The sequence below is a fragment of the Homarus americanus genome, unplaced genomic scaffold, assembly GCF_018991925.1.
Source record: "Homarus americanus isolate GMGI-L3 unplaced genomic scaffold, GMGI_Hamer_2.0 scaffold24260, whole genome shotgun sequence".
Lineage (NCBI taxonomy): Eukaryota > Metazoa > Arthropoda > Malacostraca > Decapoda > Nephropidae > Homarus > Homarus americanus.
The window spans coordinates 5717793-5789881 of NW_024721079.1; the positions used below are offsets into that span (position 1 = coordinate 5717793).

Below are 72089 nucleotides of genomic sequence, written 5' to 3' on the forward strand. Positions count from 1 at the left end.
AAAAATATTCAGTTACATTACATATCTAAACACTACTGTTAAATGTTGTTACAGTAATGGTATATGGTAAGAATGGGAAGGGAAGAACGCAGAGGAAGAAGGGAGATAGTGAGAGTGAATTTGGTAACTGTTATTTTATTTTTAATATTGGTTAAAAAAAATATGCCACGGATTACCAGAGTATCCTTAAATTCAGTTGATGTATAAGTAATGTTTTTGGTAGTGAGAATGTACCCAAGTCCTCATGACATATATTTAATTATCACATTGTCTCGATATTTTTTTTAACAAATTGACATCGTATCTCGGAAACAATGTGTTCGTTAAGTGAAAATATCTCCGTTAAGTTTATGATATTTTTGTACTTCATTATAGTATAGTAGTTTAGAGTTAAGTGTTTGAGAACGTTATATACATTCTTACATCTTCAGAAAGAGGAGAATATTTACCGTACAATCTTTTCACTATACGCCACCAACGCAACCGTGACCTTACCATCCATAGTGACAGTCCCATGGGGGTGGTGGGGGGTGGGTTCCTCTAACCACATAATCTGGGGCCCTGCAGTGGCTGAGTTGCCCGGGGCCCCGCACCCTCCTAGGGACTGCCCTGCCCGTATTCTTTAATTAATAATAATTCAGTTATTTATTATTCGAGAAATCGTGCGTAAAGACTTTAGCTGTTGAAGCGTATAGTTAATATATTAAAACATTTTGCAAAGATTTAAAATGTTGATGTTTAGTGTACGGTCTTGTTTAATGTACTCGCTTAAAGACGAGTGGCTTAACATCATATCCCCCCCCCCTCTCTCTCTCTCTCGCACACACACAGGTTTTTCCCCCTTTCTTGTGAGGACAACAGCGTGACCGGTGTACCCTGGGAATCAGGCAAGTATTGAATTGACCCCAAAAACATCGCTCTTACAACTGATGTACACAAACCGCCCGCCCGCCTGTTGTTGACGGCCCATCATCAATAAAACGGACATCTCAGGTATATAAAATGATAACTTTATTAAAGCATACAAAGTCATCCAAACGAATACCCAAAATTTGGTTAATAATATATTCAATTCGGAGTTGTTGTTTTTTTCGAGGAGTCTATACATAAATCGTTGACTGTGATCATACGCTTATCATATGTTAGATATAACATAATCAAATAGTATGTAAATCAAGCTCTCGTTTACAAAAGATAATGGAATCACGTGAACATTAGGCGCCCCACTAAGTTCAACAGATTAAACACCTTAACACACGTAAGGGATGTTCAATAATCAGGTGATATAAACAGAGAGGGGGAAAGTCAGTTCAGTTCACAAGTCAAGTTTTTTTAACCTGGGAATTGGTCTTGTTTGCGTACTGTGCCTACCTACACCCTGCTGGATACCTGTATTCATGCTTAAGCCATATGGGGGAAAAAATCGTCCAGTGAGGAGAAAAGCGGGAAAATTGCAACTTATATTTATTTAGGAAAAAATGCCATTATAATCCCATAGTTAAATTCTAAAATAAAATCAGCATTATACGACTATTTTACTCGTGTTAGGAAATCTTACTTCAACCTTGAAATTAAAAAAAAAACTACCAAGCTTGAAAAGTAAAATGTGAAAGGGAATTATTAAAAAAAATCCACGTTTAACGATTTACAAACAAAATCCTGCTTCGTGCATGGTGAGCTAACTTGATAGGCAGGATTGTGAGGGCTGCTGACCTCTTGCTAAGACAAAGCTTTTAGTGCTATGAGATAACGTTTAGCCCTTATACGAAAGTGACGGTGTTGGCTCCGGCAGTGATTTGGGTTATGAGGTAAGAGAAGTAACATTGTCTTTAAATTATTGATATTTATTTTAATGCTTTTTCTGTGGGTTTTTTTTTTATGTAGGGGAGTATTTGGGTGTTTGTAGGTGTGCGCGTGTTGCTTCGTAAATGTCAGAGAGATATTTGGGATTACCTGAAGATTAGACACCCACAGCTAATTTCACGGACACTATCATAATCCCCCCCCCCTGGTAGCGTTGTTTTATGAGATGAAAAATAAACTTGAGTAACAGGTGATCCAATATTTGTTAACAATAGTATTAACAAAATATATTATTACAAAATTCCAAGGAATGTCTTCCAAGAGAACAGTCCCACAGCGAAGGAGCTTCCACTTTAAACAATAACTGCCAACAAACACTGACACACACAAAGTTGACAGATTTACAGATTGCCCTGGAGGGGGCTAGTTTATTGGGCACCCCTTACATCCTGTGCAAGGTAAAGCGCAGAAACGTTTACAGTGCCCAACTGGGAAGCATACTAAGTTCATGCTTGCCTTTATGACTCATGCATTAAAGGCGTGGAAGCCTGAAGGGTCATGAGTTTTGTCAGCAAGTTACATAAAGTGACAGAATGATGAGTGTGTGGGGGGGAAATTCCCGGTACATTTCATATGTTTATAGCAAAGTGTGGCAAGTCCCTAATAATGTCAAGTGCCAGGCCTGTGACTAGGAGGAGGGATATCTGGTCAGGAAGGGAAGAGGTGTTGGTAACGGCTGGGGGCCTGTAGGAGGAGGTCACAGGGCAAGTGAGGGTGTAGTGAGAGAGGGTGTGAGAGTTGACCTGAAGCTGGTTGTAGCTAGGGTCACGTGCAGTTGACCTAAACGTATCCAAACTGGGAGAAGACACCGACCCACTACGCTCAAACGGACAAAAAGTGACGAAAAGGAAAGGAGGGTCATGGTAAACACGTGTACTAGGCTTCAGCGTATACAAATTTAGCAACAGTGCCTCCCTCCGGCCTCTAGTGAAGATCTCCGTGGTGGGTTAATGACAGGAACTCAACCAGGGCCCTCCCTCCTACAGGAATAATTGACCATAACCATAAGTTTCCCGCCTATAATCTCACGCTAAGTCGAGAGGGAAGCACTTACGTGGGAGAACTACATCTATGACCCATAAACTTGTCAAGGAGATTCACCAAGTTGAACTGCGGTGACTGTTACTTAACGCAAACTTCACATTCGATATTTTTTTCAGCTTTAAGTTTATATGAAAGGTTGATTTATATACCGTATGTGCTTAATTTGTACTGTAGATGGAAGTGTCTTTATTACGATACACATAACAGTATTTAGTTGGGACATTTGGTTAGGTTAGGATAGGTTATGTTAAATTAGGTTAAGTTAGGATAAGTAAAAAATGTTGATAGGTGAAGTTTGGGTTGTTTAAGTTAGGTTAGGTTAAATTCTTGTCAATAGCAATCTTCATCACAATAGTTTTGAGAGAAACAGTATAGTTTTAATGGCCGTTCTTCTTGTTTAATTATTATTACCACTGTAAATGTGCCCAACCGAATGAATCTTTAATAAATAAATAAATAAAATTGAGGTCTGGAGTTATGATTTTCGCAGGAATTAATATTTAACTAATTGAAATTAAAGTCGAGTACCCGTAGCCTACATCAGTCTGACTCGCACCTGTTGGAATTATGAGCAACATCTACTGACCTGTGACATGACTGAAACACAGCATCCATTCTAACTGTAAAAAGTTGTATAATCTTTCCAACAAGAGAAATTTCGTGTTATATTTATATTTTATTCATTTATAGTTTGATTTTTAAGGTCAAGATCACACAAGTATCAAGAGTTGAACTAGTCCTGTGACACAAACTTGGGTTATTAGGATGGTGTTAGCCTGACACATAGGTCATTCTCAATTGCTCAAGTCAAGCTACGAGCAGTTTTCGTTCAACCCTTGTAAATTAAATTACCAATCATATCCTTGCATTCGAGAAATTGGTTAAGAAATCATCCACTTAAAATTTTTAGCATTCAGTAAAAAATGGTTTTCTCTCCCTCACCAACAGCCTCCGCAATTCTCACTGCTGTATTAAAATTGAAAGCACACAAAATATAAATAATAAGTACACTCTTGGTAACCTTCAAGAGGGCGTTAACACAAGCCAGCTACCACCACGACACGTTTCACCTAACATAATGTTTACTTCAATCAATAATTTATTTTTTCTAAACTTCATTTTACATCTCACTTCGTCATATATTAGACTTAAATAAAACTAAAACTATATAATCTATTCTTCAAAGCTTCACTCGTCTATAGTATAAAATTACATCAAAACATCGTCTCCCTGACTGACTCGGTCGTTCATAGGAGATTCCACTGGGTTGCGTTATACTCTTAATAATATACTATATCTGTTATAATATGTTACATTTCTAATATAACCTGTTCTAATATATCCCAGTTCTAGTATAATGTGCCCGTTTCCTAATATATTGTGCCTGCTTTTCTATAACACTGTTCTAACATGTCCAGGATTCATTCATTTGTACTTCTATATTTTTATAATAATCTTTGCTGTCATAATGATCCTTACAACGTCAGTGACCCTTAATAATGTGCCACAATGATCTTTTATAATGCGTCATAATGATCCTGTGTCAGTGATCCTTTACAATGTACCATAATGATCCTTCACAATGTGTCATAGCGATCCTTACAGTGTGTCAATAATCCTCACTTCACAACTTCAAATAACTAAGTAAAAAGTCGTCGACCTTATAAAGTTAAAAACCAACAGATATATCAAAGTTTTCTCTTTACGCTCAAGACAACAAATACACCACCAGCTCCTTGAACTACCACCAGGAAAATGAAGTGAACTGATTAACCGTGTCATCAGAATATTAGAAGCTGTTACCTGTTTACACCTGTCTAGTGGTTACGTGTTTTGTTATTATTTTTACCTGCCCAACTCTTTTCATTAATACACAAAAAAATAATGGATTCATGAAAAGGACATCGTGGACAGCTTGTTAGGTGAGACGTGTAAGATTCGTTAAGTCATGTTGGGTCACGGTCAACATATGACGTGCAGTATGTTGATGGTGGTGACAACACTAGCGAGTTCAAGTATGATACACCTTGACTTTTGTTAACACTATTTCTGGGACAATGATTGACTGACACACACACACACACACTTACTCACACACACTCATACACACACACAATCCTACCCACCCATACACACAAACCCAGCCTAACCTACAAATCCACCCACGCCCACAAATTTACCCACCCACACACACCGAGTACCCACATCACCCCTAAACTTTATCCTCATCCTCCTCTGCTTCACTCATCTTACGCCCTCTCCCTTCCCTTTTAACTCATCTTCTCTATCACCTCTCCCACTTCTTTCTTCCTCATCCACTTCACCCCCAACTCTTTCCCTTATCACCTGTCTCTCGACCCCCCCTCATCCCATCCTTCCCGCCTCCATACCTCTCATTGCGTCCTCCCCACCTTACCTGGCTTCCCTCTCTTAAACCTCCCCCCCCCCCTACCACAAGACCCGTTCACTGATTGTTTGGCAGAGCTGTGTTACCTTGACGAACCCAGGCGGTGATTATGCCTTACCCCAGAATTGTTAATGGCCCATACAAAAAAGACGCACACACACATACATCCGCATTCAGCCCATACGACCACGTATTAGGTTTTATAAGAACAGTCCAGTACCAACCATTGTAGTATAAATTAATTATCAACAACTCGTAGTCAACCAATGTGTTCGCTCCCAACCAATCTTACTTTTTATACTGTTACTATGTTGAAATGCCTTAAAGTATGACCTTCTCCCCACCTTGTTATTATTTATCATATTTGTATCACTTAAGTTAATTATATATCATGTGTCAATAAACTGACCCATTCCCCAATTATGTAACTGTATATTTTCAGCCTTTTAGCTACAGTGTTCTTTCAATAAACCGTTAATTATTATCATTATTACACACACACACACGTTCACATATCCAGGAACTCTTACCCCCATATTTCCTAACAATTCCATCTTGTACCTGTATATTAAAGACATGCCAACTGATGTCCACATATCCAAAGAATACCCACATATCCAGAGAATAACCACATATCTAGATAATACCCACACACCCACAGAATACCCACTATCCACAGAGAATACCCACAGCCACACAGAATACCCACATATCCAGAGAATACCCACATATCCAGAGAATACCCACATACTCAGAGAATACCCAAACATCCACAGAATACCCACATATCCAGGGTCCCAACAAACACTTAACAGTATGATCCTGAATTCTTTATCAAACAGGGTGAGGTGGAGAAGCTAGTCTTAAGTCAACGAGAATCTGGAAGGGCTAAATATTGTATTGCTCGCAGGTTTTATGAGGTGGTCCAGCAAGAAGTAAACAAGTGGAGAGAGAGAAGATGAGAGAAGAAAAGAGAAAGATAAGAGAGAGAGAGAGAGATGAAAAGAAAAAAGAGCGAAAGATAAAAAAAGAAGAGAGAAAAGAAAAACAAGAGAAAGAGAATGAAGAGTAAGAGAAAAAATAATGAGAATAATTACATCAAATAAAAAAAAATAATAATAAAAAATAGTACAGTAGTTAAAAGTTTAGCAATTCTGAACTAAGTATAATGGCATAATAAACTTATCTGAAGCTGCTTTGTTGACTGTCCCATTCCTTAACTGTCGCTAACTATTACTTACATACTGTGCTGTCTCTCCCGGGTAGGTCTTTTGAAGGTGACTCTCATTAGATCATCATCAGCAGCAGCAAATAAAAGCGAACCATAAATTGTCTTGTCTTATCTCAAGCCATTATACAGTTTCTCACCTCTTTCTCTTCCTACTGCTACTACTTTAAAATTTGAGGATTTTATTGAAATTTAAATTACCATCGTAAATCTAGAGTCCTATTTTAATTCATAGACTCGAATACTCTGCAGCCTGTCACTGATGCCCTCTTGAATCATCACAGTTTTCTCCCACTTAAGCTTTTAGTTCTCATGCCTTTCTTTTATCTTTTTAAATGGAACAAGTGAAGGAAATGGCACAGTCAGGTCTATTTATTGAGGTCTTCCCTTGCTAAAGACTGATGAGTGTAGAGTATAATTGGTGATTCAAAATACAGTAAAGCCTCATTAAACAAAACTAACTTGGGAAAATGGAGCCTAGATTCTACAAGATGTGTTTTCCAGACCATAAAATAAAATAATTTATAGCTATTTTACAAACATTTACTGGACTCTGTTATCCATGTGATTTTAAACATAAAAATAAATACACCGACATAACATTAATCGAGAAAACATAACAAAACATAAAATTCAAATGAGCTAACCTGTTTATTTCTCCACCAAAGCCGAGGTGCAGGGGAAGAATACCCACTTTGTTGGAGTTGGCATATGTGTGATGTCTTGTGACAGGTTGGGTGGTACTGTACCTCCAAATCAAACACAGTGAGGCTTTATCCTTTTCAGTTTATGAGCAGTACTTGTATCCTTCTGCACTTGCCCCACCACCATTACCACTTGCACTCACCATGGTAATAAACTAGGAAGTATTAAACACACACAAAAAGGATTTACTGGTAGTGCCATAGTAAACAACCTATATCCACTGAGATGACCCACAACCTGTGTGAACATGTGACACTCACCAATGGCAGCCTAATACACCAGAATAATCTTGGTTTTAATCCAGAATTGTCATGTATCTTTCCAATTCTTTAGTTTTGGTATAAACTGACAAAGTACACCAACTACTTTTTGTGAAAAATCCAATTTCCTCAAAAAAATCCAAAAGGATCACATGAAGATAGTTACCCCTACTTATTTCACTTGATTACACCCTAAAGCTACCTGAGGGGGGTTAGGTTATGGTGGTTAATCTTAAAGTGAAACAAGCTGAGGTGCTAATCTTCATGTGATCTGAAAGGCCAGTTGGTCTTGTTTATCCAAATTTCCAGTTTAATAGTGGTCTTCAGTATCAATTGAGTAATGAGATAAACAGTACATGTGAATGTGCACTGCTGGAAGCATTTTGTTGATCAATTGAGTCCAGGAGGTTGCTATCACACCACCACACCCAGCCTAGAGATGATACCAATACTCTAACTGGAAATTAAACAGTTTTGGCCAGAGATTTGACAAAGTTTTCCTAATAAGATCTAAGGTAAGAATGATGCTTAAAATTTTACTACTGTGATGACTTAAAATTTTACTACTGTGATGACATGATAATGATGATGATGATGATATGAAATTGTCTATCTCTAGTCTAAACTCTAAAATATCCCACCAGTTACTAAAGATCACAGACAAACTCTATCAAACATGTGACTCATAACACTAACACTTTGTTAATGAGATTAATAATTAATACCTTCACTAACTACAATTTTCATCAAGATACTTCACATTTAGTTATCATTCTAACATACAAACTACAAAATCCATTAAATGTTAATTTCAAACTACTTCAGTAACAAAAAATGTGTTTATTGTACCAAATTTTCTACACAAATACAAAAATTAAAAAAAAATTAAATTCAAGTTCATGTTAGACATAAACTACATAAAACATTTTGGAAATATTCACTACTGTACTAACAGACAAAAATATGGACCACATTAAGATTAGGCACCCCAGCTTATCCCATGATGATTCAACACACTAATGATACCTAGAAGGGTTAGGTTAGGTTAGGTTAGCAATAGGGTGTTTAATTTATCAGGCAAAATAATCTGAGATGTCTAATCTTGTGATCCAAGAATACTGTACTACAGTACTACACATAGTAACCTCCCATGACATGAAAACCCTTCTGAATTATGGTAACTAATGAAACAGACCCCAACCTAACCTAACCATAGGATTGGAGCCCAACCTAGTAAGACCCAATCCTAATCACTACATTAGATTACAGCCAATCAAAATAAGACCCCCTTCAACCTGTAACCTCAGACATGGTGAGAACTGGCAGCTCACACCTCATGTAGTGCTACTACACAAACAAATACAGTTTTGGCACCAGTCTGTCAACAACTATTGTACTGCAAACATTAGTACTGGTCTCTACAATCTCTTATGATTTATATTACAGCTGCATAATATAAATCATAAGAGATTGTAGAGACCAGTACTAATGTCCACAGTACACTATGATGTGGTAATAACAGTTGAGGGAATTGTTAGTGTCTTATTAACCAAGCAACCAAGCCACATGTCTGAGCTGACAAGAAAATCGGTGAAATTTGGTCAATTCATCAATTGTGTAGCTGAAGCAATTTTCAGCCATACATCTTTTCATTACTCATATTAATGGTAATAAAACTTAAATCTAAAATTTTGTACTTAAGAATTAAAAATCTGTATACATAATTAACAATATTTACAAATAGATCTTTATACTTATGACATCTAAAATCTTTTTCATTTTCTAAATAGACTATATATGAGAACACTATGTGGAGGAAAAATATTCCATAAAACATTTGGAAATTTCTGTATTAAAATACAGTACATCATATTATTGTACAGTTTATATACTGGAGCAGCTCTGCTGCCCAGTCTTCATTATGCAGACAGCAAATATATCAACAAAATTAAATCATTCTAAAGCATCACTTAAAATTAACTGAATTTGCTGAAGACAGCTCACGAACACTATAATCAATACCAGGCAGCACCTCCAACATTCTTTGAATAAACAAAAGTAGGTGCAGTATTCTTACAAATAGTAACACCTACAAAACTAATCATCATCAGTGGCTTTGCATGACACATTGACCTGTTTTACTTACTTGTTCCTGACAACTGTATCCCAATATAAAACAAGTCACCTTCTACACCAAAACAATGGCAGCTTATGCATAATCTTACACCAAAATATCAAGTGTCATCACACTCTGCATGCAGTATTCCCACCTTAAGTCTAAGTGTTGTGATATACAGTACTCTGTACTATCATTTTTAACTATAAATACTGCAAAAATTATGAATAATGTACCATTTAACCAAAAATCCTGTTTTGTCACATAGCATGCAATATCATCAGCAATCTTATCATCGTCGTTTAACACACTCACTATACATGTGGCAGCATTGTCATGTACAGTCACCCTAAAAGTATTGTTATATTCTTCCATCTTAACAATTTGAATTACAGAACGAAATGCTGTGATATATTATCCAGAGCATCGTCATATGTTGATATGCCTGTTCCCCATGTCAGCAATAAGTGTAGAATGGGTATTTATAAACTACCAGTATATGCAAAACAAAACTTTATTAACTAGTTATTTTGAAATTCTGGTAGTTCCAAATAATTTTATCCACATAGCAGATATTAGTGTATACCTGGTGTCAACTGTAACAAAACTAGTAGACTAACACTGCTCACAAAACCACATCAATGATACTTTTTTGAGGACTGTACACCACATCTTCCTCAAAATTCCAGTACCTAGCATGCATGTTGGGTCTCAGCTACTATTAGTGCAAAACAGGCAGTTCTCTATTGACTTGGGATACTTCACACAACCAAAAATCAAATACATTTCAATGGAGGTGATCATTATATGCACAAGGTAAGATAATGACTAGTTCCTTGAGCATCACATTAACTGACAGGTAACATTTCCCCAGCATCAAATTAAATGTAATCTTTCTATATGATTCAAATACCTGTATTCAAATAATGTATATTATCAAATGCTGAGTAAAATGCTCATCTGAACTAATAAGCAAAGAAAAATATGTTAAGTCTTTCCCTTCATATATATACTGTACACAAGCAAATCCTGACAGGTATCAGTAGGCTGGTAATCTTTGATTAACTTATTGAGTAGCAACCCTGCCTTGCCAGCTAAGAGGGTGCTTGGAAATTCTATATACGTAGTGTATAATGCCCAATTCCCACCATGTAAAAATGGGTTGGTGATAGGAACGACATCCTGCTTAAAATATGCCTGGTGGCAACTGGGACACCAAGCCATTAGGTAATCAAGAATAACCCACGCAAGCGTGAAAAATGTTTTTAAAATGGTGGTGGCGATGATGATAATTATACACAACACACACAACATATATGGCAGAGGTAACTCAAGTTCACCAGTATGTAATATGTAGTCTCGCATATCTTTTCTTGTCATGATGTGAAAAATATTGAGTATTTTCCTCTGCTGGTACTGAACTTCTTGTCTCTTTTAACTTGCATTCCCATCTAAATTTATTCTATTTTCTACTGTTACCTTCATTGGTACATAAGCAGAATATACTACTATTTTCTAATATATTTCTCAGCTTTTTTAGAGATTACCATATTCTTAATACAGTATTCATGTAAAAACATAAAAAATTAAATGTGATTTTTTTGGTGGATGAATAACCACCTTTAGCTCGGTTGAATTACTACTTTTTTTAGTCTAATCATCATCATCATCACACTTACACATTATACTTTCAAGGTCATTACTTTATTAGACTTTCAAGATAATCCTTCACATTGTCAAATCCACGAGCCTTGGCTATATTGATGAGAATCCCCGTAGCACTTTTCCCATTCCGGTTACGGCATATGGAACAGTTACACAAACCTCGACATGGGGGACACATCCACTTCTGTAAATAAAACCAAAAAGATTAAAAGAGATAAAAATTTAGCATTATGTTCTACTTGTTATCACAGAACCTTCCTGTCAATGTCTTCATTTGTCTTGCACCACTCTAGTCCCCTATCTTTGAGCTCTCTATATCCTGTGATAAACCCAACATAAATGTGGAACAGTAATTAAAAAAATAAGTGATAAGACATATTCTTCCACACAACAAAACAAAGTACTGTAACAACATGGGAGGTAAAAAAGAGAAGACTTGGTATCCCTTCACACATGCATTCATTCCCAAAAATTTCAAAGAAATTATGTGATCCCTTCTAGCTGTTTTTTTTTTTACATAAAATATATGCTATTGTATTTTATGATAAGATATGTATAAACTGTATTGTTTTATGTTTTTAATGCTTATTCAGGAAATCCGTGCCTTTTGGAAAATCAGCCAGGGTAGGATACCATATAGCATGAATTTGCGAGGTCTACCCCACATTACTACAACAAATGCAACAAATGACCCAAATTGTTTTTCTGAGGTCTCACTGAACTAAAAATGTATGTATTAGTCTATCCTTTTTGAAAATCAAATACTTCTCAAAATAATGTACAGTAACCTCCAAGCTATTACAAGAATTTACTTACAGGATCAAGTAGCACCTCTCTGACGTCCTCTCCATATCTGTTCTTCAGGCATGGTCCACAGAACATCCCACGTACTCCTATACATTCACCAGAACGGCAAACTGTCTTTGTGTCAATTGTCTTTTGCCTAAAATACAAAAATAATTTTAAAAACATAATTCACATGCCAACAAATCATTTACATTAATGATGTGTACACTATAAAACATTAATACTATTATAAATTAAGAAGTGTATATACAGTAAGATACAAGAACAATAATGTTAATACTATGTTAGGAGAATTTACAATACCTGAAACCTTAGAAGAATTTACAAGTAAAATATAAGAGACTCCAGAAAAAGGCCAACATTTACCTATTCTATGTCCATTCTGACAATCAAGGTTTCTGACTTTTAATAACTAATATTTGCAGCCCTTTAAAAATCAGGTCACAAATACATATTGAGACAGACTCCTACAAAAGAAATTATTCTCACATAACATTTATGTTTTCAATGATGCTTGTTAGGATGGTGGATCCAGCAACAGGTGACCTACTTGGGTTATATCAATCACAGCAGTAGTAGAAAGATAAACACACACAGTAAGGTGGATGAAGACTGGTTAATGGATTATATAATAATATTTGATATTCAGTCTATTAAACAAACATGAACAAAATAAGCAATTTAGATGATGGATTCACTGGTCAATTCAAAATAATAAGTTTAGCTTTATCACAATGAACACAAAACCAAAGGTAATTATGTTTATCATCTTAATTAACAATTAATTAAACCACTGAAACCAAACTTTGTTCTAAACAATTCATTACCTATAACATCACAACACACCTGCATTGATGACATGTAGTTCCAATGCTAGCATTATAAATTTTTGTTCCGCTGCGATCAGAAACATTTCTCAGATCTTTAGAAGTAATGTTTTCTGGCATGACAGTGTTTACATTAGGATCAAAGGTACAGTTGGTTCTTCCACGCCCTTTTCTACCACTGTTAGAGCTTCCAATACTGGTGCGTTTCACAGGAGACAGACTGAACGATGAGGACAGATCACGGGTGGCTCGTCTCATTTTATTCACATCCATATCCTGGAAGAATATAAGGCAAGTAAATAGCAGGTAAAAATTCTATAACTGTTTCTATTTAACTACTGACAACCTTATCATATTATCCAACAGAGTAATTATCAATAGTTAAGGTAAAAAATGATCTCTGAGTGTTCAAAGACGGTTTCCTCATACAGATTTTCTCGAGAAATTATAATTTCATATCAGCAACTTCAGCCAGTACTGTCCTCATACTCACTCGCACCATTAACTGCACCTTGGTCTTCCTCAACAATTTGATTTAAATAATCCTCTATTCATCATATATGTACACACACAGTAAAAAAAAAAAATATTGTGTAGGGAGGGGGTCTGCTAACTTCTGTAATGATCCATACATCACCTGGTGTGCCGGGAGGGTTGGTGTGCGTGCCTGTATGGCAAAGGTTTCCACCTACCTATGGTATGTCCCCAGGACTGGTATAATATCATCAACACCATTACATTAATTATCTTACACACATATTCCACTATCCCTCGTCCGTGGTGTCGGATTGTTTCGTACAGACTCCGTGCGGTACTTTTTTACTGTGTGTACCAATAACAGAAACAAACCTGACAATAGTTTTACATTAACCCCTTCACTAAAGGTGATGCCAATTTCAATAATCTATTTGGCTAATGCCATATAATTTTATTCAGCTCAGAGGTAACCCCATACACAAGAGTTAAGCCATAAAAATTCTGGCAATAATATTTAAATTCAGTAATGTGGTGCTATGGAGATTTTAAAATCCTTCCTGTATGTTCCTATAAATGTATCATAAAACAAAATGGCTTAAAATACAATACTGTCCCATAGACTCCAATCACTTTATACTGTATAAGTAAAGTTGGTTAAGAAAGTTTGTGCTGACACTAACCTCAACATAACACTTAACATCCTCTTCATCTGACTCTTCTGCATCTGAGATGTTACTGAGGATCTCTTGGACTTTTTTGAAACGAAACCTGAGGAAGAGCGGTCGAGCCTCCTCCTGATCCTCATCATCCAGCTGCTGCCAGTCTGATGGTGAACTCACAGTAGATGAGCTGATACTTCCTCTTCGTGATCTGTTTAAGAGATGTTAGCTTAGAATAATATTGGAATACTTCCTTCATGTCACACTTTATACACAGCATTGCTCCTATAACCAAAGTCAATACCCTCTTATTTAACTCAAAAGAATAACACACTTTCACATCTTAAACAGATCCTCAAAACTCCCCTAGTTCCTCAGACTCTCCTGCTTAACATCTATCAAGACTTTAGTGTAAATGTCCATTTTTGAAGGTCATTAGGTGTCTGCCACTACTGAGGTTCTTTGTTTAAAAATACTGTAATGTTACTATATATTTACTGTAATTATTTAAATTTTAGAGGGCAGTGATCACTATAAATACCATTCTTTTACTACACTGGCCTATTGGATGAAAAGAATCAAAACCAGAGCATCACTGGAAATGCCCTTCCCATAAGTTCATAACCTACGTGAGATAAATACAGTAGTTTATTAACAAATCTATTTTCAATAAGCCAGTTCCATGTTCCACTATAGTGTATACATTTTCATTCTTAGTAATATATAAGAATTTTACATACAAAAGAAATGGTTATTGGATTGATAAAATATTCCTTTTGCCTGTATTTATATCCTGATTGCCTTTTACCTTAACTTGTGTTGGCTTGAGTTTTTTTTCCAAGTTCACACACACTGTATGGGTGTTTGTCAAGTCTGAACCAAGCACAATGAAGCATATATTGTGGACCGAAACTTATAAATGCCACATACTATTTTTGACCACTCTTGAGGCAAATTGTAAAGTATGAATCAAATCTTTTTCAAAACTCTGTATGACAAAGTTAGTTGCAGTGTTCATATATGATGTACACTCTGAGGGACAAATACAGCAGCTGCAAAATAAACTTCCCCAAGAGGGTTGGCACTGTGAACTTTGGCTTAGGGTGAAGCTACACTCACAATAGCATAGGTCTGTCAACAACAGGGCTCCATGGGCACTATAGCTATCATAAACAATATAAAGATTCAAGTACAGTACAACAAACCTGAATCAAAATGCAACCAAACTAATTTATATCTAGCTGTAATGTTCTCAAGTTCAGTCATTTACACCATTCATGTGTCACAGCTTTGAAAATTATAAGAAAAAACAAATCAAATTTTCCTCACAATTTCAACAAATATACTCCTGAATGCACTGATTCAGTTTCTGTGGTCAAAAGAGTGTAATTTTTAAAAGAGTTTCACAAACAAATTAAACCAAAAACCTGATAGACCAAGGCTTACCCACTTTAAATTTAAAGGTTTACACAATCTATAAAGCTGGCAAGACAAAGCTAAGAGTCTTATATGTATGAACGGAATAACCTTCGATTACAATACTGTATATCCAATTTCATATCTTATTCCAAATTCTTATAGAGCTTTTTAAAGCTTATATCCTTACAAAAATGCACAAATATCAACTGTAATATATTAAAATTTGACGACTCTAAACTAAAATTTTATTTCAAACTACCTGTAGAGTAGTGTGATTTTTCACAAAGCTATTTAGGATATTCAAAAAAGTATCTGCACTGATGGATGTCCCACAACCATCCCTCAATCCTACACCTGAATATTGGTAATTAACTTAATTCTGTATAATCAAATCAGAATAGTTTAGCAAAGAATATTCTTGATTGTCCAGGGGGCAAAATTGCACAGCCCCAATTAAAATAAAATTTATTTCCAACTGTATTAAGTATCAAGCAATGACAATCACACATGTCCACTAGCTTTTGAAAGTGCCCTGTACTTATGGATTAGATAAAATTGTAAAGGGACAAAAACAGGTGGAGTTTGCAACCTTGGGTGACACAAGAGCATCTTACTTACCATATGAATTATGTAGTACTGTACAAATTTCAAGAATTATTATACATCACCAAGAAACCTTAAAAAAGACATCAACAGTGGTGGAAATGGAATGATTTGCCCCTCACTTTGAAAAGTTCCTACATACTACACACCTGGTAATAAGCAAGACAAAAGAAGAATCCATTGATAGGTAAAAAAAACAAAAACAGCTTCTCTAATTTGCAAGATCTAGAAACCGAATACAGTAAGTACTGTAAATTACTAATAAGCTGTCACTGATACCTAGTTCGTGGTGGCGAGTGGTATGGCTGGTATCTACTGGTGCTTCTTCTCTTATACTGACGTTTAGGAGACCAGTCATCAGTGTCATCTGTCTTCTTATGCTTTGGTTTGGTTTGTATTGCAGGTTTAACACATGCTACTGAATCCTGGAAATCCTGGAAATCCTTCATGAGAGCAGCAATCTGGAAACAAGTGTAAATAATATATAGAATGTCCAGGAGGATATACTGTAATGTGCACAATGGGATGCACAGTACAGAATATTGAGATTTTTACCAGATGAGAAACGGTCAATACGTAGTTATAGATTTTGGAAGCCAACTTTTCTTTTCCTTATTCTAGTTGGGTGTCCAGAATCAAGAACAAGTATACAAGGCCTTACTCTTGTATATATACTGCCATTCTACAACAAGGCAGCCCCAAGTATTAAACATAACCTATCACCAAATCACAGAACTTCAGAATGTACGAAATCCAAACTGAAACATATCTGTGACCCATTCCAACAATTAATATACAGTACAATACAGTATTTCCCTTCAGGTAGAAATTTTTCAGACTTCCTACAAACATCAATATTGAGACTTAGTAATCAATTGGCCCAATACAGTAGCTACTAAGGGAAACAACCACACAATTATTAAGAGAAAATTCAATTTGAAGGCATACTGTACTGTATATAAAAACCGATTTCTTGTAAAGTTGAAAACAAACAATGAAGTTGAGAAAGTTCAGCTATAGTTAATAACCTAATGTTTGCAAATTTATTATGGTTAGCTTTGCCTTTTTTTTTTACTATTATTTAAATGACAACACAAGCTTCATTAAACCCCAGAACAGATTACTGTAACAAATAAATAATAAGATGAAGCATAACCAAAGTATCAGGGATAAAACTGTACACATTATCAAGGTATTGTACATAACCAGATGGGAACTATGATTAACTGTGGACAAATCTATCATGTACTCACCAGCTGCTGACGGTCCTGAATATTCTTCTCTCGCAGCAGCTCATAGTCACTCAGGTCATTCGCTCGCAACATTTTGTCACTTTTGTCGAGTGCTCCTCAACCCTAAGACAAAAACAAATAATACAAACTAAATAAAGTACAGTATAGAATGATATGGTGAACTTTCTAGAGGACAAATTCTTTTAATGCTGATTCTCTACATTCATTTTGTCTTAATACTGCACAATATATTTTAAAAAATTACAGCGAGAGAGAGAGGAAACGGAAACTTGCCAATTATATCAGTAAGCACAGTCCTGGTGATAATAATACTTTTAGGCATGCCATGATGTTAATGGAAATAATTTTGAACTTACTGTATATTTCAAGACCTATATTATGCATAGTACAGTAATTAAAAAATTTAATATAATACTACCCAGTAAAATTAAATTCAGAGCACTGCAACCTTTTGATCACCCTGTATGTATAAGATTAATAACACTATGACATCATCAATAGCTAATAAGTACAGTACAGTTTCAGCAACAGAAACAAATTTTACCATCAATGTAGACGTGAAACTCAAAGTGGGTAGAGATTGGCACAATTTTTAGAGGAAAATACACTAAAACCAGATAATTTTGTATTTACAAATTTAGTGTACAGTGCTGTCCTTACAAATTCTGTCATATAATTTTAATTTATCATTTCACCACTTCCTAGTCACTAAGCCAGTTGTTATGTTCTTTGTTAATTTGTTTTGAACTTTATTAGTCCACTGTTAGTTAGTACTGTATGGGAGGAAACCTGTAATGTTTGGTAGGGTCACACTGGATAATACCCTTCCCGTGTGTCTTGGGCAAAACTCGAACCTATGACATAAGGTGAGAGATACTCACATTACCACTAACACCCTCACTGTATCAACTTAAGGTGAAAAACAGTTTAAATAATGAGGAAGTGTCTTACTGAATCTCAACATTCACATTTAGGTGCTACACTTTGTACTCGAGTACTATAAATACTGTAATTATCTTTTAAGTAAGACCAACATAATACCTGTATACCTAGACAGTCCATCCCTCACAACGCTCTTCAAAAGTGAAGTGCTTCCCCGTTTGGAGTATACTGTCATCCAGTCTGATCCCCAAGAAATACTTAAGACTGTCAGTTGATCAAAAATGACCAAAGGAGGGCCACCAGACTAGTGCCTGCACTATGGCACCTCAGTTACCTAAAAAGATTAGAACACCTACATTTATCCAGCTTATACTGTAGGCAGGCAAGGGGTGACTTAATATAAGTTTATAAACGTCTCATAGGACATTATTCAGTTGAGTATTCATACCTGGAGCTGCCGGATACCTGCCCTAATAGGGGTCACAGCTTAAAGTCAAGCAAACCAAAGTTCAGAAAATTTTAGGGCAAACTTTTTTGGTAAAGGTGGAGAACAAAGGGAGGCTGGGGAACGTAACTCCCGTATTTTATCTATTTCTTATGGGGAAAATTGAATCCGTTAACGTTCTTTCCGTTAACGTCGCGGTTTTCAGGAACGGAACCACGATGTTAAGCAAAGACTTACTCTACATTGAATTTTGGATACTTTTACTTCTATTTGAGTAACATTTTGCCAATGTAACAATACTTTTGTATAAGTAACAAAGTCCAGTACTTTATACAACTATGGGATTTGCACAGATCATACACACAACTCTGGAGAGTGAAGGCTAAAAAAAGAAAAGGCATTCAAATCTAAAATAAAGGTAGTAAAATCCAAGATATGATGCTCTTTCATTTATTGACAGTTTAAGGGAGACCAGATTCAGAATATACGCTTACGATTGGAGTACAGCACGCACCTACTGGCCAGAATTTTTGGCGGAATATTTACGGTGAAAATTTAATTTTTTCTCATACAAAGCACGTAGAGACCTGATTTAAGTGTCATATGATCAATTTTTCTGTGTTTTTACCACATAATTTCCCTCATCCTTCATGCCCTGCCCATTACAGGCGATTCATAATCATAGATGGAGAAAAAGAACAAAAATTATAATAAAAATAAAAAGTTGTAGTACCGATTTTATTAGTTAATACCATCTAAAGTAGGGCTGTGCAAACTGGAGTCCTCGAAGCCTTTCAATGCGGCCCACTTCTAAAATTACCATGAACCCTTACCCTGTTGCCCTCACACCCAAGGCTTAATCTTGGCCAGCAAGACCAACTCTACAACCTGTGAAGTGTGAAGCTTCATCAATGGTACAAACACAGTGAATGTACTGTAATTGTAACATATAGCATCAAGGTTAAGCTGTCACACTGGTATATTGTTATGTCCAATGGCTCAGGGTTGCTGGGTCTATACTTTTAAAGATGGTCTGTTGTATTTGAGACTGGTTTGTCCTTTATTGTATAAATAAAAATGACAGTCTTAAACTGTCCTTATCTTTTTCTAAAAATTTTCTGTTTTAAAGAAAACCTTATTGATGTCCAATTCATATTTGTATTACTAACTATGTGTTTGTGACAAGTGGTCGCTGCAATACTAAACATGTCATGAGATACGCCAGCCCAACCCCCCCCCCACCATGGTTAAGATATGGCTTTAAATTTATCATTAATTTTTATTTTTAAAAGCAATACAATAAGAGTGTACTATAGCCTTTGATGCATAATATGTAAAGTACTTGAGAGTATTATCAGAGATGCCGCGATGGAACATCTACTACGAAACAACCTTGTAAAGGATTGCCAACACGATTTTATGCCGGGGTGCTCCTGCTTAACGCAATTGCTTAAGGTATTGGATATTTGGACCCATATTCTGGAATGGGGTGGTAATATCGACAATATATACCTAAATTTTGCCAAAGCTTTCGACAGTGTACCCCACGAAAGGCTGAAAATCAAACTGGAAGGGTACGGAATTCGGGGAAATGTCCTAGCGTGGATAGAAGACTTTCTACATGACCGCAAGCAGTGTGTGGTGATTAATGGCACGAAATCATCATCCGTACCTGTCACAGCGGGATACCACAGGGCAATGTATTGGGCCCGCTGTTGTTTGTTTGTTTCATAAATGACATGCCTGACGTTGTACACTCCTCCATGCAAATGTTTGCCGATGACGCCAAGTTATTTCGGGAAATCAAAAACCAAGCTGACTGTGAAGAGCTCCAGAAGGATCTCTGTGAGCTCCAAGAATGGTCGAAGAAATGGCTGCTGAGATTCAATGTCACGAAGTGTAAGAGGATGCACCAGGGTCGCACCAACGGTAAGGAGGCGTATCATATGTCCCAACAGGATGGAAAAACTGCACTATTTGAGACTGAATATGAGAAGGACCTAGGTGTGTATGTTGACAATGAGCTGAAGTTCTCGGGCCATTGCGGGAAGAAGGTAAATCAGGCAAATAAATTATTGGGTCTTATAAAAAAGTCGTTCAGATATCTAGACGGTCCGTCCCTCGTAACGATCTTCAAGAGTGAAGTGCTTCCCCATCTGGAGTACTGTCACCCAGTCTGGTCGGAGAGATATGCTAGGGACTGTCAGTTGGTTGAAAATGTTCAAAGGAGGGCCACCAGACTGGTGCCTGCACTTCGGCACCTCAACTACCCTGAGAGATTGGAGCGCCTGAACTTGCCTAGCTTATACTACAGACGGGCAAGGGGCGACCTAATTGAGGTGTATAAGCATCTCAAGGGGCACTACTCAGTCGAGAGTCCTTACTTGGAGCTGGCGGACGCTCGCCCCACAAGGGGTCACAGCTCAAGATTGAAGAAGCCGAAAGTCCAGAAAACTGTGAGGGCAAACTTTTTCGTTGTGAGAGTTGTGAACTCTTGGAACAATCTACCAGAAAGTGTTGTTACAGCACCAAGTGTGAGTTCTTTCAAGACCAGACTTGACCAACACTGGAACAGGTTTAGGTACATTCAGGAGCCAGTGCATGCCCAGTACTTGCCAACAGTGCATAACGGAGACGTGACCGATCGCCCAAACGGCTAACAAGCCGATCAGTAGTGAAGAGGATAAGTAAAAGATGATTTTATTGTGGACCTCTATGCAAAAAGTTTGCATCAACGAAATATATAAACACGTTCTGATACTAAAGACGGTTATTGTAAGGCATTTTCAATGCACAGAAAAGCTAAAACGTTAGCGATTCTGTATGCGCAGATGCTGCTTTTGATTTGTGCGCATGACACTTGAGCTAACACCTCCATGAGGTGTTAGCCTTTCGCAGGGCCCAAGTGGCACAAATAGCTAACAACCAATCAGCAATTTCTCCCAGTGAAAATAACGCGGATCGTGGCCGCTTATGGAGAATATTTTTAATAATATTGAAGAGTTGGGGGCATTTAAGGCAATAAAAAACTGTGATATAATAATAAAAATATTTCTATATATGGTAGTATATTGGATCGGACCTAAAACAATGCGCAAGGCGTGAAAGAATTGAAAAGGATTGCGCCTAGTTGAAACCTGTTTAGGCTCCGCCCTTTTTATGTGGGTGCTGTCAGATTTCATTATCAGCGTATCCCTCATGCGCAATGTTGACTGAAGACATCCAGTCGTGACCAATGAGGTATCGATATCATCACGTGGATTTTTTTTGACCAATCACGTTTGATTTTTTTCAAAGGAAGCATCCTGGGTACGATTTTAGTTTCATTGACCAGTCTCACAATACCAGTCTTTATGCCCCACATCTTACCTTAACCTGAAAAAGAATTAGGTTCATCTGGGTCGTCAATGCACATGTGCTGTAGATGCTTAAGAAACGAAGACAGAGGTAAGACGCGATGTGTGAGGGGGTGACAGACCCCACAAAAAGTAAACAAGACATGGCGAGACTTGTCACCGAGCGAATGTAATTATATTGAAAAATTAATATCTCGGTTATCCTTAATTTCCCTGTGGAAATATCATAGAAGAAAAATGTCTTACACTTGTCTAAACATTACAAAAAACATATTAATAACAGCGAAAGAATAACCGGTGCAAGACTATAAATTCACCGTTACTTTTAATCTAGAGAGCATATAGGCACAGGACAGACACAAGCTGAGTGACTGGGATATGATAGACCTCTGAATAACCTAGAGCAATGATCACCTGGTTGTATTCAGGGTCTGGCATTATTACCTACAAACATTAGTAACACTATAATTCCCGAGATATCTTGTTGATGACACCCAGGAATTAAGACTAAAATCTGCAGATAAACAAGGTCTCTGCCAAGTTATATCAAGATATTGAAGAAATGACTAAATACAATGTAAGAATACGTGAAGGACGGACATCACAGCAATTCAAAAAAACATTTTACAAATCTTTCCACTGAAACTCAATAAAAAAAAATTCAGGTTTAAAACAGACCTTTTATATTTACCTATTCCATACCTCTACAGTAGCAAAGGAAGGTGTCCCTAGAAGCAGTCAGTGACACTCTAGAATCATAAGGATGCTACTAAAACGTTCAAGAACAAGTCTTGGCTACACGTTTCTCACAAGCCTTGTGGCCATATCCGTAAATAAGACACGTGTACATTTTGCAAATAAAAAGGTAATGTATCACATCATTATTAGCAGAAGACATGAAGTATCATTTAACAACGTCTATATAATTTTATAGCAATTCATAAACTAACACCACAACTGCAGTAAAGTCTCCATTTTGGAACCATCCCTCAAATCTCTTACAGATCTGCCGTAAATATAGCACTTTACATACCTAGACTGTCCAGACACCTTTTCCAAGTAATCTTCAGCTTGCCCAGTCACTTTCGGCGTTATGGCCACGGTCAGCAGGAGACACAAAGGAAAAATAAAAAGCTTTATAAACCCGGGGTCCTGGAACAAGTCTCCTCCCCACGCTAAGATTTCCCGCGCTTTGGAGTTGCCAGTGTTGGTAAATATTGAAGAACTTTAACAGTTTATACATATATATTTACTGAATGTTGTAGTTTTCATTCAAGTTATTATTCCATTTTAATAAAGAATTAACCTCGAGTCATATAATAAGGATTGTTCAGGATAATCCCTTATTGCGTCATTTTTAAAGGGAGCAATGATGACATTCCTCTGCGGGACTTTAAACTGCCCTTTAAATAACGGCTTTTACTCCTCTGGAATAATATCTCTCCTATAATTAATACAAATAGTCGTGGAAGAAACCGAAAACAAAGTTGGTTTTCAAATACAGTAAAGTACAGTGTTGATTATTCGTGGTGTTTTGAATTTTCATTACTGACGCTTTATATAAATATTTGTTCTTTCTTAGCCGCGGGATAATGGTATGTGAATAATGAGGGTAAAATATATATGAAGATATAGGACACAATTTAGCTAGAGCTTGGTGGGCTATATTCTCTTATCTATTCTAGGGGCATCTATTATGGAGGTCGCGTGTCTTGCAGGTGATAATGTGAACCTCACCATCTGTGAACTCAAAATTTTATAACTAGGAACTGAAAAAAAATATTCTAAAATGTTATTCCACAATGGCGAAGAGAATAAGAGTGTGCAGGAATACAGTACATAGAAAGTATAGTTAAACACACATAATCCTTGAACATGCTTAAATAAATGACCTGAAGTGAAATTCCCAGGTTATTTGCTTTAATGTCTTTTTTTTTATTGAGATTTATTTGCTCATTTTATCCATTGTGTGTAATGCTGAAGTAAAAAACCCAATAATTTTAAAACTATAGAATGTTGAAATCAAGGAGAGGACAAGCCTTGGTTTATACAACTTAACTCTCCCATATGATAGTGATGCCAACAGTAACCAACGCGGCCACAGCTGATTTGACAGTTCATTAATGACCTCCTGGATGATATAGGTTGATATTTTACCACAGCGAAGCCACTACAATTGATCAAGACATCTAAGATAGTCTTCATAGTAAGTTGGACGTGTAGACGACAAGTGATGGAGCTTCAGGTTTATATAATGATGATAATAGCCCTTTGTGAGGTGGTGAGATGTAGGAGAAACATTGAAGAGGAAGATTACGGTGTCAAATTTGCAACAGATTGTGAAGGTGAGTGTGTCAGCTTACTCTTTTAGGTTTAAATTGACTTTAAATGGAATAGCTGGCAATATTAACCTGGCAAGAGCAATGAGAACGTATTTGTAAATGTGTATAGTTAATTGAAATGTCTTGTGAAACTTGTAATAGTACAGTACTACATCGTTTTTGGCTGGATAAATAAATCTGGTGTTGCAGCAAGATTTATTATGATTTTTAATGCATATGTAAAGTAAATTTGGTAAAATTATATTTTAGGTCATCCATGTATTTAGATATCCAAGCCTACCTTACCTAACATAGCCACAAAACCCAGGAACTATATTTAACCTAACCTAAATTTTCAATATTCCCAGGATGACCTAAACTAAAATAATATTGTAAATTTCAAGGTAAGGCTATTGGATATGGTCCCACATTGACGAGCAACTTTAGGAAAAATTTATATAGAAGATAAAATCATTCTTACCTCAATAGGTATTGGAATTGTATACTTTGTATAATTTTGTTTTTCCTTCGATAGTGTTATAAATAAATGTGTTCTGTCCACTCAAGGATGCCATATTACTGCTTCATACATAGGATCAAGTTGCCAGCTAACTACTGCTTCATATGATTTATAGGAGATAAGATGAGCCAACCTAAACTACCTAACTTAATCCAATTTTAGTTGACCTAAGATCATTGGTTAACAGTGGAGCAGTATAACTCATTTACCAGGAATTATAAGAAAGTTTCTATCGTGATAAACACCTTCTTACTACATGACAATGCCATAAAATAAAGAGGATTTAGTTTGAATATTGCTGTATTAATTTTGTGATTTGTTTTCATCCAGAACACTAATCTACATCAATGCACTTCACCATATTCATTATTTACATGCTGAGTGCTTTGTTTCACCTATAGGAATGCTAACCTTGGATAGGTAGTTACTATAAGTTGGGTAATTTCATCAATATTTTCAGTGTGTAAGTTGGTGGCCAAAGAGGTTAATGAGAGACTGGTGGCCAAAGATTCTTCAGGTGTCATTGAAACCGGATATAATATTGATGCCAAGAAGAAAAAGACAAAATACAGTAAATCGTAAGTAATTTGATGTAACTCCATCATCGCTGACAGTGTTTTAACTCATTTTTTAGTTTTATGAAAATTAGGTGTGCATTGTCTGTTTTGTATTAGACATAATAACCAAATCCCATAAGCTGAAGATAAATTTCGAAGAGAGAAAGTCCCTTCCAGTTCCTATGCATTTATAAGATGAATTCTGGGGTACACATCCTTCATGTGGACAATCGGGTTTCCAGTTGTAGGTATTTCATGCAGCCGAGTATTACACATTGTACAGTATGTGTATAGTATGTTAATTAGGCAACATACTAACTTTGGGGATTTTGTGTACAGTGAGTTGAGACTGGTGGAGACACTGGAAGAGGTGTGTGAGGGTATGCTTGAGTATCGTGTGCACAAGGAGCGGAAAGATTCTACACGATGGGCCAAAAAAATGAGTCAGACCTTCGAGACCCTTCACAACCTCGTGTGAGTTTTGAGAAATTATTTCTGTTGGTAAAGCTCATGTTTACAGTTATCTTTAAATTTTGTTTATTTTTTTGTGTTAATAGTGATAAAAAAAATAATTAACAGTACAGTGCATTCAAGGCATATGTTAAAATTTTTATTTTTTTGTCATAGGAATTACTTTTTAATACAATATAGTAATTTATATTCATGATTGTCATTAATTGTTACAGAAACAAAGGAGTGAAGGTAGACCTAGGGATTCCTCAAGAGCTGTGGGATGAACCATCAGCAGAAGTAGCACATCTCAAGACTCAGGTGAGTTATTGAAGTGTGACTCCACAATGCATTTACCGGTACAGGTATCTTGATGTGTAAGTGAATGTGATCCTATAAGGAAAATATCAGGTGTGGTGAGGTTTGCTGGCAGTGGAGTAACATCATTTGTATATTCTAATTATAAAGTAAATTTGCTTATAGTTCAAGAAGTTGAATAAATTTCTTTGGGATTAACCCCCTTGTGTATGGGGTCCCTTCTGAGTTGAATAAAATCGTCTGGTGTTAGCCAAATAAAACATGAAAAGTGGCGTCCTCATAGTGAAGGGGTAAATGACAGGTATAGATACTAAAAGATGATATGCTATACATTACTGGTGATTTATTAGATAAAGTTGAAATTCAGGTAGTAATGGTGATCAGCGATATAGGCTAAAAACTATAATGGACTTTCTTTAACAGTGTGAGGGTTTCATTGAGGATTATGAAGATGACATCAATGAATGGTATTTTGGGGAACAGGCGACCAATTTACAAGAAGCTGTTTGTCGGAAAGTTCTCAAGAATAAGAAATGCCTCACTGAACCCTTTGGGGAGAATGTCAAGAGTGATTCTGGTGACAACCACAAAGAAGATACAGGAAAAAATGGTAAAAGGAAGAAAGCAGATGCAGAGAAAAGAAGCAAGAGTGAATTATAATGGTGGGCTAACATTATGCTATGTTGTGCGATGGTCACAAATTGTTGCATTTGTAGTGGATGATTTTAATGTAGTAATTTCATTGTTTGGGCTCATGATACTGAACCAATTTTACCAGGTAGTACTAAACTACATCACATTGCGAGGACAGGTACCTATACCTCATGGCCGTGTACTGTATACTCATAATCATGGTATTGTATGGACCCATAACATCTTGCCATATTTGGAGCTTGTACTTCTCAGTATTTTGTATAGTACCTTAATTGTTCAGTCTCGTCCTTAACATATTCTATTATTTTATGCTTGGTATTAAACCTTACAACTTTTTAAAACCATAACCATCTCATATTTCACCATACTTATCTGCACATTATTTCACATAGTTACACATCATTTACCGTTTCATTGTGGCATAACTCTCCTGCCTCCATCATGCAGCTATAGGACACCCAAAAAAAAAATATAGGTTAAAATTTGGGCAAAGTAACCTTTAAAAATATAAAACACACCTGAGCAGCTATGAAAGTAAAAAACAATGTAAAATCAGCATATGTTTTCCCTGTGTGGGGTTGCGAGTCATCTAGCTGTACGATTTCACTATTTTGTTTTGCAAACACCCCCCGCACAATATATAGTCATCATTACTACTGAGTAGACTAGATTCCATTTTTTCTTTTTCATATACTGTACACCAATATGTTGGGGGCCCCTGGCAACACCCAATCACTCTAGGAGCAGAATTGATGCACTCACCAAGGTTGAAATGTTAAAAGTTAGGCCTGCAGCAATCTCCTATAGACGAAAGTCAGGACTTGCACAGAAAAGGTTGAGAATTCGGTGGTGCAGCACTTCTCTCTTCTTTTAAAGGTTACTGGTGCACACTCAGGTCACCCCATTTCCACCCAGTTGTGAATGGGTAATCTAACTTTATAGTTAAAGTGGAGGTGGTCTTGTGTGGTGCTCTCTCGTGTTCCATAGGCTTACCGGTAGTCTATAGTTTTGTATCGGCACTGCTTGTAATGCTCTCACTTTCATGGTCTTGGTAATGCAGCGATGTATCGGCTTCTGATTACTAGAAATATTTTAAATAAGAACATGTATGAAGAGTAAAAATGTTCACTTGGCAAAGGAAGTACTGAACCTTATTAACGAGAGAGTAATAAGTTTTGGTCTGACACAGCACTTTGTTGGATAATATGGAAGCAAAATGGTTGCAAATCACCATGAATAGAATCATCACATTATTTCTATTTTGAACTACATGAGCAGACAAATCTACTTCAAGGTTTTTAGGTTTGCACCATGTGCTTAAAACATAAAATACAGTACAGTACTTGGTTTATTGTGTGATTATATTTATGAAACCTTTCTAATGTGGGCCATTATGAAGTATGAAGGTGATGTATGGTAGACAACTGAATTAGACATAATAATTTTCACTAAAGAGATCCATTGATGGAGAAAGGAAATTTCAGTGTCATTCATATTGGCAATTAGAATACAGTACTGTACTGTAGAGTACTTTATACTACTCTTGTGGATGTGCTTCCATAGATGTGCAAGCTCAATTGATCTGCCATTTGTTATAAGCTAATGTATGTCGGGTGTTGTTTTTATATGTTGCCCTGCTATCAGTATTGAAATTTCTTTTGTGTTGATATTTGTGGTAAGTTACATCAGTCATTTCAGGACTTGTGACTAGTTTATTGCTTAGTTTCTACTTTATTTGTGTTACAAATTGTTTTAGTTCATAAACTTGACTCCTGTTATCTTAGTATTTCATAATATGAATTTTTGTTGTTCTGACTGCATACAGTTTTAGATGTTTGTGTTATTTAAATTTCCTGAATGAAGGTGATTTAGGTGTAAAGAGTACATGATTTTTTAATTAAAATTTAGTAATACTGTAATGAATATTTTTATAATGTTTGAATTTGTACTATACAGTACCTTATGTGTGGTGGAATTTTCATACTACTACTTACAATAAATGTTTGTAGTCTTTACTTCAACTAAATAACCCCAACAAGAATGTTCCCATTGAAATCATCAGGATTACTGGAGAAGTAATGAAAACTACATCACCCCGATATACCACAAACATTTGAAAATTCAGAGAAGATGAACTTCACTACAAAACAAACTCGCATAATATAATGGAACTCATAGAATTAAAATTTTAGCTCTTTCTAAAGGATTTGGATTTCTGTCAATCAAGGCAACTTATCAATAAATTATGATCTTTTATCATGTCAAAAACCAGCTCTAATCCTTTAGCGGGCAGGAGCTCCCCTCAGCTGAATAAAATTTGTCTGGCGTTAGCCAGATTACAATACTGTACCGAAGGGATACTTTGCCCTCTAAAATGTTAAGGCCATGCAGAAGGTTAAAAAATTTTGGTGAGCGAGTGAATTAGTTACTTTGAAAAGTGGGTCAATTGGAAACTTCAGTCAGCACGTAACTTATTATTTTCATCTTGAGCACATGATACTGTAGTTAATTTACCAGGGATATTCCACCGAGGTTTCACTAAGGACATTAGATCCCTACATTACAGAAGTCCCTCACCAACTGCAGGGGTTAGGTTCCTGGAAAACCCCGTGGTTGGTAAGGCTAACGACTTTTGGGAAATAGAGAGTTAGGTTCCATGTCTGCCGATAACATGTCAAAGCCTAACTGCTCTTTCACAAAACAATACCTGCAGTGTACATTTCATTAAATTTGAGTCCAATGTATTAAAAAATATATCAAGTATAATAGTAATATAGTATAAACTTACCAGAATATGGAGTAGTATTTACCTTCATTGAGGATGATGTGGAGAGAGAGGTGGTTGTTATAAGGAAGAGAGGGACACAGACCCACTCTATTGCACTTTTCCAGGTGCCACAAGCAACACTAGCCCTTATCGCAACCTCACTTTTCTTAATCGTACAAATCGAGGATTCGTTTAACCCCATGGCACGTCCCACTGATGCTACGCTCTTGCCACACGCTAGTTGATCAAGCACTTCAACTTTCTTTTCTAGTCATTTCGTTCCATGCCCTCTTCACTCTCGCCTTTATCACTAACACTCAATGCACGTTTGGGGGCCATAGTTAAAAGCAAAATCAATGTTATTACTGTATAAAATACATAATAAATATCCAGTCTACAGAACAATACAATAAGTCTGCACGGTACGAGATCATAACAGAGAGTGTATGGTGGGAGGCTGGACACTGTGCAGATGAATACATTGGAACACGGAGGGAAAATGACGCTGCCCTAAAACGTGGATACTTGAAATTCAATGCTACGGTTGGTGAAATGGTGTAGTTAGAGCAAAAACTGTGGATTCCCAAAATCCGCGGTTGGCGAGGGATTACCGTACTTGTGCTAAAGAAAGCTGTAAACAGTAAACGGCAACAGTGTTTTCATAATTTATGTTGAAATTTGTACTTTGCTGCTGTGTGCAACCCCTACACAATAGAACCAATGAAATCACCAAGATTAGAGAAATAATGAAGGCTACAAGCTATACATTATATATTTTATTAGGGTAGCTGGAAATCATAGACTTAAGACACAGGCTATTACTGAGGTTTAGACCATGTCTGACTGTTCTATAAACTATTATGTCAAAACTTCACTGTCAACAAATCTTTGGAAGAAACTAAATATTGACTGATTAAAAGAGGAGGATCTTTCTTCCGCAGACTTTTTCATAACATTTAGATAACACCTAAAACTCCAATTTTTTTACATCTACCAAAACAGATATTTAAAGTGTGATGACGTGTGTTTCCTAATATTTGGTTGCTGACCAGTTCAACAAACTGTAGGGTGAGAAATTCCATACACAGTTTTGACTTCCACATGGGAGGAACATTTGTCCTCATTCGTCCCTTATAGGAGTCTTCACAGTAGCAATAAATATCTCAAAATTATGCTATGATTACAGGAAGTATTGACTTGTGCAGAAAATGCAGGCAGTGGGGGACTGGGAGAGGATGGGCAAGGAAATGAAAGGGGTAACATGTAAGGAAAAGATAAATACAGTATAATTAAAGGAAAGATACATATGAATAAGAAAAGTTAAGGTAATAATTACCAAGAGTGACATATCTAAAACACTCATTTTCAAATACTGTAACATTGTACAGGGGCATTGAGGAAATCCACTTCACATACATCCACCCATAACATCCTGACAACAAAAATTTTTGTGTGTGATGATTATGTACGAACAAATCCTGCAATATATCAAACACACAGATGCTTCTAGCGACCTTTCTGTGTATGATTATTGTTATTACGCAACATGTCCTGTACCGGTCATTCTTTCAGTTATTTGAGTGCATTTCCAACAGGAGCCGGAATAACCCATTGGGTGTGGTAGGTTACCCTAAGCTGAACAAAATCGTCTGGCAGTAGCCAGAATAAAATGGTAAGTGTGGGAATTGCAGCAAAAGGTTTAAAGACCTTTTATTTAGCCAGAAACTTCTGAAGATCATAAAATACCCTACATGTGGTTCAATTATTGTGATGAATGCCAGACATAATTTTCAGTAAGATACAGTAGTTTAGAAAATAAGTTTAAAGACAACTAAGAAATATGTTGTCATTAAGTGTTACTGCCTATGAGGGCAAGCTCTGAGAGAAATCATGTAGTATTTCACTAGGGATTATTGTGTATTTAATGTACAAATCAATATTGGTTGGGGTTCTTTCATGAAAGAAGGTCTACCGGGTAATCCCTTACAGTGGAACAAATTCTGGCAAATTCGGAAGAACTGGATTCATTGTCTAAAATGAGACAACTTAATGTAAAGGAAAGTAAACCAAGGATTATTCATAAAAATCATTGGGTTTTCAGGGAAATACAGTGGTGTCATTCCAAGGGTTTTGTGGTTCTTGTTTCTTACAGGACTGGACAAACATTGAATGAAGTTATCAGCTAATGAATCTTAGAAGGTACGTCCATACTAACAGATTGCTGCACAAGACGCTTAACCATTCAAAAGACTTCATAGACAAGGAAAAGTCGACCATTAACCAGAACAATGAACGTCTGTAATGCGATTCCAAAATTTGGAAGAAAGAACAATTTGACAGTCATCTCACCACAGGGACATTCTGCAAAATATTCCCCAATCAAGGTAAGAGATTCCACTCCTTTCTGCTCATAACTGCTGCTCTCTACCCTACTCAGTAAAATACTTGTAACAATATTTTATATATAATTAAATTCCTGGCCAAAATGAACAATGGCAATCTATCTAATTTAAAGTTAGATGAGGTTAGGTTTGTTCATTATATATTGTTTAAATATTATAATGTAACATTTTCTGGAAGTATATGTATATATGAAACGGTCACTGGAAATATGTGTATGTAAATAAGCAAATTGGTGTTGCAGGTGGATGTAGATTAGTGTTTAAGAAAGAAAAAGTTTGCAACATAAAAATTCTGTGCAAACTCTGGAATTCATGCAAGTAAAATGTGGTCTTCTCAATATTTGAAAAAAGTTTTCTTCAATACAACATAAGTCAAACATAGTTGGTTTGGGTGCATCACTCTTGGTAAATACTACCAAAGATAATTATAAGTAAAGAACAAACAGTCTGAATAAAGAATGATGCACAGACAATAACACCTGAAAAAGACAGAAATAAAGTAACTCCTAATACAATACCTGCAGTGATAGCAGATGTTAAAATCCTGATAAATGTATAGGTGTTAATAATCTCGATTATTTACAAGAACAAAAAGTGTTGGTGCTGGTAAAGAAATGAATAAGAGTACTACAATACCTATAATCCCAACTAGTCTACTTCCTCAGAAATGTTCACAGTGAAGTATTAGTAAGCCCAATAATGTGGATCCCATGTACAAATGTAAAACCAAATGCTTTAGCCAAAATTATCAACCATAGAATTCCAAAACATTTAATCAGATTGGATTTTGTTGAGGCTGTGAAAGGTATAGTCAACTGGTAAAGACATCTACTTGCTTTTGAGTTTCAGAGAAAGCCTTAACATAGAGAGGCATACAATTTGTAGGTGGTCAGTGCTCATAACATGAAATAGTGTAGCTTATTATAAAAAGGTAAATATCTGAATGCATCAATAGTGTTTCCTAACCATCAGAAAAGCCAATATGACTGACCAGATATGGACAGGTTCTTTAACGGGGACATTTTCTTGATAACCAAACAAAAACTGCCTTGCTCAACAGTTATATATTCTCTCATATCTATTAATCTGGCAGTTCTAAGTATATAATTTTAAATAAATTGCCAAAGATAACAGCTAGGGTTTACTTAGCACCGGGTATGTACAGTATATTAACACTTACAATATTTTGAACTATCCCCTTACATTTTAATTTCACTGAAATTATTCTACACATCACATTTAGTGGATAATTATAATGGAATCATAATACAAACAATTAAATCCATATCCCTGACAAAACTATGAAGAACAGGCCAATCAGGATTAACTTTGGTCTATTTTAGTCAAAGTCATGATTAATATTCCATAAATTGCAATTAACATTTATGATTCCAAGCTTGTGTAGAGTGTGCTGCAAAGCTTGAGTATGATACTGAACCTTGTCTTGAGAAAAACTTGCTTACGTGGATGGACACACAGACGGAGCGTATTCCTTGGTCCCCAACTTTCTAAAAGTTCCCTTCCATTGGTTCTTTAGGTTTCTTCCCCCATAACTATCATGTGCTGCTCTTGCCCATAGAAAATCTACAATAAATCCAAACTATCATACATCACTACTGTATATCTAGTCTATCCACCCAAGATTTTCAGTTTCATTGCACTTAGTTAATAAATTTTCACATTGGGCACATTAAAATTATTGACCTACTGTAACCAACAAACACAGATCCCAGTCTGATGTGGAAAGCCTTAAAAATATGGTCTCTAATGTTATGGAAAATAACCGTCAAGGCACTAGTGGCACAACACTAAGAACACCATGTTTCAATTGGCTTCAGTTTAATTATTAAAGCAAAACAGAATTTTATTTCACATTCCACAGATCCATATACAGTAGTACCCCGATTTACGCGGTCAATTGAACCCACAGGGTACCGCGTAAAGTGAACAACAGAACATATGGGATTAATTCCAATAGAGATTGGCCCGACCCCCAAACTCCACTTTTTGACGACACACAACTATGTTGTAGTAAAAATATTATCTTAACTTTATGATGGTATGCACACACAATTAATAATTAAGAGAAATATCAATAATATTAGTTTTTTAACACTTACATTAGTAGAAAAGATGGCTGGGCACACGGGGATGGGGGGTTGGTTCCGAGGTAGAGGGCAGATTATTGGTCCTCACCTGTATCACTTGTATCAATTGTATCACTATCCACCACAGAGGCTTGCAGGGCCTCTTTGTCAAACCCCTCAAAGTCCATATCCTCACTATAATTATCACTATCACTGACTTGGGCCGGCTGTGGTGGGTGGTGGGTGAAGAACTCGGTAATGTTTTGATGACTGGGCGACCTTGTGCGCATCCTGCCCGCGCCGCTTCCCGCATATATGAGTAGATGCACCGCGGAAAGTGAAAGTTCGGTTCTGGCGAGGCACCGCGTAAATGAGAAATCGCGGAAAGTGAAACCGCGTAAAGCGGGGTAATACTGTATCTTAGTAAAAAAAAGAACAACCTTTGCAGTTTAAACCAATTCCCAAAATTTGCTGAATGGCAACTGCAGATAAGAGGAGTTAGCTGTGCCCAGGACATTGACTTGGTTAGTGGTCAACTCTGGGTAAATCATAGCAGAAAAAAACTCATACCATCTCTGCCTGCCCACAGAATTGAACCCATGTTATATAGACTTTAAAGGTAAGTCAGAAATAAAAATATTAAACCACCACCATATAAAATGACGATAAAAGTGGAAGTTTATTACTACAGTACTGTACTACTTAAATTCCAGAAATGAAATTGTACAGTATAACAAAACAAGATAATCAGTGACCCAGTTTTTAAAAGAATACCTGTATCTAATAAGTTACGATCAGATAGTGACCTAGTCTTACAGCATGTACAAAAATGTCAACTTAATTCCAGCATTAAACCCAGAAAACAGCATGAACAGGACAATATCTAAGCTTTACAAAAAAAATTTCTAATTTAAAAAATATATTATAGAAGAATATATGTAAAAAATTTCATTAAAGTCTTCTTATACTGTAAATTAAACCTCCAAACCACTCTCGTCTAATATTGGTTATGCCGGTACACACAACAACACTAAGCAAACAACCCTGAACTGTAACTCAGATTATAGCACCTTATAAAATTCATATAAAACTGAAGCACTATCAATAATATCATTGTAAAAATATTGGTCCATCTTGGGTATAAAAATAATGAACAGAAATCTAAGATGGAATGTCATTAACAATTGCCTTGTATGTCAATAATTTTTTTTATACTGTATATATCCTGTATTGTACTTGTAAAAAGGCACAAGTCTTTAACAATTACAAGTGAAATTCCAACATTTTACAGATTACTTTTTAGTTTTGAAACATTAGCTAGAGCCTCCTTCATGATACTGAGCACCTTATCCACATTTTCTGGAGTACAGTTGTAACCCATGAGGCCAACCCGCCACACTTTACCTGCAGAGGGTCCCAAACCACCACTTATTTCCACCCGGTACCTGCGAATAACAATGGTTATTTTAGAGTTACAGTATATACATTGGTAACAAATCACTGGAAGGTTTAAAAAAAAATTCTTACATCAACTAAACCCTGGTTTGTTCCAAAGCCCAGCGAGGCAACATATTTATTTACTAGTGATCAAACTTGTCCTACATTTATTTTTATATCTTAACAAGCTATAGAAAGGATTTGCTAAAGATACCAAGTTATTGTAAGTAAATGAAATATACAGCACAGAGTATTAAAGAAACACTGATTAAAGAAAAATTTAATAAATGGTGACGAAAGAAAAAATATATGGTATTCAGTAACTTTAAGGAGTTTGAAAGTGAAAGTGGGTTCTATAGGTATGACTGCCCATTAGCGACAGTATAAATACAACACACAGTATACTAAGGAAGCAACATGGCTGGTACAGCACTTGTACACATTCACCTCCCCAAGTTGTAAACTTAGGCACCCATTTACAGCTGGGTGAACTGGGAGTGACTAGGTATTGAACCATCGACCCCTGGAATAAGAGGCAAGCGCTGTATCCACTCAACTGCCGTGCTCAAATGAAGGAGCTTAATTACAGCATAATATAGGTTTATCCCAATGAGCTACAGATATATACTGTACTGTGCAATTAGGAATAAATGGTGCTGGAATTATAAAATTTTAACAAGGGGAATGGTAAGGAGTGTGGATTAGGGAGGGGGTCTGGGGATATTCCCCTATGAAATTTGTGAAAAAAGTACATGAACTGCATAATGCTACATTCTTTTGACATCTAAGGAAAAGATACTATAGTTAAATCTGGAGCTTAGTAAATAATTTTTCTTGTGATTTCCATATGCTCTTTATAAAGGTTGATTGTGACAGCTTATCTGGATTTTTCTCCTGACACTCCCTGTGCCTGTGGAGAGTGAAATTTTTCCAAACTGAAACTGATAAAACATATTTAAGCTCAACCATGACGAGAAAGACTTGTCAGGCTTTCCACTCTGTCCATAAAACATAAAATTGCTGAGAAACTTGACTTTAAACAACTTGTTTGCACATTTTGCCTTATCAAAAGCATAAAAAATTAAGCTTTCATGTAATTTTGACCTCATGTATTTACATATAATATACATACTGTATTAATAATATGTATAATACAGTAATAGTTTTATTTCTCTACATGTTACCTCATTGGAGGTATATTATCATTCATCTGTTGTTATATTACATATTAGTGTATGTACAGTATAGATGAAAGTACTTTTTTTTTTTGGGTAGGATATGACTGCCTGACCCCTGATTAGCTAGGCTTATGAAGTTATGACCTGATGGTGATCTGTGCGAATACCACAGCCGGCCGACGTGAGAGTGCACACCTGCCCCGAATTAAAAGTCTTATGATGTGGGAATTATGACCCGGGTTCTTGGAAAATAAATGTACCTGTACCGTATTTACAGAAATAGTATCTCATTGTTTTTTCACTGCGTGTATATAATAATAATGTAATAATAGTAGGTTACTGGAGCTAGCTAAATGCCTAAAATATGCTTAATTTGTTTTATATGAATTACAGTACTGTACCTTAAAATATACAGATTAATTGAAAATTTGTTTTCACTGACATTTTCTTCAGTTACAGTACTGTATTACAATAACAATAATTGGCTAGTTGCAGGAATGAAGTAATAAAGCGACAAGATGAAAATACAGTGGTCCTCGGTTAATGAATGGTTCAACTAACGATGAACGATTTAGCTCCCACAAGGATTTTCAGTTCGATTAACGAACAAAACTTCGATTGACGAAATCCTTACGACAAACACGTTTTGTTGTGCGCATAAGCTGGTCAGCTGATCGGCTAGTCCGCCAATACAGTAATTGGTTCTATGTTTACATTCGTTTCCAGTGAAGTAAATATCAAGAAAGTTGGTCTCTTGAATATTTCTGCATTTTTTATATTAAAATTATTGGTCATTGTGAATTTAACATATTGATAATATAGACAGTACAGGGAACAGTTTTTGTGCACCCATCAGCTGATTGAATCACCCAACAACGCTTCTCAGTTTAAATTTGTTTACAGTGGAGTGAACATCGATTTTGTTGGACTCTTGAATATTTTTGCAGTTTTACATTAAAATTATTGGTCATTCTGAAATTTAGTTAACATACCGGTATTGATAATATACAGTGCATAAATTATTATGAAACATGAAGAAGGCATTAGAACCAATGCACTCAGTAAAGAATATGGCATGTCATCATCGACTGCCTCTACAATCAGATGTTTGATATGTAAACAAAGCTGCCAGAAATACGACAAACACACCTCAAAGTAAGTTAAAATACAGTATTCTATTGTTTTTTATTTATTATTGTACAGTATACTGTATAGTACAGTACTGTATTTAGTTTATATTTAATATTTTGTTAATTCTATTACTGGTACTGGTATACAGTACTTTGTATGTACTTTTTCTGAGAGTTGGAACCAATTACCCAATATTCCATTGAAATAATAGATTCGGTTAACGAACGACTCTGTGGAACCAATTGTGTTCAATAACCGAGGGACCGCTATACAGTACATATGTTATCAACGGTGTTCCGAGAGTTACAGAAACAATAAACTGTACAGTAAGAATGGAATTACTAAGGGGTGCACATCTAAGGACTTACCTAGGGCGCCGACCCTGCTCCCACCATTATGTATCACCCTGTATGTTCATAAGTACAATACCATGAAAAACTGCAGTGCAGGAAACAATGCGAGTGTCATTAATGCCATAATTATGTATGTTTGTTTCTGAGCACTGAAATGTGTTCTCTTATTCCTGTTGAGTCTCGGTATCAAATGTTTTGTTAGGTTGCTAGTCACTGCTGGCCAGGATTTCATGACATTCAAAGGTACTTTCAGGTACTGTACTTTCCTACTGGCCACACCCTCAGGAGTGAGGGTTGTGTGAGCTGTGAGGCAATATAATATAAATACTAAAAAATTAAAGCTTCTTAGAACCAACCATGCCTTTGTATGTATATAATTTCCTTGTTTCCTTCCACATATCTTCAGTTCAAAATGTCAAATATACATAGTTTTTACATCTTAAACCACATGCCAGGCCCCTAATAAACTTGGTAATGAATTATATTTAAACAATTTCTCTTATTGGCTACAAACTGAATAAAAACCTTTAAGGCTGGACAAACACAGATAAATGAAAATCACACCTTGATATGTGTTACAATCCCTATGTGAATCAAAATACAAAGAAGTCTTAAACTACTAACTTCGACATGAAGTATTTGGTGACCTTTGTCCAGTCAACACCATTTGGAACACAGATGGTGGTGACAGTTGGGGTTCGTTTGGCAGGATCATCCACAAATAACTGTAGACCAAGATCTGCCAAACCATCATACAGTTTCTGGGCACAGGAACGATGGCGGGACCAGAGAGACTCTAGCCCTTCCTCACACATCATGGACAAGGCCTCACGCAAGGCATATACAGAGCTGACAGGTCCAGTGTGGTGATACCTGTGTAAACAATTTACATTGCATGTCTTAGGAATATATTTTGTGACCAAGATTTAACAGAGAGGTATTTGTTATACTATACATACATATGAGTGTAGTATGTACTAGTGGTAAATCCAGAGGGTTGTGGATCAGGGACTGTATTCATGCTTCCATGATTGTTTAAGTTTAATGTAAAATTACACAAGATTTTCAATAAACAAGTTGGCTTAGACAGTCATATAACATATCAGGTTAAATTTGTTATTAATCTCTGATTAAAATGCATCTGACTTCAAGTTCATAAAGAGCTTGCTCACTTTAAAAGATATAAAATCCCAAAGAAATTAAACATTGTATCTACCCTATCACATGTGGAAAGTTTTTATTTCCATGTTTTCTGCTTGTAAATGAGACTAAGAGAAAATTAATAGGCACACAACAAGTCCTTTGCCACACTGGGGACAATTCATTCCACTGGTTAGAAATAAAGGAAAACAAGATACTTATATGACCTAGAGAAGAGAAGGATCTGGTTAAGTGTCAAACATGCTGGCATACTCGATCCTTCCATTAGAGAGAAACAATCTAACACATACTTCAAAGTGTGTAATGTGTACATTAGTTCTGAAATTCGGTTAAGAGCGAGACAAATTAAAAAACTATGGAGCTCTGACCAGATATTCTCATCTATCAACCCTTGATTTCATTCTTATTGTAAATGTGATCATGATAGATACCTGTACCTACAATACTGTTTGCCAAGAGCATTACTTAAAAAATGTAAAGAGCTAGTATCCTCCCCCCCCCCTCCCTCAAAAAACAAAATATAACATTGGACAGTTCATGAGTAATTTGTCCACTTTAAACAAATCTCTTTCGCAATCAATAGAGGCTTACAGCATTCATCTTTGTTCATTACTGGCCCAATCCCTTCAGCTGGGCTCAGCTGAAGATTAAAAATTCAACAATAAAAATGTACAAATACTTACTGCATAAAATTTTTACAGATTTTGTTTATTTTCCTTGTTTATCAACATGGACACTAGTTATGAATTAAAACTAGCTCAGCTCAGTTAACTTAACTTTTGTACTATACAGAATATCAATGTACTGTAGTTAGGAAGCTTTCAACACCTTTACACTATGTTAGCTTCCCCTTATAAGCAGAGAATGCAAGGGACTTGATATACAAAGCCAGACTATAAAATTCAAGAAAAGGTGTCACAAAACAAAAATAATCTTGCATAAGCATACTGTACAATATAGTACTCAGAAATGTGATAATAAATACTATAAAAAAAATAGATTTAGGTCAACAAAGGCAACACATTCCACAAAACTCTATTTCTTACTTGCGTGGTAATCCATCACAGCCCCAGTAGTTCGCCAGCCAAGTTATGTCTGTGTAAAAACTCCGTATGGGTGTTTTGCGAGCATGAACCTTCGCCCTGGAGAAACAAAGCAATATGTTTTTTAGGTTTATCTTTGGAAAATGTTAATTCTTCTCTAGACACCACACATACACTTCTCCAAAAACTAAAGCCAAGTTGACTTCTCTTGTGCTTATAATATTGTAGAGTAAAATTTTATTAATTCATACTACTCAAGCTGGGGGAAGATTTTTTGACAATTCCATGTATTTCCACTCTAGCTACAAGTTCACAATTCATCAGATAGAGAAAAGAAAAGCACTGCAATCGATGAAAAACAATGACACAATTAACAGCATTCTGAGAACATTTATGAAAAACATTACCAAAGTCAGACCTTCCTTAATGTGCCTTTCCCTACACAATATGATATACATGCAATACTTTTTGTCTAATGGAAAAAAAAAAAAAAAGCGAAAAAAGTCTTCATATCATAGAACTATTCAGGGTTTTTTCCATCAAGATTTGATTAAAAAAGTCAAAACTGTGTTTATTCCAAATGAGATATGAAGGTACAGCATAGGTTAAGCATGAGACAATACAACCAGACATAGAGAAGAATATTTAAAGTTATGAACACGACGGGATTAAGAAATACATTACTGTAATATTTTGTCAAACCTGAGAGTGACCATGGGACTAATAAGTGGGTGGCAGGACATATGAGACAAAAAATATTTATCAGTGTGTGTCAGAGGTCAATAAGATGATTTTACTTTTGAGAATTATACAGTTTTCAAAAAATTAATCTTCAAAAGAAAACCAGCGCCAAATGTTTTACCACTGCAACAGCTGTGTGCTCCAAACACTAAAAACCATATGACTGCATGTCATACAGGTCTCACTATACTATATAAAACTATGATGATATAAATATAGAAGAAGGATAATTCTTAACTAAGTGATGTGGGTTACTCACATGGCTCTGTCATTAAAGGCCATTGGGGCCATGGATGGGGGAGCAGATATAACTTTCTGAGATCCTGTATACACAACATCAATTTCCCAAGCATCCATGTAGAATGGCACACCTCCAAGGGATGCCACAGTGTCTACTGCTAGTAGTGTCCCATGTCTGAAACAAAGTATTATCACATCTTAAAACACAACCATAATATATTACTTCCTTTATTTGCAGAAAGACAATTATCCACTGCTGATACTGAAGGTTCCAAGTGTTCCCTGAAGAAGGCAGTGATGGGTAGGGTAACACTGAAGTCCATTTATTAACGGATAGAAGAAATACAAGTAGTGACTAGCGTGTGCCATGCACGACCCACGGAGTCAGACTGAGACTGCCTTGCCATATGGCAGCCTCGGGGCAATGTTGCCACGTGATTACATATATAAATGCTACTCGGCACAGTAGCTTAGATACATAACCTACAGATACTAAGAAAAAGTATATATATAATAAGGTTGTCCACAAATTGTACGAGGATGGAAATACAGAAAGCAAAGCATTCCACAGTTTGGCTGTGTGAGGAAAAAAGGATGTACTATAACGGGTTATTCTAGCGTGACCAACATCAACACAGTAACAGTGGGCGCCGTGGACAAGACGAGTGTTACGAGCCCAATGCCTTGCCGGTGGTACACAGGATACCAAATCCACCGAACGTTGCCTGTTAAAGTACCTGTAAAAGAGAGAGAGTGAAGCAACATTGAGGCGAAGAGAAAGGAAAGAGAGATTATCGACTAAATGAGGAGAGATAAGATGAAATGCCTTTGATTCCACCCTATCTAACAGTTGGACAGAAGAAGAGCCACCCCAGATATGAGAGCAGTACTCCAAGTTATGAAGAATGAATCCCTTAGAAACCTGAAGCAACTGCTCGGGAGGAAAGTAGCTATGGCATCAGTACAGTATTCCCAGCTTTTGGGAGGCAACTGTAGCAATGTTGTGGATGTGTGGCTTCCATGACATATTAGAGGAAATGGTGAGGCCTATCATATCTATTTTAGAATTTGGCAAAATGATTGCATCCTGAAATGTGATTGGTTACCAACTTCTATGAGGAATAATATACAGTAATATATACAGGGGTCCTCTTTATTCGAGGCTATTAGGGACCGTGCTCATTAGAGAAAAAAATAAAAACAAATACAATATAAAACTAAATGTAGAGCAAGAGTGTGTACAGTATGTGTGGAAAGTGAACGTTTATGTATGAAGGCAGTGGGCTACACCTGCATGCCCTCCCTCCCTCCCCTGATGTAAGTCAGCTGGGTGACCGAGTGACTGAACTGTGTCAGGTTGCCCAGAGAATGGTTTGAGTGTGCAAGGAGCTATTCTTTGTACATAAAATAATATATATATATAACTGTACATGTGCTGATAACCACAAGGAAAAAAAAACACGAAGTTCCCAAGTGCTTGGGAACTTCGTGTTTTTTTTTCCTTGTGGTTATCAGCATATACCTAGATCACGCGCACCTACAGTGATTTACTTGCATACTGTATATATATATATATATATATATATATATATATATATATATATATATATATATATATATATATATATATATATATATATATATATATATATATATATATATATATATATATATATATATATATATATATATATATATATATATATATATATATATATATGGTCCTCACATTAAGCGGTCCCGCATTCCGCGTTTCACCGTTAACGCGGTGCCTTGCCAGAACCTAACATTCTTACATTCCGCGGTCGTGAACGCCATTACGCGGAGAGCGGCTGGCAAGCCGCGCCATTTTTGGATCCAAACCTCCCGCCATCCGCCATGTTGTGTAAGAGGCGCGAAAATGGTGCGCACAAGGTCGCCCAGTCATCAAAACATTACCGAGTTCTTTACCCGCCACCCACCACAACCGGCCCAAGTCAGTGATAGTGATAATTATAGTGAGGATATGGACTTATATGGACTTTGAGGGGTTTAACAAAGAGGCCCTGCAAGCCTCTGTGGTGGATAGTGATACAATTGATACCAGTGATACAGGTGAGGGCCAATAATCTGCCCTCTGCCTCGGAACCAACCCCCCATCCCCGTGTGCCCAGCCATATTTTCTACTAATGTAAGTGTTAAAAAACCTAATATTATTGATATTTCTCTTAATTATTAATTGTGTGTGCATGCCATCATAAAGTTAAGATAATATTTTTACTACAACCTAGTTGTGTGTCGTCAAAAAGTGGAGTTTGGGGATCGGCCTGGACTCCATTTCAATTAATCCCATATGTTATGTTATTCACTTTACGCGTTCCTCACTTTCCGCGGGACCCTCCAGGTTACATTAACCGCGTAATGTGAGGACCAACTGTATATATATATATATATATATATATATATATATATATATATATATATATATATATATATATATATATATATATATATATATATATTTCATGTAAATCCACAATGAAAACGTGGATAAGATAAATCTTGATAAAATCACAGGAAAGCTAAGGTACTCCGTTGTTTCCATTTTCCGTGTGATTTATTATATATATATATATATATATATATATATATATATATATATATATATATATATATATATATATATATATATATATATATATATATATATATATATATATATATATATATATATATCAGTAAACGTGAGGAATAAGTATAAATAATACTAATAAATAAAAGATGAGAAAAAATACTGTACTGTAATGTCATTCAGCAATCATGTCACTACACACAGGACACAGCCAGCAGCCCCTCACCCCAACTCTGCGTGCTATTCCCATGCACCAAAGAAATGTTTATTCCTTTATGTTTTTGACCTTATGATACTTTTGGCACACATTCTGTATGAACAATTGTGTGTGCAAGTATCAGAGTAAAAAAAAAAAAAGAGATAAAATTACATAATTATACCTGAAATTATGAGTTCAAAATTATCTATAACATAGATCTCCTCAGCCAGCTAACTCTGGCAGGTACATAAAGAAATATTTATTCCCTTTATGTTTTTGATCTTATGATAATAATTTCTTTTACTTTTTTCACAATACTTATGTAGGAATGAGTGTGCACATAACTAATTAATAAAAGTGTACTTTTAATAGTATAAACTGGAGTTATTAAATAATGAGACAAGACAGACCGAGGGTGTATAACCAAGATTCTTAGCATCTGGTAATAAGATTATGCAAGTCCTGTGCTAGATATCATGTAATCTTTAAATGAAGTCCTGCTTACTTTCTACAGAGAGATCCAACTCCTTCCAGGGGCTGTAGTGCTCCAGTGGATGATTCTCCCTGAACCATGAAGAGAATGGCTGGTTTGTGCTGTGATAATGCAGAATCCAGGTCATGTAGACTAAAGACATCACCAGCAGGTTTCTCTATCACACGAACATCTCCATCTGTTTGTAACGTACAAAATCATAATTTAATTTGATAAATAAATCAGTAACAGGTTAACAACTTACTCTATCCTCCAACAGCAAAAAAACCAATGATTTAGTTCCTTGGAGGTAAAGCAAGCAATTGATCCTCTGTATACTGCATACAGTAATTTTGCTGATAAACAAATGACTGATTGGGAGGGGATATCTAATGTAATAATGTGCAAATTAGTTACCATTACAAATCTATACAGCTGGACTCCTCACCATGTCTGTGGGCCATATCTGCAGCACGTTCACCCCATATACCATTTTGAGCAATCAAAATGACATCATTGGGCTCTATAAGGTTACACATGGTTGCTTCCATTCCAGCATGTCCTGTTCCACTCACACAACACACAACATTGGCCTTGGTTTGGAAAATATATCTTAAGCCTTCTTTTACTTCATCCATGATCTGCAAAAATAATTTTTTTTAAATTTTTAGGTAACAATGTAATAATTCTCACTGGCAGACAATTAGACTTCTTTGTATTTTTTCAAGCAACCAATCCAAGTTAAAAATTAATGATGTCTGCAATAACTCGTGGGAAAGTACTGTATACATGTGGTCAGCAGAAACAGCCTCCCTGTAGCCCTCATTTTCCCTCTTGAGATTTTAAGCTCATGTACAAAGGCAATTATTTTCCTTCATTTTTTTTGACACATTCCATCTCAATGTGCTGTACAAAGTTTGGGTCAGAATAAACTGAAATTTTTTTTTTATAGGGTTACTGTCTTCATGGCCTTGTGAGACTAAACCCTCTTCCAGTATCATAACAAATATGTATCAATACAAGAGAAAATTTATAATTGATGCTATGGATGTACGACAAAACATAATAACACAGAAAATCTGGTTTGTAAACTAAGTTACTATAATAACAACACCGGAGTTTAATTGGTGCAGTGCAGTGAAGGTCAATCCTTTCTTTAAAAAATTAATTATAATACACAGTAGCACCAAATATTTCAGTACACACACACACACACACTTTATTTGTCAAATGAAGGAAATGTTTCTTTTCTTAATTTGTACCTCTGTGAATTCTGGATGGAGGTGTCCCAACATTGGCTTCATCATGGCATTATGAACACGCAGGGGAATGTTGACAGGTCCTGGCCCCATCAGCAGCTTGTTGGGAACACTGAGAGCTTTCTTCAGACTTTGTGGTTGTGACACATCCATTCTGTAAAATTGTTAAACAAGTAAGTACAGTATGCTGTACATGTTTCTTTGCATTTAAAGTAAGGAAAATGCATTCACATACTTCTTGGCAAATAAATAGCTAATGCAAGATGCATTACAGGTTGTACTTAAAATACAAAAAGCTCAAGACCAGAGCCATTTCAGATAACTAAAGATCATTATCAATCAATCAGAGTACTGCCCTCATGTCTGAGGGTTAGCAGCCACAGTCTTCCACTCTAAACAATCTCCGACTGATTTTACCAATCTTATAAGGTTTTGTATCTCTCTGGGGACACAGTTTTTAATTTCATCCACCCATCTCAGTCTCTGCCTTCCCCTGGCCATACTACCCTCAACTTTGTCCATTAATATTTCTGTTATTATTCCCTCATCCCTAATTATACAGTTTACTCTCGATTTAACGGAATTCGATAGAACGAATTCTCGGTTTAGCAGAAGGAATTTTTTCCGCTATTTTTTGCTCAATTTAGTAAACTAGTTCATTAAATCGAGATTAATTTCATTAATACGCTCACACCTACGGAGACACCCCATCAGACACATGATATGTACATAGAAATATTATTCATGGTTTACCTTAAACTAGGGGGTTCAGTGTTTGTTTTCAATTTTTTCCAATTGATAGCTGCACTCTTTTGACTTTTTTCCCCCACACCACTTCCTTTCTGAGACTTTGAGAGACTTTTGGCACAATGTCTAAGCACAGTAGTTAGTTGACTGAGAGGTCAACCACCCCAGATACAAGAACAGTACTCCTAGTTATGATGAATGAATCCCTATAAACCTACAACAGCATCTGTACAACATCCCCAGCTTTCAGGAGGCAGTTTTAGCTATGTTGTAGATGTGTGGCTTCCATGACATATTAGAGAAAATGGGAAGGCCTAGCATATCTACAGTACCTCCACGGACACTTAAATTAGCTGGGTGTCGAGGTTCTCTGGGATAATGTCAAAGTAGGAACATCTTTGGCTCAAGGTGACTTGCCTCACAGTTCCACTCTGTTGCTGGACAAAAACTAAAGACATACTACTAGGAAATAACGACTATCAATCAAGTCTTCTTGTTAGCCTTCCAGACAACAAAGACAGTTTCTCTTATACAAATTATTTGACAAATGTGTAGTTTAGCCTAGCTGCTAGGGCTTTCCCACATTTTTAAACGTGTTGAGTTCGTTTTCAGGAAGTAGGAGAAACAAGGCATGGGCATGTCCTTGAAGTCTAACACATCTACCAAGGACACGTGGAATGTGGGGATAAATTTAACTACTAATAAGTAATCATAAAGGACTTGACAACTTACATTCCTAACTGATAAATATCATGCAGCATCTTTAAAGACATATTCATATGGTTATTTTTCGAAGATCCCATTATCAAAGTAGAGTTACGTAAGTAATTGTCTTATACCACAGCACTCTGCAATATACGTAACACGATCCTGATACTGTTCGTGAGCGTCTCTATAATATAACAGGCTATTGCCAAAATAATAATTGACCCCATTCACCAACACATAAAGAGTATGAATACGAGTTGTTGGAACTCACTTGATGACCTCAGCCGCGGCACTAACACCTGTTGCCGTGCGAGGTGTTGATGTTGTTGTCGCTGCCACCATGCTCCTCACCACACGTCGTACACCTCGGGCCCCGACAGAAAACATATCTGGAATTTTTTGTGGGGGATTATACTGTAATTCTTATTAAAATTTGTGCTTTAAACCCTTAATTTTCTTCAAAAGTTTCTTCAATAAATATATAATTAAACATAACATATATTAAGTATCCAAGAGATTCCTTGTTTTCATTGGCTTTCATTTTAAATATTCCCGCCACTAACTAAAGATCTTCCTACGTCTGGCACTCACATATTAAGCAGAAAAAAAGTTGAATAGTTGCAAGAGGGAATACGTGCAACAGTGTGCGTACACCAATAGGGGGTCATTAGATACGTTTGCAAGAATGACTGATCCTTTAAAATGACTAACGAGATAAGAGAGTTTCATCTCATATTTGTTTAATTGTTGAGGTAATAGTGAATTACTAACCTTGTTACGGGCTTAAAGACCTTCGTTGTTGAAGCCCAGTAATACTATAACAGGGGTGGGCAACCTTTTTGAGTGTGTGTGCCAAAATCGACCAAATCTTTGATACAAAATTTTCTCTCGTGCCAACCAAAATTTCCGGGTCACATATTATTTGGTATCTTTTACGTAATGGGAGAACCTTTTCAAATAATCAGAAATCACACCGGGGTGGTAAAATCAGAGAGTTTTGTAAGAGTGATTTTATAAATCATGGGATATTGAATGAATGTAAAAATTAGTGACAGAATTTTTACTTAGTGGTTGTTCTTCCCTGTTGTTAGCGTGGATGTTTTATATTAGCATTTCAGTGTAAATCTAGTTGTCATATACATCCACACAATTTAAAGACGTTATTTTTAGCATCAGCAAAAGAGTAAACAATATTTTTGATTTGTTTATCAGATCATTCAGCCATTAGTTTTTGTAAACTTTTTTCAGTACATTACAATACCAAGCTCAATATCGATTTACTCGACTAAAACACAATAAAAGGATATAAAACTAAAGATATTCTTTTATTGATTCTTAATCCTTTATGAATGATGCATAAAAACCACAGAGAAAATATAAAAGTTATTTTACCTACAAAAATACACACTGTATTATATTAAACAAAAGCGAATCCTTAATATTTTTAACAGAATACATCAAATGAAAATTAGAGAACGAATAATTGTGAACCTTTTCTTTATTTAGAATCAATGAGACTTCTGCTGCTGCATCCCTGATGATAGATAATTTATATCCGGTTTATATTTTGTAACCTTGAGAGATATACATGCGCTACTAGTTTCATCAGTAAGGCTACTTCTATTATGAGACTTAACAGAGTTCATCACTGAGAACAATGATTCACAAGAATATGTAGATGAAAAAATGGATAGTAATGTTGTTGCAAGTTTTTTTAAACATACAAAAGTTTCTGGAATAGTATTCCAAGTCCTCAGTACCTCGTTTTCGGCATTTCTCTCTCTTACTCCCTTCTCTAATCGATCCTTTTCAATATTTTCCAAGTCAGCTCTAAGCTCAACAAATTTCTGCCTCCAAATTGAGCTAGTTTGAAATTCAATCAATTGCATTTCAAAATCATCCATATCTATCCATGAAAACTTCTGCAAGTTTAGTTCATCCAGTTTTATACTGTCTGGAAACTTAATGAATTTTGCAGTCTCTTCTAATTCTCTGAACCTAGCAAATCTTGTTGAGAACTGCTCAACAGTTGACTCAATGATGTTTACAAATAGCTTCTGAAGACACTGGCAGTCTGTTTTGTCATCCTTTGTGAGATCATTGATGTATTTCTTTAGGTTTGGAAAGTATCTAAATCTTTCACTATCTACATCCCTCTTAAAAACTCCTAGTTTCATTTCAAATGCCTTTATGTAATCAAACATAACATCAAGTGTCTTACCAGAGCCTTGTAATTTAACATTTAAGTCATTTAAATGTTCACATAAATCTGCAAAAAACATTAGTTTACAAACCCACACGATGTCAGACATTTCTTTATAAGACATTTGTTGGTTAATCAGAAAGAGATTTATCTCATCCATGCATTCAACAAATCGTTTCAAAACAAATCCTCGACTAAGCCAACGAACATTGTTGTACATTGTTAGTCCTTTGTACACCGAATCCACTTCATTCAATAAATTCCGAAATTGTCTTTTATTTAAGGCACGTGCAGAAATGTAATTAACAACCTTGGTGACTGTTTGCATCACTTCTTGAAGTTCCCTTAGACCAGCTTTAGCACATAAAGCCTCCTCATGTATGATGCAATGAAAACCTATCAGCTGATGACCAACATGTTTTGCAAACAGATTTACAAATCCTGCTTCCTTACCAATCATACTGGGTGCACCATCTGTTGTGACGGATACTACTTTTGAAATGTCAATTTGTCGAATAGATAATTCGTTCACAACTGCTTTACATATGTCAGCCCCAGTGGTACGCTCAGGTAGTGTTACAGGGTTAATCATCTCTTCGCATACCTCATCATCCCTACAAAATCGAGAAAAAATTGCTAGCCTAGCTGATGATGTAATATCTGTGCTTTCATCAACACAAATAGAAAAGAACTTACATGAAGCTAAATCCTTTGTTAATTGGTCAGTTGTATTCATTTCCATCTTAAGTATCCTATCCTAAACTGTTTTTCTACTCACAGACAAATCTTTAATGCGCTGAATAATCTTGTCCTTTTCTGAAAGGTTATCAAAAAGGAAAGGAGCACATTCTAGCCATGCTTCTTTAATATACTCCCCATCACTGAGTGGCTTTCCATGTTGGGCAATAACTTTTGAAACCTCAAAACCAGCAGCAACTAAGTTGGAACTTGGCCTACCTGAAATAAATTTCATCAAAACATCAGACTGTTTTTTTGTCTTAATCATTTCACGAGAAATTAATTCTCTTCGTTCTTGCTCAGTTACATTACTTAAGTTTTTATGAACAGTTTCAAAATGTCTCTTCACAGAAGAAGTCCTACAAACAACTGATTCAGAACATAAAATGCATAATGCTTTAATATCTTTCTTAATCATGCCAAATTTTTCAGTCCAGTATTCTTTAAATTCTCTAATATCCTCTTCATTTGTATGACATCGTTTCTTGGCTGGTGGTCGTGACATTCTGTACAATCTGTAAATAAGGGGTAGAAAGCAATCATATGATGTGTAAAAAAATAATTGCTCTCTTCGCACACTTTCCAACTTTAAGTTATACTTACTTTTAACACCAACAGCTATTTCATGATTTTTGTGTGGTTATATAGTAGAATGCGTTAATACAAAACTATTTTCTTTTGTAACACTTTTGGTAGAAATGCATAATAACCGAGACATTAATTTATAAATTATTAAAAATATAAATAAAGAAATAAATCTGTATATATATATTCTGTATTCACATAGTATTATAGTAGAATGCTTAATACAAGATTATTTTCTTCTATAACACCTTTGGCCAAAATGCACAATACCTGAGTTATTATTTTATGAAGCATTATTATAAAAAAAATAATATCTCGGTTATTATACATTTTGGCCAAAAGTGTTACAAAAGAAAATAGTCTTGTATTAATGTATTCTACTATATAACCACACGAAAAACATGAAATAGCTGTTGGTGTTAAAAGTAAATATAACCAAAACCGGTTCATGGGGTGTAAAAATGTGGACAGAGACTTGTGGACTCAGACATTCTCTTCACAATCACTCTCTGCATACATATACCAAGGTTTATGAAAATCAGTTGGTGGATAATAAAAAAAATAAAAAATAAAATAAATTGGTACAATTATAGGCATGCCTACACAATGCAAATCAACGAGAAAGGCATGCATGCTATCTGATCACGTGCAGATAACACTTCATAATCCTGAATATTAATAATACATTTCCCTTAGCTTTAATAATAACTTATGTTTATGGCACATACAGTATGCTGAAGAACAGGCTTCATTAACCTCTTTTGGACCTTCTGACCAGTGTGCCAGATATGTCACGCTCCATAAATATACTCACTACCAACAAGTTCATAAAATTTTCAGCAAAGGTTTGCTTTACTCACTTAAGCGGGGTGAGATCCATTATTCAGCTTAAAAAAGGTCACATTTTAGGGGCAAAATTTAAATCGCCTTGCTAAGGTAAGTTGCGCCAAATTTTCCTTGTGCACAGGAGTATACAGATTCAGCAGTGTCTTAGGAACATCGATAAATTTATGGGTAAGCATGACAAACACTATGACAGCTGATAATTTGGACAGTAAATAATAACTTACCTGCACGTGATCAGCGATTCTCCCTCTTGCTATGTTTACTTTGCCACACTTCACACATTCACCACCAGAGGAACAATGATTAGATAACGCATATGCATGTGACATTTATGGGACACTGAGCAAAAAAGCCATGTTCCCTTCCATGAAAGTTAAGACACCTTTTAAGTTAATGTGCCATATAATGACCCAGTGATCTAAAAGAGGTTGACTTTTGATATAATGTTTTTAATGCAACCTCTGATAGCCAGATAATTATTACAGATCTTGGTGTAATATTTGTTTTTCTTTTAATTAAATTTAAACATTCATATAGCTGAACTTGGATTTTTCTAACCGATAAATTCTTTGCGAAACTGCAAAACTCGAAAAAATATATAAAATATTAATGATGGTAAAGGAGTCACACCACGTCTGGCCGCATGGCTAATTATTTAACAACAGAACGGGAAACAATCCTTCCACCCGCTGCCGCCAAGGCGGCAAGCGGTTGCCATATAAAGGTTTTTTTTTATTGAGGTGAGCCCGGGTCTCGCGTGCCGGAAAGAAGCCGTTAGCGTGCCATGTTTGGCCCATAAGGTTCATTGTATATGCATAAAGAACTCGTTTGAAGTATGGTTGCAATGACCACTACCCGAAGGCTGCTCTTACTTTTAAATGTAGAATGATGCTACAAATTTTCGAAAGTAATTTATTGTTATTACCACATTCATCATAACACCTGAAAAGGAATTGGAGTTCAATTATTATTAATATTATTGTCATTATCACTGGCATTAGTAGTAGTAGTAGTAGTACTAGTAGTAGACAGGTAGTAATGATCTTATCTTGCTAGACATGCTGTTGCATTCCAGGAAACAGGTTAAGGCGCCCAAACAAAGATTTTATCTCTCATAAAGTTTTAAATGCTGTTAGAATAGTGTAATTACTAAATTTGTTACTCGCTTAAAGACCTCCGTTGCTGAAGCGCAATAATGACATTATAACAACGACAACAACAACAATAAGGTGACCATGGCGCTGCCCTCATTATATCCCAATGACGTCAAGACATGTCCAGACACACAGGTAGGCTTGGCCAGGGGCGCCTTGAGGACGTGTTAGTTACAAGACTAGCGAGGTCATCCTAAAACTGTATCTTGCTCTTGTGAGACCACACCTGGATTACGCAGTTCAGTTCTGGTCACCGTATTACAGAATGGATATAGAATCCTTGGAAAGAATTCAGAGGAGAATGACAAGACTAATCCCGGGCATTAGGAACCTTGAGTATAGAGACAGGTTAAAGCATCTTAATTTGCACTCCCTTGAGAGACGTAGAGCGAGGGGCGACCTGATAGAGGTGTATAAGTGGAAGACAGGGCTAAACAAAGGGGACATTACGAAGGTACTCAAATTATCCAACCAGGAGCGAACTCGTAACAATGGTTTTAAATTAGACAAATTTAGATTTAGGCGTGAAATAGGTAAACACTGGTTTGGAAACAGAGTAGTGGATGAATGGAACAAGTTACCAAATATCATCATTAACTCGAATACGCTGAATTGCTTCAAACATAGGTTGGATGCTCATATGAGCAATAGGGGTTGGGTGTAAACGGGACTGCCCAGTATGGGCCAATAGGCCCGCTGCAGTTTCCTCCATTCTTATGTTCTTATGTTCTTATTATTGCGTATGTTAGTGAGTGTGTAGGAGTATGTTTATGGATGTCCATGTACGTTTATGAATATCTACGTCAGTTTGTGGTGTAATTGCCTAAGTATGTTTGTGACTGTACTTTGTTTTAAGAGTGTTCGTGTTTGTAAAAGTACAGTATATGTATGTTTGAATGTACAGTACATTTTTCTGTTTCCCAAGCTTTTGTGAACCCTCACTCTATTATTTTTTATCACGCAATCTATTTCCATCCTCTTTTTCATCCAATAATAGTGCAATCACTGCGAATTAAATATTTTCTGTCATGTCTATTCGTCAGGTACACAGATTGAACGGAGCGTTGACCGTCCGCGACGAAACGGAGACGTGACGGTAAATGTGAAACGGCCAAATTTACAGTCCGTCACGAAACTCGACAACAATGGAAGGTAATGACAGATAACACCGAAACTGAATCCAAACATGAGGGTAATGCTCACACTGTATTCAGTAAAACATCGCAATTACTACAGACTCCTTAAAGCACCTATTGGGCCTTAGTCACTCGGACACTCGGCGTCACAACAGATAACAAACTAAAATGGAAAACACACTTCAGTACAGTTGTCAAATCCTCCAGTTTTCGTCTCCACCTCCTCTGCCGACTCAAGTCCTTCGGAATTCCCGCGCCCGAGCTCCTCAGTGCTTACTCAATATTTATACTTCCCAAGCTCATCTATGCCTCCCCTACCCGGCCTTCCTCCCTAAATGCCACACAACGGAAACACCTAGAAATAGTACAAAAGAGGGCATGCATCCTACTCCACATTTCAAGAAGTGCTCAACACACTAACCCTCTCGGCTCACTTTTTATCATCACTACGACCTTATCTGCAAATTTGGTGAGAAGTTTCTGCACCATCTTCGACACCGGCTCCTACTTCCACCCGAGATCCCTCGTCAGCGAGTTGTTTTTCAACACCACAGCCGCATCTAGTAGGTAGTAGGTAGTCGGCAGCTACCAAACAGGGAGGTACTACCGCCTGGGAAGATATTGGAAGCATGATGTATTGCCTAATGGTAGATCCTACAGCCATATGGCATCACAAAAATTGTGACCAAGTCCCAGGTTGCTGATCTGACTTTCTGCCTCATTTACACACAATTGCAGGGTTTCAATTGTTTCTCTTACCATTGACAACACAACATACATATATTGTTTCTCACTCTTGATCTATTTTTGTTTAATTTTTGTATATCTTTATGGTTCTTTATTAATGTTATTATTATTATAATTGCAGTTATTATTATTATTATTATTATTATTATTATTATTATTATTATTATTATTATTATTATTATTATTATTATTGTCATCATTATTAATTTATTATTGTTATTTTTTTTATTGTTATTAAAACTTTTACTGATCTGAATTATTATTATTATTATTATTATTATTATTATTATTATTATTATTATTATTATTATTATTATTATTATTATTATTATTATTATTATTATTATTATTATTATTATTATTACATTTTTGCCTCCCAGGCCCTGAAGTGGGTCAGTGACCTGTGCCGGGGTGGGCTATCACATAAAAAAAAAAAAATTCAGCCATACGAGCACATACTAATCGCTATAAGAACAGCCCAGTCCCAACCACTGTAAAAATTATCAATAACTCGCAATCAACCAGTGTATTCACTCCCAGTCAATCACAAGAACACAAGAACACAAGAATGGAGGAAACTGCAACGGGCCAATTGGCCCATACTGGGCAGTCCCGTTTACACCCAACCCCTATTGCTCATATGAGCATCCAACCTATGTTTGAAGCTATTCAGCGTATTCGAGTTAATGATGATATTTGGTAACTTGTTCCGTTCATCCACAACTCTGTTTCCAAACCAGTGTTTACCTATTTCACGCCTAAATCTAAATTTGTCTAATTTAAAACCATTGTTACGAGTTCGCTTCTGGTTGGATAGTTTGAGTACCTTTGTAATGCCCCCTTTGTTTAGCCCTGACTTCCACTTACACACCTCTATCAGGTCGCCCCTCACTCTACGTCTCTCGAGGGAGTGCAAATTAAGATGCTTTAACCCAGTGGTTCTCAACCTTGTTTGCCCCATGCACCCCTTTCACCATATGTCAGAATGTCATTCCCCCCTCCTTTCCAAGATTGTCTGCCTCATTGGGTAGGAATCGCACATCAAGGGCCAAAATTCTGTGATTGATTTCTCATCGAACATATCTCTTGCTCCCGAATCAGTTTCCCCTGGTTGAGAACCCCTGCTTTAAACTGTCTCTGTATTCAAGGTTCCTAATGCCCGGGATTAGTCTTGTCATTCTCCTCTGAATTCTTTCCAAGGATTCTATATCCATTCTGTAATACGGTGACCAGAACTGAACTGTGTAATCCAGGTGTGGTCTCACAAGCGCAAGATACAGTATTAGGATGACCTCGCACTGTCATTATGTTGAAATGCCCTGTAGTATGACCTTCTCCCCACCTAGTAATTATATATCATATTTGTATTACTTATGTTACTTGTATATTATTTGTCAATCAGGTGACCCATTCCCCATTTATGTAACTATATTTTCAGCCTTCCGGCTGTCATGCTTTTTCAATAAACCGTTTATTATTATTATTATTATTATTATTATTATTATTATTATTATTATTATTATTATTATTATTATTATTATTATTATTATTATTATTATTATTATTATTATTATTATTATTATTATTATTATTATTATTATACTGTAGGTGCATCCTAATGTATGCACAGTACACGGAGAAAATAAACGAACTCCTAATGTTATAATGCATGACTCGCTTCAACTAAGATCTAACCGTATATCCTAGATTAGTACATAGCTACTCTAGTTATCAACAGCTAAAACATAAGAGAAATTCATGTCTGGTTCTTTTAATATTAAGGATGAATGTATAAAATATTAAAAGGAGTGGTGAGGTGGTGGGGGATGCCACAAGAGAATATACTAGAGCATTAACACTGGAGGTTCTTGACTTTCCATTCTTTATCCAACACAAGTGCTGTAAATGCCTTAGGCGGTAGAGTATTAAAATCGGTTCATTTTGGTAAGGTCAAATACGGGGGCCCCACCCAGTTTCCCCTACGTGGCCCTGTGTGACCTTGATTTACTTTGGTTATGTAGACATCATCTAGTCCACAAAATTCGGAATAAATAATAAAACCTCATTTTATTTCATATTTCTCAATTTTTTTTCTCCAACTTTTCCTAGGCCACCGTGGACCCCTCAAAGTCTTGTCTTGGGCCTTACGGTGGGGACCGACAGGAGTCGAGACTCAAGATGGAATGATTAAAAGATACGTTGGAAAGTGATGATTATAATCAGTGTTGTCTAATAAGAGTATACATAAGATTCTTATTTTTTCCAAAGTAGTGAAACACATTTTGAAACAACCGGCATCATGTTTATTATAAAATATGTGACGACATTTTTTTACAAAATTAGTACAGTATATCATTAAGTGGCTTATCGTATCCGCATTTTGTGTGCATGAACACGAAATTTATTTACAAATTGACGGTGGACGGATTACTATGGACGCCAGCACGTGAGAGTTGCTGTTGTGTTAGTGACAGTGAAATGGCACAGTTAGTGCTAACAAAATTACACGCATCTTTAACAATAACAAGGGATTCAATTTGTTTCTCTTTCATTTTCAGAAGTTCATAACCTGGGGTAAAAATTTGGTCTGTCGCCCCTTAGTTACCTGCCTGGACACGTCCTTCCAAGGGCGCCCTATTGCCCTTCATAATGACAAGGGATGGTCAAATTAATTCGAAACCCGAGCATCTCTATCACACTGCCTAGACTCTACAGTAAGAGCACGTAGGTGCAGTTCATTTTACCTTCCTATGATGAAAGCATTTTTTTTTTCAAAGTCGAGGTTTTCTAAAAACTTGGGGCGTTTTTCAAATGACTACTGGTGAACTTGGCTGTCGTGATCATTGTTACCAACCGAGATGCAGGGCTGCACCCCGCTTGGTCACGCTGGGAGTTAATTGTTCTTACACGGTGTTGGAGGGGAAGTTCCCGGAAGACCCCACAGAAATTGCCATAACTTACATTATAAGCACTAGGGATCAATATTCTCTTCCACCCAATAAAAACTAACAATCTCCACGCGCCTATAATTCTTCGACTGACTTTAAAAATAATTAATACCATCACTGTTTCTCCACGTTAGTATGGTGGTGCGGGTACACATCGCTTCCATGGCCGGCCATAAAAACCTTTTTTTATAGCTGTAATATCGAAAGGGCAACACGACTCATTAAATAAAATATGTCTTAAAATACTTTAAAGTATAATAATAATCATAATAAAAGTCATAAATATTACATAGGAATATTTATAAGGAAATAGTAATATTTATATATATATATATATATATATATATATATATATATATATATATATATATATATATATATATATATATATATATATATATATATATATATATATCAATTAACATTCATCATCACAATTGGACAACATGAACCCAAAGTTGGTGCTTAAACTGCAGTTTATTAATACCAAGGTCAGCACCGCTCACTCCTCACTGGCTAGGCTTTAGTATGATCCCTTCCCTAACTTCTTTATTCTGCTTTACCACTCACGGAACACCACAAGATGGATGGAACATGGAGGAAAAAAATCTCCATATTACTTTCTGTAGATTACATAAGGAAAAGGGCCAACCAGGTTTTCATAGTCCTGAGTTCGACGGTGACCAGCGGACAGGAAAGGTTAACTCCTCGCGTAAGTTCTGTGCAGTTTCGTCGTACACATCCCGGTTCAAAGTCCCAAACAAAAGTATTAATATTCATTGGTACTTTCACATTAAACGGTCAATACTAAAGTTAATCTTACCTGAAAGTAAAATCTCTAACTTCGGAACAGCTACACCACTGCTAGGCACAAGTCTTCACACTAATAACGCTGTTCACTTGATAGAATATGTTGACAAATGCCACCAGCTACACTCATAAATTCAAAACATTAAAAACAAAACAAAAAATCCTGTATTCGCACTACCCATTGATAGATATTATTAAATCATACGGGTTAAACTTGCGAAAAATAAATTTACTGTCACAAGCAAAATCCCTCAATTCCCTTACCTTGAGACACCCAGCGTGTTGGTCGTACGCCTGACACTGGTGCGGTGTTTTCGGTGGAGATCAGGAAGGTTTGGTCTGATACATGTGCTATTAGGTTGTGTGGGAACTTGGCCGACAAGAAGTTACGAAACCAGATTTAAGTAAAGATAAAAGAATGTCATAATTATAAGAACTTATTTAATGGTAAACTTCACGATCATTGACATATTCTATATAAATACTGTATCTGTAATACGAATTTAAGCAGGCCTAGAATCATTAATTATTCCATGGGCAGTTATTACAGAATTACTAATTATGTTATGCTTATTTTAGTGTTTGTGTGGCCTAGGCAATTGCTTTACAAAAATAACCCCACAGCACATGAAATTTTATAATTAATCCCGAAAATTAAAATTACGGACGTGTGATAAACTGAATCCTCGTAAAGCTAAATACAGTGTCCTAATTTTAGATATGACGTCATCCATTTACCGTGTACTGCACCTGCTATCTACCAAGGCCTTATTGTTTATTGGGTGTTTGGACTGGACTTATTAATAGATTATTATTAAGCTCACAAAAATGGACGACACAATAAACTGCTAAAATAAACATTGAAATTTAACGTTACTCTATATAATGTACGCTATCAAATTGAATATAAGTATGCCAGGATATTGATTTGTGTTTGTGTCGTTTGGTTAGTCAGTCTATAAGGAACCGTTACTTATTTCCAGCTTAGAATATAACAAATGTTACTATAATTTTCTTGTGTTCTGCGTTTAAAAGATATTTCTAAGTCTTTATTACGTAGTACCAATACCAGGTTGACAATCCCTTATCCGAAATCCTTGGGACCAGATGCATTTCGGTTTTCGGAATTTTTCGGATTTCAGATTTTTTTTTTTTTTTTTTTTTACAGGGATTAGACCACCCGGGCACAGGTCACTGACCCACATTGGGGTCTGGGGGCTAAAATATAATAATAATAATAATAATAATAATAATAATAATAATAATAATAATTCATAGGTCTAGGTCGTGTTTCTCACTTTTGATGTTTTTTTTTTCATTCTTGTACTATATTTCTTTATTATTATTATTATTATTATTATTATTATTATTATTATTATTATTATTATTATTATTATCATTATTATTATTATTATTGTTATCATTCTTATTTTATTTTTGTGTACTTTTTATTAAAAATTTTATTTACTATAATTATTATTATTATTATTATTGTTATTATTATTATTATAATTATTATTATTATTATTATTATTACTATTACATTTTCGCCCCCCAGGCCCCGATGTGGCTCAGTGACCTGTGTCCGGGTGGGCTAATACCCGTAAAAAAATGCTCCACAAAACAAAATTTCGGTTTTCAGAGCTTTTCGGTTTTCGGAATTTCGGATAAAGGGTTGTCAACCTGGTAATATAAAAAAAAAACTCTACCGATATTAGCAGTAGTCTGATGTTCTAAGACACTTCCGGCAACAGTGAAATCATTGTAAATCGCGTCATTATACTGCGGTGTAAAGGAATCATACAGTACAATTATGTGATACAAATATGTGACTTTATTCAGGTATTAGTACAATAATAGTCCTGTTGTGTTGTTAGTATAAACATGTGGATGACTGTTATCTATTATATTCTATTGTAAGTTAATGTTTAGTATTATTTTATATTGTATTATGTACTGTCTTGTATTATTTTACGTTGCATAGTACTGTGCTATATTATATTACATTGTATTCTACTTTACTGCATTGTTATAGTGTAGTGCATTGATTTATGCTGTATAGGACTACATCGCACTGTTCTGTATATGTACTGTATCACGCGTGTTCCATTATGTTTCCTAATTGCATTGTAATGTTTTGAACTGAATTACATTTCCTTTCCCTGTATGTCTGAGTATTATATTACCGTAAGATACCATCGATTACAGGTATAGTATTTTTATATTTTTTTTTGTATCTACTGTGTACCAAAAATACTGAACTCTTGCTAATTTGGTTTTCTTTATCAATACATTGACTGATTCCATAAGACTGGCTCAGTGGACCAGTTCCATCTGATGAAGTTGAATATATAGTTCAAGTTGATTTATGGTCAGAATCAATTTATTGTTTAAACAGTTCACTACAATGTACATTTTTATGCTCAGTCACAAAAGATAAACTTACTAGTATAAAAAAGACCAACCACGATGTGAAGTTATTGATGTTATGTACACTATGTATATGGAGACTTTAGTTCCACCCGCCACAAAACTTCACTCAGTCATAACGGTAAGTCAGCAGTCAGTCGTGTATGAGTCATATTGAAACATATTGATGAGTTGTATCTTAAATATTGATAACTGATCACTAGTGTCTGGACTAAGATAACACGCTTAAAGACGTAGTAATACATTATAACAATAATAACAGGATTGGGCGTTATAGAGTAGTATATTGAAGATAATTATTTAATATTGTTTCCTTAATTTACGCAGATGATTATAGTATCTTTAGGTATATTGTATTTAAATAACGATGTAACTATTTATATTAATTTACTACATGGAAAAATCTCTACTTGAAAACATTTACTTGGCGTTTCTAAATATTATTTTTATTAAATATGTTTTGAAACCCATCTTATTATCATACGTAAAATACCATTATAATACATTTTGATATATTATCTTTAGGGAGCGTCAGTAGGTGTCACAAAGTACCTGCTGAGCCAGGCGGTGTTACGCCGAGGAGGTGACCAACCCAGACAGCTTGGCGCCTGCTGACGTCACGGGTTCAAAGGTCATCCCAGGTCAGAGTGGGAGGAACCTGGAAAACGTTTAGACCTAATTACTTACACCTGGGCAAGGGAGACTCTTAACTGTGTTGGAGATTAGTTTCTGTGCCTCTCCTCTAATTGGAGTTAGGTAGTGGTTGTGAGGAGGGTGTGGTGGTGGTGGTGGTGGTGTACGGCGTGTGGTGAGCGGGTGGTGGTGGTGGTTGTGAGGGTGTGGTGGTGGTGGTGGTGTACGGCGTGTGGTGAGCGGGGTGGTAGTGGTTGTGAGGAGGGTGTGGTGGTGGTGGTGGTGTACGGCGTGTGGTGAGCGGGTGCTGGTAGTGGTTGTGAGGAGGAGGGTGTGGTGGTGGTGGTGGTGTACGGCGTGTGGTGAGCGGGTGGTGGTAGTGGTTGTGAGGAGGGTGTGGTGGTGGTGGTGCTGTACGGCGTGTGGTGAGCGGGTGCTGGTAGTGGTTGTGAGGAGGGTGTGGTGGTGGTGGTGCTGTACGGCGTGTGGTGAGCGGGTGGTGGTAGTGGTTGATGTACTGTAGAACCTAAACAGTACGGAGAGAGAATGTTTGTGTTGATGACTCTCTCTCTCTCTATCTCTCTCTCTCTTTCCTCCCTCTCTCTCTCCTTAATATCACACACACACGCACACACACACGCACACACACACACACGCACACACACACACACCTTCACACCTTCACACCTCGGACAATAGACATTATTAGACCCTCACACCTGAAGCGTCGAGGCTCACACCTTGGACAATACCAATTAACACCTGGGCACTCCACGACCCCTTCCTCCCCTCCCCCCCCCATACCCTTACAATGACCCTCTACCATTTCCCCCATGACACAACAAAATCAATACCATTCTTATAACCAGCCCGAGGAGCCCCTAGCACCTGGAGGAAGGACTAAGACAGCGTGAAAGGGGCCTCTCTTTAAAGCCCTAAGGTATAACCCACCACCTGCAGAAGTGAGGGCTATAATGGGAAGGTGTTGGTGACAATGAAGAGGTGTGGAATTTCTGGGTCTTCAAGGACTTGCGAAGGAGTGTACTGTACACCTGTGGAGGCCTATGCAGGTGTTGTGGGCAGGTGATGTGACCAGGTGGTGGGTGGATATGTTACTGGGGGGCAGGTGGTGGGTGGATAGGTTCTGGGGGGCAGATGGTGGTGGATGTTACTAGGGGGCAGGTGGTGGGTGGATAGGTTCTGGGGGCAGGTGGTGTGGATAGGTTCTGGGGGCAGGTGGTGGGTGGATAAGTTCTGGGGGCAGGTGGTGGGTGGATAGGTTCTGGGGCAGGTAGGTGGATAAGTTACTGGGGGGCAGGTGGTGGGTGGATGGGGCAGGTGGTGGGTGGATAGGTTCTGGGGACAGATGGTGGGTGGATAAGTTACTGGGGGCAGGTGGTGGTGGATAGGTTCTGGGGGCAGGTGGTGGAGAGGTGATGTGGGTAGGTGGTGGTGGGTAAACTGCTTGATGCGTCTTATTATTATTATTGTTGTCTCACTATACTCCCGAATGGATGTCCTCCACTCCAATTCCTCTCACAGTCGTCTGTCATGAGGGTTTTCCTTACCAAGAGAAATCCTCCAAACTTCCTCATTTTGTGTATCTATCGAATATATGAATTTCCTTTGGTTCTTTTCTTATCTCGTGGTCTGCTCACCTGGAGATTACACACCCCAGATCATTTCACCTGCTAATTAACCACCGTAATACTACCTGTGGAGTTAGGTTAAGTTAGTTTAAGTTAGATTAGATTAACTTTATGGTAGTTGATCTTAAGGTTAAATAAGTAGGGGTGTCTAAATTTCACGTCATCCACCTGCTCTCACGTCAAGTTCTTGGGCCTTTCAAAATTAATTATTACTCTCTCTCTCTCTCTCTCTCTCTCTCTCTCTCTCTCTCTCTCTCTCTCTCTCTCTCTCTGTGTCTTTTTTCCTGTGGCTCTTTTTCCTGGATTCGTGTAGACATGTGTAAGGATGGCTCGTGGAAATGGGTGTGGGCGTGGGCGTGGAGTGGTACTTTGAAACAGGCGCGAGCGTAGTTGTGGGTGTGGTAAGTGGTAACAGGAGCGCGGGCGTGGAGATAGGTCGTAGAAACAGGAGTGTAGGAATCGGGGCGGTGCATGGAAACGGGGGAATGGGCGTGGATGTGGGCGCGTGGTGAGCGTCAGGGGAGACAGGTAGTGTAACATGACCGCCCATCTGCCACCCCCGGACAAAGCATCATCAGCAAGGAGTCGTGTCGCAGAAGGGTGGGGGGGGCAGACACAGGGGGGGGGGGGGGGGGAGGTTTCTGAGGGACGGGTAGGAAAGGGAGGGGGGGAGTGTCACAAAGAGTGTATATTATTTTTTATAAGTGCTCTTGTACCCCTCCCTCCTCCACCATCACCCCTTCCCTCCTCCACCATCACCCCTTCCCTCCTCCACCATCACCCCTTCCCTTCTCCCCACCTATCACCCCTCCTTCCTCCCTCACCATCATCCCCTACCTCCTCCCTCTCTCCATCACCCCCTCCCTCCTCCGCCTCACACCACCCCCTCTCCTCACCCTCCCAGGTACACATCTTCTCGTCTCCTGCAAATTATAGAAAACGGTATTTACACGTATACTAGTATATTTTTCTCACACTCTCCAAGAGGCTGGCAGCGGACTCCAAAAGATTCAAGTCTTCGTTTTCTACTATCTAACGGGGGACTGAAGTATCCACCTATAGTATTATCAACACAATGTGAGGTTATTTTGGCTGGTATATTTGTGTAGCAGTGTATCTAAAGTCGTCTCAAGTTAGGGGACATTAAACGTATGCGCTGATCTTCGAAAAGTCCTCTGTGTCTTAGCCTGTTAGATACGTTTTTATAGTTCTGGCTTAAAGAATCAGATCACGGATGAACTTTGGTTAACTTAAGTCGGGTTTAGTTTCGATTAGGTTAAGTTAGCGTCATGGTGGTTAATCTTGAGGTAACATAAGCTGGGGTGGAGATTCTTCAGGTGATCCAAAGAACAGCTTAATGACAAACCTTCTGAGAGAAAAAATATTCAAGTTATACATAATAAAAATCCAGACCTACTGAGGCCAACCTCCTCCCCCTCCACGAGCTCTCCTCAACCTCAGACCTCCTTAATATATCCTGATGTGAAGTGAAGGTGTGGAACAATATACAGTTAAGCATTACGAGAGATCCTTCACTGTAATCCTTTAGAGCAGCTTCAGGTGATCCATCTAACGTAACCACAACCTAACCTAACCAAACCTTAACCCCCAGGTGTCGTTATGGCTTATCATCATTGTAGTAAGTGCTGGGACGCTGGAAAGTTTTAAAAGGAGGCTAGATAGATTCATGGATGATAGAGAGTGGTAGTAACTCTCGACAGGAGCTGCCATGCACAGGCCAACCGGCCTATTGCAGACTCCTTATTTTCTTATGTTCTTCTTATGTGAAATAAGGTTAGGGGGCGTAATCTTCAGGTGATCCAATTAATTAGATATCACAAAGTATCATCAGGATAACAACAAATCAGGTGATATACTTTAAGTACTGGTCAAATATACTGCCCAGATGTACAGTATACTGTATATGACGCTTCTTTCAACAGAGCTTCAGGTATCCAATGTATCAAGAATATCAGCATTGTTGTCAGTGTATATTAAATATATGTAAAATTCTGGATAAGTAAACTGTTCCAATTTCTGTTTCCGTGAAGCCGCCTCAGGCCCTTGGCTCAACCAGGTGTGGAGGACGGCAGCTGTGTGCGGGGGTAACACAGCCGTTGTGGTCGTGCTGTGTTGTTGCTTTGTGGGGCCGGAGTGTTTGATGATAGAGTGAGCACTGGCCACCTACCTCCTTATCTTTTTCTGTCTGTCTGTCTGTCTGTCTTCACGGGTGGGTGTGAGACCAGAGAAGAGACAGACAAGGTCCAATTGGGGAGAAGGAGGGAGGAGAAAAGAAAGAGGAAGGAGAGAAAGATGAAAGTATGGGATAGACGGAGGGAGAGGTGCCAGTGAGGGTGAGAGGAAGGGGGAAGATGCAAGGGGAGGGAGGGGGGTTAGAGAGAGAGGGGAGGTGTCGGTAAGGGAGGGGTGCCAGTGAGGAGGAACAACAGAGGTGCCAAGGTCAACCAACCAGTCATCTTGACCCGCAACATCTGGCCCAAGTGAAACACACTCCACTCTCCTCCTCCTCCCGTTATCCAGGTGTCGAGCATTGCCTCCCTCACCTCCTGTATCTAGGCAGTCTCCAGGTGTCTAGAGCGAGAGATTAACACAACGATGGCGTAGTTTATAATATAATCAGCAGACAAAGGAAGGTGAAATATATATTAAGTGTCGAGGAGGAAGGCGCTGTATTATAGCCGGAGGTGAGGTCACGGTCAAGTAATGACCTGGGAGTGTCATTGTCGGCTTTTCACGCTGTGGAGACCTTTAGCGACAAGCCGAACGCGGTCACTGGTAAACGTCTCTGGGAGCACTTGTGGACGTCTGAAGGGGGGGGAGGGGTCCTCCGGACGCCTACAGACCAAAAAAGAGGGAAGTACAACCTCATCCCTCTTTCTCCTGAGTCCCCCACTAAATGCTTACTAACTACTAACACATACAGCTATTGCGTTTCTGCCAGTGCTTAAGATGTTATAGTCAGGGGTGCAGTGCTGTTGAGCTCACCGGCACCTCTGTTTTGATCAATCAATCAATCAGTATCGCCGACGCCTTGTTCCCTCCTGGGAACTTCCCAATAGATGTGTCTCCAGGCCATTTCCTTGCACACCTCACTCACTCTCAAACACTCTTCCTCCCCTTCCCGCTCTCTCTTCAACAAACTCTCTATCATAAACTTTTTTTGTCAGCCTGTCTTCATCCTCGGCACATGTCCATACCACCTTAGTGTGTTCCTCTTCATCCACGCCACCACACCACACTTCACACGAGGTTATAGTAAGCTATAAATCTATATCAATCAATCACCAACTTTATTTTGCATTAATAATACATATACAAAATATATCCTCATATAATTAATCTTCTTCAGGTCAGCTTACATTTTATGACTTATCAATATTGTAGAAAGACTTTGATAGCAGGTGCACTTCTAAACACTTAAAAACAGTACTTTTTCAAAGTAGGTACACTGTATTTCATAAGAGTTATAGATATGTGACAAATCGAAAGGATAATATTAGACTACTACTAGATCAAATATTTATATATAATATATATATATATATATATATATATATATATATATATATATATATATATATATATATTAATTTCATTTTTAGTCCATATAACACGCGGACTTTGAACGACTGTTAAAGGACTGAACCTGACTGTTCAAGAATGCTACCGACCATGCCATGGTCGGTAGCATTCCCGGTTCCACACAGTTGATCGAGGGTTCGAGTCCGGCTGGTGTAAATGTTGATATATATATATATATATATATATATATATATATATATATATATATATATATATATATATATATATATATATATATATATATATATATATATATATCATAGAAAGAATGAATATTTGTGTAATTCCCTTAGGGTGAGTCAGACTACCCTGAAGTGAAATTTCACTGTGATTATATATATATATATATATATATATACACACAACGGTTTAGGAAATGGAAATTATTTTGACAGCTCCGTCACCTTAAAAATTGGTACTGTTTATCTAACGCTAGTGCTCTATAACTCTGAGTTGTTCACACGGATTGATGAACAAGTAGCAGACACAGTGTTTGGTATACACTACAGCATACTGTTCGTTCACATATGCGAGTATCATATTGGATACTGAACTTATATCTATTTAAATGTTTAGTTTGTTTCCAGCATTACTAATAACTACACTAATAATATTTCATGAACGTAAATTACATACATTTTGAAATAGAATGTTCAAATTTTTAACTTGACCTGATTTGACGTCTGGCAATGGCCTTCATGTTGTTTTGTTTTATATTATCGTGATACGTTAGATTATAAAAGCAGTCTGTCCGGGATTCATTTATATCTAGGTTAAGGCAACACGTATATAACACCTTCTACCTTGTGGCAACTACGACACCAGTAAGTTCCTATAATTTGACTAATACTTGTAATGACAGGAGAGGAGAGTGACAGTGGGAGAAGGACGAAGAGGGAGAAAGAGGAAAGAGGGGAACCGAAGGAAAGAAGTGGAGGAAGAGAGTGGCGACGCAGGATCAGGAGTGTTGAGGTGGGCCAGATGTAAACACGGGAGGATCCTTTGTAGTGGACGAGCCACGTGCCTCCCACACGCTATTCTCCCTACCCAATTACCTCCCTTCCTCCTGGTTTTAGTCACTCGTAACCCTTCCGCTTGCCCCCTCAAACCTCTCACTGGCCCGGATCTCTGGTCGCTGGGTGGCTGGTTGAGGCAGTCTGGTGTGCAGGAAGAGTAATTATTATTATTCTCGGTTTCAGATTCTCAGAACCTTTAGTAAGTTACGTCTTCCAACCAATTTAAGATCTGGGGAACGCCTGTAACTGACTGACTGACTGGCTGTGTGTTGTTGTGTGTGTGTGTGTGTGTGTGTGTGTGTGTGTGTGTGTGTGTGTGTGTGTGTCCTTTAAATGTATATCTAGTTTAACCGTTAAGCTGACCTGTAAAGAAGCCTTGTGTTACTATAGTGTGGGGCAGGTGGTGTGTGGGGCAGGTGGTGGTTGGGGCCGTGTGGTGTGGGACAGGGGTGGTGGTTGGGGCAGGTGGTGGTGTGGAGGCAGGTGGTGGTGTGAGGCAGTGGTGGTGTGAGGCAGGTGGTGGTGTGGGGCAGGTGGTGTGGGCAGGTGGTGGTGTGGGGCCGGTGGTGGTTGTAGAGATTGAGAGAGGTAGAGAGGATGTAGAAAGGGGGAAAGGAGGAGGAGGTGGGAGAGGAGGAGGAGAGGTAGAGAAGGAGGAAGGGAGATAACTACGTTGTGAGGGTGACAATGAACAGATGAGGTACTTGCTACATAATAAACACCACACACCACCACGACGCAACATCTCCACCACCCCCCCCCTCCCTCCTGCCCCTACCTTCCTCCCTCTCTCCTCTCTTCCCCTTCAACCCTACGTTTCTAACTACGATTCCTATCACCACATCCTTCTCCTCCTCCTCCTCCTCCTCCTCACCACAACTCATAGTGAGAGGGTATTGTGAGTGATGAGGAGGGGAAGGACAGACAGTGGAGTGAGTGGGTTAATTTGGAGTGGTGATGATGATGTGTTTCAACTGCATACTAACATGTTGGCTGGTTCTGGTCAAGTGGTCATGTGTACGGAGCTTTCCCGTTCTCCTCCTCCTCGTCCTCCTCCTGCTCCTGCTTCTGCTCTTCCTTCTTCTTTTTCTTCTTCTTCTTTCTTCTTCTTCTTCTTTTTCGACTCTTCTCCCTTCTTTTTCTTGTTCGTGTTCTTGTTCTTCTCCTTCTTTATATTTTTGTTGTTGTTGTTGTTGTTGTTCTTCTTCTTCTCCTTTTTCTTCTTCTCCTTCTCCACCACCACTATTCTTACTCCTTCTATTCCTTCTATTATCACCGCTTATCTCCTCCTCCTCCTCCTCTTCTTCCTCCTCCCTCCCTCTCCTCCCAGTACAGATACATTCCCTCACGCTGCACTTCCTTACTTGACTTCTACCACCATCACAACCACTACCACTACCACCATCACAACCACTACCACTATCTCCACCTAACCTAACCTAACCTAACCTTAAATTTCCTACCTTTGACTTGGGAACTATGGACTGACGAGACCAAACCATATAATTAAATATAAATAGATAATAACAAAGATAAAACGAGTAAAAATGATGGATAGGAGGGCTAGGGAAGGCAGACACATATAGGATAGAAGAAATTAAAAGTTTGTGTATGTCTGTCTGTCTGTCTGTCTGTCTGTCTGTCTGTCTGTCTGTCTATCCAACACACTAGAAGGAGGAAGGGAATGGTGGAGACAGAGGTGTTGGTGGGGGAGAGGCAATGGTGGACTCTGTTGTTAGTAGTGGAGATGTTGTGTAGATGCCAATGCCTCCGGCCCAGCAACAAACACACACACACACACACTTCCCTCTCTCTCACTCCTTCCTTCCTTCCCTCTATCCTCCTCCTCCATCTCTCTCTGTATCTCCTTCTTCCTCCTTCCCCTCCATCTCTTTCTGTATCTCCTCCTTCCCTTTCCATCCTTTCTTCCTTCCTCTTTCCCTCTCTTCCTCTTATCTCCCTTCCTCACTACCTCCCTTCTATATCCTTCCTCTCCCCTCTTCCTTTTTCCTTCCCTCCTCCTTCTTTCCGATTTCCTCCTCCCTCCTCTCTTCTTCCTCTCACTCTCCCCTCTCTCCCTCCCTCCCTACCCTACTGCGCAGCTTCCTACACACAACATTAACTAACAAAAACACAACATAACCCTTATATCTTTTGGAGGCGACGTCTTGTGTACAAAACTAAGACCTATTGAATTAAAGACCAGAGACTCCATTAATACCTATAGAACTAAGACCCAATGACAGGTGCTTCGTAATCCTGACTGTTGAAGCATTTAAGAGTAAAACGAAGACCCTGTGAACTGTATCTAAAGACCTTGACAATTAAAAAAAAAAAAAAACTAATTTAATTATACAAACGAGAAGAAAACAACAAGGACAAAAGGATTCAAAAGAGACAAAATTTCTTCTTCTTTTTTGAGGAGGTTTAATGTTTTACAGACTACGAGCCTAAACACAAAATATCTAAGTTGATATTTTCCGTTTTTGTTTTTCCGGTCCACCCACGGTAGAGGACGTCCTGTGTGTGTGTGTGTGTGTGTGTGTGTGTGTGTGTGTGTGTGTGTGTGTGTGTGTGTGTGTGTGTGTGTCTATAGTATAGTGACATTAACAGTTGTAGCGTTAGATCAATATTAAGAACGACAGGTGAGTAGATGGGCAGGTAGATGGGTAGGTGGGTAGATGGGCAGGTGGGGTAGATGGGCACATAGATGAAGGTGGGTAAGGTGTGGGTGGTCGAGGTTCAGGGGACACACACACACACACACACACACACACACACACATCAGGAGGAGGCAAGTGGTAGATGCATTTAACAGGTGCCACCGTGTCCCTCTCACCTGTACCTAATTATCATTGACGGACACGTAAGTGGCGTGTCTCTCAGGTGAGTTGAGGACGACACAGGTAGAGTTAGCTGATGACGACACAGGTAGAGTTAGCTGATGACGACACAGGTAACGTTAGCTGAGGATGACACAGGTAGAGTTAGCTGATGACGACAATAGGTAGAGTTAGCTGATGACGACACAGGTAACGTTAGCTGAGGATGACACAGGTAGAGTTAGCTGAGGATGATGCAGGTAGAGTTAGCTGAGGATGACACAGGTAGAGTTAGCTGAGGATGACACAGGTAGAGTTAGCTGAGGAAGACACAGGTTGAGTTAGCTGAGGAAGACACAGGTTGAGTTAGCTGAGGAAGATGCTGCACCGTCACACTTGTTTCATTGAGGTCGATGACCCCACCAGGAGACGCGGCCCATGGCAGCTGTCTCCCTGTTGCTGGGCACTCACTAATGCTGCTACTGCACTGCCACTACCTGCCACTACCCCTGTCACCAGCCATGCACCGTCCCTGCCTGTTTGCCACTACCCCTTCTGTCACCAGCCGTGTTTCATCCTGCCACTACCCCTCTGTCACCAGCCATGCACAGTCCCTGCCTGTCTGCCACCACCCCTTCTGTCACCAGCCGTGTTTCACCCCTGCCACTACCCCTCTGACACAGCCATGCACCGTCCCTACCTGTTCGCCACCACCCCTCTGTCAGCCGTGTTTCACCCCTCACTACCCCTGACACAGCCATGCACGTCCCTACCTGTCCCACTACCCCTTCTGTCACCAGCCGTGTTCACCCTGCCACACCCCCTGACACCAGCCATGCACCGTCCCTACCTGTCTGCCACTACCCCTTCTGTCACCAGCCGTGCCACCCCTGCCACTATCCCCTCTGTCACCAGCCATGTAATGTCCCTAAAACCATCCCTACCTTTACTAACCCTACCACTATCTCTGTATTAACTCTGCCACTACTAGCCCTGCCACTATCCTAATACAACCCTTGCCACTACCCCCATCACACTAAGCTTCTTTCTATCCCTGTATTACCTCTGCCACTAACACCGCCACTACTTGCTGCCTTTGCCACTACCCCACACAACCTCTTCCACTACCCCTGCCACTAACCCTGTATGTCTCCTTGTGCCAATGCCTTCTGATAGGTCGGGTGGCAGGGTGTGTGGTAGGCTGGTTGGAAGGCCGGGTGGTAGGCTGGGTGTCAGGGTGGGTAGTAGGCTGGGTGTCAGGCCGGGTGGTGGACTGGGTGTCAGGCTGGGTGGTAGACTGGATGGTAAAATAGTTGGTGTAGGCCGGGTAATACTGGTAGGCCGGGTGGTACTGGTAGGCCGGGTGGTACTGATAGGCCTAGTTGTACTGGTAGGCC

The 72089-nt window shown here is 37.6% G+C and overlaps 3 protein-coding genes across 10 annotated transcripts; 1 reads left to right on the forward strand and 2 right to left on the reverse strand.

The window, feature by feature from the left end:
• Window positions 1-8331: 8331 nt before the first annotated feature.
• LOC121861472 (cell division cycle-associated protein 7-like) lies at window positions 8332-23424 on the reverse strand. Its single transcript, XM_042359239.1, has 7 exons — window positions 23050-23424; window positions 17334-17435; window positions 16360-16541; window positions 14080-14269; window positions 12942-13198; window positions 12105-12231; window positions 8332-11472 (listed from the first exon to the last, which is right to left on the reverse strand). Exons 2-7 carry the CDS (start codon window positions 17403-17405, stop codon window positions 11323-11325), a joined length of 978 nt encoding a protein of 325 aa, XP_042215173.1. The 5' UTR covers window positions 17406-17435; window positions 23050-23424; the 3' UTR covers window positions 8332-11322.
• Window positions 23425-24071: 647 nt separating this feature from the next.
• Window positions 24072-28849, forward strand: LOC121861473 (protein canopy homolog 3-like). 2 transcript variants are annotated; one of them, XM_042359241.1, is made up of 5 exons: window positions 24072-24222; window positions 25318-25435; window positions 25754-25888; window positions 26101-26185; window positions 26606-28849. In XM_042359241.1, coding segments are annotated over exons 1-5 (576 nt in total). In that variant the 5' UTR covers window positions 24072-24221; the 3' UTR covers window positions 26843-28849. The 2 variants fall into 2 exon arrangements, with proteins under 2 accessions (XP_042215175.1, XP_042215174.1); XM_042359240.1 differs by having other exon boundaries at window positions 24073-24361.
• Window positions 28850-34758: 5909 nt separating this feature from the next.
• Window positions 34759-58882, reverse strand: LOC121861474 (alanine--glyoxylate aminotransferase-like). Of its 7 annotated transcripts, none has more exons than XM_042359248.1 (9): window positions 58804-58882; window positions 47644-47761; window positions 45921-46071; window positions 45107-45299; window positions 44692-44857; window positions 41396-41551; window positions 40399-40494; window positions 38816-39064; window positions 34759-35537 (listed from the first exon to the last, which is right to left on the reverse strand). In XM_042359248.1, the coding sequence occupies exons 2-9, from the start codon at window positions 47757-47759 to the stop codon at window positions 35378-35380; spliced, it is 1287 nt and encodes a 428-aa protein (XP_042215182.1). In that variant the 5' UTR covers window positions 47760-47761; window positions 58804-58882; the 3' UTR covers window positions 34759-35377. The 7 variants fall into 7 exon arrangements, with proteins under 7 accessions (XP_042215182.1, XP_042215181.1, XP_042215183.1 ...); XM_042359247.1 differs by lacking the exon at window positions 58804-58882 and adding an exon at window positions 58553-58704; XM_042359249.1 differs by lacking the exon at window positions 58804-58882 and adding an exon at window positions 51969-51987.
• Between the last annotated feature and the right edge of the window lie 13207 nt (window positions 58883-72089).

What these genes read in the sequence shown, in the direction of transcription:
- LOC121861474 (XM_042359246.1), bottom strand. Translation starts at nt 50,317, where the DNA reads ATGGAAATGAATACAACTGACCAATTAACAAAGGATTTAGCTTCATGT.
- LOC121861473 (XM_042359240.1), top strand. Translation starts at nt 24,250, where the DNA reads ATGGAGCTTCAGGTTTATATAATGATGATAATAGCCCTTTGTGAGGTG. An exon ending in ATTTGCAACAGATTGTGAAG is followed by an intron (nt 24,362 to 25,317) that starts GTGAGTGTGTCA and finishes CAATATTTTCAG; the next exon opens with TGTGTAAGTTGGTGGCCAAA. An exon ending in TAGCACATCTCAAGACTCAG is followed by an intron (nt 26,186 to 26,605) that starts GTGAGTTATTGA and finishes TTTCTTTAACAG; the next exon opens with TGTGAGGGTTTCATTGAGGA.
- LOC121861472 (XM_042359239.1), bottom strand. Translation starts at nt 17,405, where the DNA reads ATGTTGCGAGCGAATGACCTGAGTGACTATGAGCTGCTGCGAGAGAAG. An exon ending in ACTACATGTCATCAATGCAG is followed by an intron (nt 12,232 to 12,941) that starts GTGTGTTGTGAT and finishes TTTGTATTTTAG; the next exon opens with GCAAAAGACAATTGACACAA. An exon ending in GAGAGGTGCTACTTGATCCT is followed by an intron (nt 11,473 to 12,104) that starts GTAAGTAAATTC and finishes TTTTATTTACAG; the next exon opens with AAGTGGATGTGTCCCCCATG.